The sequence below is a fragment of the Lithobates pipiens genome, unplaced genomic scaffold (genome assembly GCF_037356315.1).
Source record: "Lithobates pipiens isolate NorthernLeopardFrog02 unplaced genomic scaffold, aLitPip1_a1.2 Scaffold_19, whole genome shotgun sequence".
In the NCBI taxonomy this organism is placed as follows: Eukaryota; Metazoa; Chordata; class Amphibia; order Anura; family Ranidae; genus Lithobates; species Lithobates pipiens.
The window spans coordinates 491,102,760-491,164,753 of record NW_027507764.1 but is presented as its reverse complement, the minus strand read 5'-3'; the positions used below and the strand labels follow the sequence as shown (position 1 = coordinate 491,164,753).

The window sequence follows — 61,994 nt, the reverse complement described above, 5'->3', positions numbered from 1 at the left end:
ACCAAATTGGGAGCACTGCCTAGCATATGGCCGTGTGATGAGGCCTAAGAGGGGAGTGAATATATCTGATTTAAAAAAATTAATAAAAGTAAGGCTGCAATAAGCGGATAATATGCTGCCATTGTACAAATATAAAATGTATTTCCTCTGACCAAGTGTACCAATTTATATTTGGTAGTGTATGGCAGCATATCAACCCTCTAATTTGTATGCCAATTATATTTCTGCTTTAAGATCAGACCAAGTCTGTTGATCTGATTTTCCCAAGTTTACTGGGGTTGTTGAGATGTGACCGTAACAATTTGGGAGCAGTATTTTGACATAAAATACCCAATCTTCAATTCACAGAAGTCAATTACATGCAGTATTTATTTCTGCATTATTTGGCAATTAATTCATCACCCTCCCATTACTCCCCCCCACATACTTTTTTGGCACATATCTGTCAAATTTAACATATGCATGTTATAGATTTTTTCTGTATTTTGTCTGCAAGTTAAAGCCCATTCTTGAGAAAGGAAAAATGGTCCCTTGCAGTGAGGCTCCCTTATGCACACGATCTGAGTTTTCGTCTGAAAAATCTTGGATGGTTTTTCCAACGGAATTCCGCTCAAGCTTGCCTTGCATACACAAGGTCACACAAAAGTCCTTTGAACCGTCAAGAACACGGTGACGTACAACACTACGACGAGCCAAGAAAATGAAGTTCAATGCTTCCGAGCATGCCTAGGAATTTTCCGCGTCGGAATTGCTAAGGACGATCTGAACTTTCCATCAAAAAATAGAACCTGCTCGCAATCTTTTGCTGGCGGAAATTCTGCCAGCAAATGTCCAATGGAGCACACACGGTCGGAATTTCCGGCCAAAAGCTCTCAGACTTTTGCTGGTGGAATTTCTGATAGTGTGTACGGGGCTTTAGATCTAGGGGCCTTAAGAGGGGGAAGTTCACCTTTAAATAATAAAATGCACCTTCCTTTTTTTATACCTTCAAAAAAGGTGCCTGTAAAAGCATTGCACCAGTAATCAGCAGAATACGGGTGCATTACAGGACTCCTGCAGACTTGTCAGTGTCTCTGTGCTCATACACCATACAGGCAGGCAGATACACAATCACAGGAGCCAATGAACTACCACAACAGCGCCATGGTAGTTCATTGAGAACAAACAAGCCGACAGCCACAAAGGCTGTTGGGACTTGTAGTTTTCCCAGTCACAGAATCCTGTTACTGGATGATGAGGCCAGGTGGGAGAAGCCCTGCACTGCCACGTTTTCTTTAGATTGTGGCAGTGACATCCCTTCCCTCCCTCCCCCCCCGCTGTCAAAACGGGGACTCGATAGCATCAGAGAATCTGTCACAGACATGGTGGGAGGGAGAGGAGGTTGCAGGTACTGGTCTTGCAGTCAGAGACAGAATACGGAGGGGAGGAACAGCTCGGGTGAGAACATCACTCAATCCTGGGACCGGAGAGCATGTGCTTAGTAAAAGTCTGCAGCTACACTTTGTGTAGCTGCTAACTTTTTAAACACCAAAAAAAAAAAAAAAAAAAAAAAATTGGAGTAGGAAAGCAGCATTAAAAGTAAACTGCAAGTGCTGGGGTAAGAATATTAAATGGTTTACTGGTGATTTTTAATTTTATATATATATATATATATATATATATATATATATATATATATATATAAAAAATTGTGCTCAAAGCGTTAGGCTGGAAAAAAAATAAAAAAAATTGCTGAGTGATTAATACTACTTTAAAGGAACACAGTTGTGTCACCTCCACTACTTCTGCAACCCACTGATTGCTCAAAGAAGATGGAGCAATAGCATATAGCTATTTTTATTAACTCTGCTTTTATGTAAAAAGCATACATTGTATTTTAAAAGGAATGTTGCATAACAGCTGCTTAAAATGACATCAGTGCAATATTCATTTTCCTAAAATGGTAACAGGAGATAAACAAATGTATGTAAATCAACATATGGACTTGTGAACCGGTACTTTATAGTTGATATTTCTACTTTTGAATTTCTGCAAATCCTACTACCAATTCTTCAGATTGAGGGCTGCCTCACACCAGATGCAGTCCAGTGCGTTATTAATCAGCATTTACAAAAAAACAAAAAAACACCCCACACATGCATATGAATCCATGTATTCCAACAGCCCTAGTTCACACCAGTGCAGCGCTATGAACAAAAGTGGAACATGCTGCATTTTTTATCTGTACGGAACACGGCAAAATTCACCAGAAAGCATGTAAATGCACCAGAAGTACACACGTTCTGAATTACAATTTACAACCGCCCACCACTGCTATTCTGCAGCAAGGCAGCCGCACTGTGCCAGATCACATACACAGTACGTGATCCGACGCTTCCAGGTCTGGTGCGCGCATGCGGGAGCCCAGCGGCGAATACCATGGACTCGATGTCCGCTGGCACCGGCCAATTGTTTACATAGGCAGAATGGCAATCGGCCTGTGTACTAAACAAGGCAGAGTGCTGGTCTGTCGGCAGAGAAGGTATTGATACTGTGTTCCTGCAAAGCAGGAACATGGATCAATGTCTTCCCACAGTAAAAGCACCTCACCCACATTGATGAAAGTACAGGCTAGGCACACACCCTTTGCCCCAATGTTATCCCCTTCCCAGCCAGTGACATTAGTACAGTGACTGTGCATATTTTAGCACTGATCACTGTATTACTGTCACTGGTCCCCCAAAAAGTGTCAGTGTCCAATTTGCCTGCCGCAATAGCGCAGTTCCGCTGATCGCTGCCATTACTAGTAAAAAATGCACTAAATGTTTCAAAAACACATGTAAACAGGCATGCAGATATGTAGCGTGAACTGGCCCTTAATGTATGCTGAACTCCCACCGATTGCTGGAATTCAATAAGTCTGTGTCCTTGGCTAGGTAAGATTTTTAGGCTCTTGAGCTCATTCTTCTGTATGCTTGAAGAAAAGACTCAGTGGAGCACAAACCTATAACATTTTACAAAACCTTGACTTGAAGTTAGTGTTTTGAAACAGGGGAGCAAATGGATGCAATATAAGATGCATCTACTTTCATTTAACTTCTAGCCCCAAAATAAAGCAGAACACAAAAAAAACCCTTACAGTCAATGGAATTAGATACTGAAAATGCATAAAACAGAATATACTGTATATGTAACAAATTGCACAATAAACTATAGAATTCTTTCATGTCACAAGAAGTCTGGGTAGGCTTCTAGATCTTCTACGAAAGCAGCAAAGGTTTTTCTTTTCAGTCTTGCCATAGATTTTGAAATACATTGCACTGTGCAAAAAAACACATACTGATGAAATCTGCACATTTTGCAGATCACAAAAGAGTGTTGAGAAGGTTTCCAGAGTAGCAGAAGTAGGCATGAGTGTATAGTAAGCTTATGACACACCGTCATCTCTTCCACTTTCTACGAGTCGATGTCTTTTCTTCTTCTGCCTTAGTTCCAGACATCTGGTTATGGCAAGTGCTCCACCTTTAAGGAATCTGATAAAGTTGTCACCAACAAGTGGACCAAGGGCAAAAAGATTTGCTTCTTTGGAGGACTCATAAGTATATGGATCAATTTCTACAGGATTACCCTTGCAGGTAATTGGCTGGTTGGGAAGATGCCCCAAATTTCGACCTTGTTCCTTCAAGAAAAACAAATTAGGATGTGAACCTACCAAGACTAAAGCTGTGGAGATCTTTATGACTTTTTTAAGTCCATTGTTACTTTGAAGGACAACCTTCATATCAGGCTTGAAAGAAAGTACAATATGCTCTGGGTAACTTGTATAAGGGGGATAGAAGTTGGAAGCAACAGTACTGAGTTGTGTACACATCATGTGATATACCTTGTGGTATTCTGGATATAGTTTTTTTGGCAATTGTTTAAAAATAAGACTTGGATCATTGAGTCTTCTACGGAAAACATGGATGACTGGAATATTATTGTTGTGTGCACACAAAACGGCATCCGCTGCAGTCAACCCAGCCCCGACAATCAAAACTGGGTCTATGGCTCCACTCAGTCTTCCTTTTCCAACAGCATCTTCAAACTCTGCAATGGAATGTGAAACAAATGGAAGGTCCTCTCCAAGAACCTCTAGTCGAGCAGGTGCATCAAATGTTCCTGTGGCAAGAATGACAGTTTCTGCAAAAAGACAAAAGGGCTGGTGAGATCCATCAGCTGCCCGCCGATAGCCATGGATTTCCCAGTTCTTTTTTAGCATGGGCTCTCCATTTTCTTTGTCAATGCAAGGCTCTTCTGGTGCAACATCTTCAGCATCATGGCCATCCAACTCCTGCTCCCGGTAGGGTCTTGCCACAGAAGTAATATAGGTGCTGTCCACAAAGTTTCTTTGAATGCCCATTATTTTAACATATTGTTTGTAATAAGCAGCCACTTCTGCTGGGGTAGCACGGTCACTTTTGGTATTTCTGTGCAAAAAGGAGAAATTGAACATGTTATATGTTATATTCAAAAATTACAAAAGCCTAACAAATGTTGCTAATTTTGTTTTTCAATCAAACCACCATATTGGACTTCCTGTAATGAGCAAAGAGTCAGTCAGTTATCCATTTACACCACCTAAAAACACTTCAAGTTTCAAAACACAAAAATCCCACTTAAGAAACAGCTATTAGGCTGTGCAACCTCCATATTGTACTCTTGCATTTCCAGGGCAGTACCACAGATTTGTATTGGCATATGACATTTTTGGTGGTGAAATTGAAGATTAAAGGATAAGTGCACCCCAGCACTAAAATCTCTACATCTACAGACATCAATGATCTAACATTTACCCATCTAATCCTGTAAAGAAGAAATCAGTATACATACTTTTTTGAAGCTGATCCGACCCAAACCCATGCTGAGCTGTCAGCCGTGGCTTTGCTGTGGAGGCGATTGCAGAGGACACAGCAGACAAAAGCCTCATAGTAAGCCTATGGGGGACGTCGCTCCCCATTCATTTCACAGCCGGTGCTGGCAGTGTCCTCTGCAGAGCTTCTGCTGCTGGAGACCAGATCAGATTAAAGAAAAAAAAAAAAATAAGGGAAGTATACCAATTTCTTTTTTATAAGGCTAGATAGGTTATAGGGCTAGTGTTAGATTGTGGATGTAGAGATATTAGTGTTAGGTTGAACTTATCCTTTACTGTTCATGTTGGAGGAATAGATTTGGTTAAGAGGGTGAAAAAGTTATATTTAGGTCCAGGAATTGGAACTCGTACATCTGACTGGAAGTCCAAGTTTTATATAACGCTACAGATACATCAACATCCCCAATTACCCCAAGCATAAAGGTCCATTTATAACCTCAGTAAGCCATTCAGAAGCCAAATACTAAATGTACTACCCTAGGAAAAGGTAATATACTGTATATTTTATGTGAATCCAATCTCTACTCTTAACCCGACTAGCATGGAATGGCAGTGAATCTGTGGCCTCACTATGAACATTCAAGTATTTTCATAATCTTAAAAAGGCAACAAAACATTCACTGATCTATGCAACTGCAGGTACAGTGGAGGAATTCATCCACAAAGTCACACCTAAAGCACCGAATTTGTTCAGGATTTTCTCTCAGCAGTTTAGCTCACCCTGCTCCAGCATCTCAGAACTTCTACACTAGCTTCAAATTAGGGTTCAGTTACTCCTGCGTGGTCTGTGAAAAGCAATCAACTGCAGCACGGGAGAGTTTGTCAGCCGGAAGTCAAGTGATACTGCTGCGAGTGATCCAGGGAACACCAGATTGCCTTTTGGGGAGCAGGAAGGAATTTTTTCCCCTGCTGGATCAAAATCGGATCATGCTTTATTGGGGTTTTTTTTTTTTGCTTCTCTCTGGATCAACTGTGGGTATAGGATTGTTTATATGGATTATACGATTTTTTTTCTTCCTTTTATTGGTTGAACTAGATGGACGTGTGCCTATTTTTCAACCAGACTAAATATGTAACTATAAATAACCACCAACAAGCTGCTTAATTGAAATCTCAGAATGAACTACTGCACACTACCTGTAGCTCCATCAGCATCTGCAAGGACTTGTTTTAAAGCTCATTTACTGCTGGTTAAGAATATAAAAATGTCAGATTCACTTTCAGGCATTCTACAAGGCCAGCAGAAATCACCAACAAATAATGTAAGAAACTTACCGCCTCTTACCAGAGACCCAGTCTTTAAACTTAAGTCCAGGTAGTTCCATCCAGTCACCAAGACTAAGCGTTAAAATGGATCCTTCCATATCCTGGGCAAAGGAAATAAAGACCATCAAAAATGTTGACAGGGATGGCATCCACAGTTTGGCATGTTTTGTGCAAGGATAATCTTTTGTTCCACTTACTACCCTATGGGAGTGTTTGTCACAATCGCAGCATCATGTGGCGCCGATTAGGAACTACCCTTACAGATTTTAAAGCCTATGGCCGAACAAGACCCTCACATCACATCACACGTGATCTCTACCCTTTATAAACTACTAGAAGCAGCTAAGCCTAGTTCTAAACCACTTTACATCAAAGAATGGGAGCGTGACCTCCAGCGTGAGTTTACAAATGAACAACTGAACCATCTACATTTCCTAACTCACTCAGTGGAATCTAAAACTCAAGAGAATAAATATAAAATGCTTTCAAGGTGGTATCGGGTGCCTACAATCCTGGCTAGGATTAAGCCCACGGCTTCTGACCGGTGCTGGAGGGGTTTTGGACAGAGAAACACTTTTCCACATAGTGGGAATGCCCCATAATGGAGACTTTTGGTTAAGGGTCAGGAAGCATATCTCTGGTCTCAGTGTGGACATCCCTGAATTACCAAGTCATTCCCTCTTCTACATCCCCTCCATGCCCTTAGCGTGCTATAAACTAACTGCTCTCCCACACCTTCTCAATGCGGGTAGATGCCCAATTTCAATTTATTCAAAACCTTGAGCATCCCAGGTGAAATGGAGTGGATGGGGAAGATCATGGAAGCCTAGGAATGGCTTGTCAAATGTGGGGGTAACCAGAAATGCTTAGACCCCATTTGGGTGCCTTGGAGAAACCACATCTCTGGTTGCCTTTCAGTCTTACAGCTTGAACACTGCCTTGCTGGCTCTGGCTGACCCCAAATTTAAACAACTAGTCATGGCGTGTCAAGCTCAGGGCTACGGTGTCCAATCAGTGAAGCAGGTGTGAACATTCAGTAATACAACATTGTCTTTTTAAAGTCATAGATGATTACTTAAACCCCGCCCCCCCCCCCCCCCATGTCTTTTTGTGATGGACAGATCTATCCAATTAAAAAACAAACAATTTATAATAAAAATCCAAAAGCACACTATGAACCGTGGTACTTTTGGATTCTTATGAAGACCGCGGTTTGCATTGGATTTTAATAAATTGCTCATCCCTACATACTTTACCATGTGAGGTTTTTTTCTTCATGGCGGTGACTCTTTGATTTAGCAAGTTTTTTTAATGATCTGTGAAAACTCTGGAGTCCAGGAAAGAGGAGGAATGCGGATGTCCATCATGTGGCCGTTTTAGCTACTCTGCATTGAGGGATACCTTGATGCCTGGCATGGAGTGTTTGAAGGGAGCTCCGCTTGCCTAAATGCCGTTCTATGATATCCTGAGGCTTATACTGCTCATTCCACTACTTGATTTACTGGACCATCACTGAGGGGGAACATGTCACCGCCGAAAAGAGCGACTGACCCGGCCTCTAAGCTGGCCAAATACCGACACAACAAGGCGGGGAGTCTGGAGGAAAATGGCGCTGGCCTGCCTCCCGCAGAAAACTCTGCCACAGCCGACACCGCACGGGTGCTGGAAGCCATCTCAGACTGCAAGAGCACCCCGACATGCAAAATAGGAGGTCAAGGTTTCCCAGATTCGTCAGGATATGCAGAAACACAGGGACCGTGTTACCGAAACAGAGGCCCGCATTTCCCAGGTGGAGGACGATATCCCGCCGCTACAATCTACAACTGAACGGCTGCAACCCCAACTCAGCGCGGTCCTGTCCAAACAGGACAATATGGAAAACCGCCTCAGGGAGGTGCCACTTACGCTTTGTGGGACTTCCGGAGGGTGCGGAGGGCCCTGACCCCCCCCCCCCCCCCTCGTTCCTAGAAAACCTGCTGGTTGCCACGTTCGGGAGAGCTGAATTTTCCACCTCATTCGTGGTGGAGAGGGCCCACAGGCTGGCTGGCCGGCCTCCTCCCCAGGGTGCACCTCCACGGACATTCATCGCAAAGCTACTGAATTTCCGAGACCGGGACGCGGTCCTCCACCTCCCCAGACTGAAGGGGGAACATACCCTTCAAGAATGATGAAATTAGAGTCTTCCCGATTTCTCTGCCGAAGTTCAGAAGAAGAGGGCGCAGTTTACGGAAGCTAAACGACAATTGAGAGTCTGCCATTACTCCCATGCTATGCTCTTTCCTGCTAGGCTCCGAGTTGCTGGAGAGGACAGAGCACACTTTTTTGATACACCAGAAACGGTCTTTGCCTGGCTGGAGGGGAGAGTGGAACCAGCGCGGGAACCTGCCTGAGTCTGTTACCTGAAGCCGCAGCAGCCTCTGACGGATGTGTTGGGATACGCACCCTCTTTTTGGACCCTGCTTTGCTCCTTTTTACAGGTACTGTACTGTATTGCCCCTTCTCCCCACCATTTTCCCCTCTGTTACCACTGACACCATGCATATGGCCGGCTTCCCATCACACCCCCGTTTCCCCCTTTCTATGTGACTAAACGGATTGCCCCCCAATTTCTACACCTACCACTCAGCTTTTGGACCTCCTTTTGCCACTGAGGGATGGACCATATCTATAGCCCTCCCATACCCATGCCCGTAATGGTAAGCTACCACCCGCTGTGGCAACCGAGGCACAAACTCATTCCTCCATATTCTCGTGCATACTATGTCTGTGTCATCCTGGAGTTCTGACACCGGGAGCCCCTCTCCTTGTGCCGCTGTTAGTTTTGCAGCGACAAATCGTCCCCCTAGGTGCGGGAGCCTTAACTGACCCTGCTTTTTTCACATTGCACTGTGATGTTCGCCTCCGGGCACAATCGTTGTTTCCCTGGACTGGTCGGCCCCTGCGGTTCACCTCTGCAGTATCTGTGGGGTGCTGCATGCCCGGCCCGAACAGTGTGTTAATGTTTATGTTATTTTATCTGATTTGCTGGTTTATGTTATCATGTATTTTTTATTGAGAAGCACTTCAGAATCTGTCAGTTGCGGGCCTGTATATTCTCCGGGCGGTCCACTAGGGTTCCGAGGGTAGGGTTGTCGCGGGTGCCCGGGATGAGCAACATGCTGTGGGATCCTTGGGGCTCTGGGCTCCCGTACGATGCTCTGTTCCTTTCCCCTTTTTGGGGTTGGTTGCGTGGGCCGTGCGGCAGCTCAGGGCAGTGGGGATGGAAACTGTGACCTTGCCTTGGGATGCCTGTGTTGAAATGTATTACCTGGAATGTACGAGGTATTAGGGCCAGACCGAAGTGAAATGCAGTCTCATCTCTTAAAGTGCAGAAAGCTGACCTTATGGTATTAGTGGAGACCCACTTGACAGGTCAACTGATGCGGTCAATTAAAAAACCGTGGGTGGGTTGGGTGTACCAATCGCCCCATGCCGCTAACTCCAGGGGAGTCGCGATATTGGTGGCCAAAACCGCTCAGTTTACCCTACTGACACTTAGATCTGACCCACTGGGCAGGTTCCTATTCGTACATGCTAGGGTGAATGGCCTAGAAGCGCTCCTACTAGCGGTATATATACCTCCACCCTTCCAGTTCGCTGTTCTCACTGAAGGTCTTGCTTTTATGGCCCAATTCCCAGCAATTTGGCTGGGGGATTTCAATAATGTGATGAACAGGGAACTGGACAGGCTGAATATGATCCCCCGTAGATCCGTCCCCCCCACTTGTATACATGATTCAGCAAGTTCTTAACGGATCTCTCCCTTGTGGACCCCTGGAGACATTGTCACCCCCAGGATAGGGCGTTCTCCTGTTTTTCCGTGTCGTATAACAGCATGTCTCGCATAGATCTCATTTTAATCTCGCAATCTCTCCTTCCGCTGTTGGGGAGGGTGGGATTCTGCGCCCGTGTGCTCTCGGACCACGCACCCTACTGGGTGGAGCTCACAATAAACTCCCCACCCTCGACTTACAACTGGAGGCTCAACCCCTTTTGGCCATCGGTGGTCCCTGATCTGGAAGAAGCCGATACCGAGTGGGATTTCTTTTTCCAGACCAACATAGCTACAGCCCCCTTGAGATCGTTTGGGACTCGTTTAAATCTCATGCCCGAATTACATTAGCCTGGATCCGACGGACTCCCCCTTGAATTTTATAAAACATACCGTGAAACGCTGATACCCAGGTTACGGGAGTTATTCTCCCATATATTTCGGCACCAGCACTCTGTCTCAGTCCATGCACGAGGCCCATATAGTACTAATACTCAAACCCGGTAAAAATCCTGAACTTCCTGAATCCTACCGCCCAATATCCCTTCTCCAATTAGATATTAAAATTCTTGCCAAGATCCTGGCGCTCCGGTTGAATGAGCTGATTTTAACCCTAATCCACCCAGACCAGACTGGGTTTATGCCATCATATAACACAGCGCACAATCTTTGTAGACTCCATATGAACCTACAAGCTAGACGCGATAAGTTGGGCTCCAGGGTCGTGGTGTCTTTGGATGCCGCCAAAGCATTTAATTCGGTTGAGTGGGGGTATCTTGGGAATGCCTAGCAAGATTTGGTTTTGGGCCCAAATTCACCAGATGGATACGCCTCCTTTATCAAGGCCCCAGCGCCAGGATATTGGTCAATGGCAGGGTATCTGACACTTTTCCCCTATCTAGGGGGACGCGTCAGGGGTGTCCTCTATCACCCCTACTATACGCCATCGCAGTGGAACCCCTCGCTTCTGCTCTGCTCACTCACCCGGGTGTCAGGGGGTTGCAATGTGACATTTAACTGAAAAGATCAGCCTCTATGCTGATAACATGTTGCTGTACCTCGCGGACTCCGGTCCTTCCCTACAGGCAGCATTAGACACCATCCATGCATTTGGTAATTACTCAGGGCTAAGGATCAATTGGGACAAATCCCAGATCCTCTCCATTGACCTCGGTCCCCCCACGGTACAACAGGCCTCTTCTCCCCTCAACCGGGTAAGCTCTTTGACAAAGTCTTCGGGAGAGTGAGTAAGTGTTGTTCCCAAGTATTTCAAACTCAACATAGAACCCCTAACTGCGACTCTAAAAACCAAAACAAACATGGGCTAAGCTACCCCTGGGGGTAATGGGCCATGTAAACTTGATAAAAATGATCCTGCTTCCCCAATTTTTATACGTACTATGGCACGCCCCGATATACTTGCCCCTTAGAATTTTCAAAAATATTGAAGCGATCCTTGACTCCTTTGTATGGGGAACGAATCGACATAAGCTTATGGCAAACACTGAAACATCCCACTGACTTAGGCGGCACATCTCTACCTGACTTTAACCTTTATTATCTAGCAGCGCAACTTTCTCACCTTTTCTACCTAGATAAGCAGGATAAGGAATGATACTTGACCCTGGTGTGCTCCTCGCTGGCTGACATGTATACCCATCCCTTCCAAGTGCTGTTTAAAGACCCCACGGACTCGGAGATGCTGGGACGTCGCCGAAGTCTGTTGTATACCCATTGTAAAATCTGGGAAGTAGTAAGGCGCAGGCTCAGGCAATCACCCACACATTCACACACCCTTCTATGGAATAACCTGGGCCTGAAAGAACAGTTATCGATATCGGACTATAATTTGTGGCTTTCCAGGGGGGTGGCATACCTTTCAGACGTTTATCAAAATAATGTCCTGAAGTCATTCCAACAACTTAAGGATGACTTTAACATCCCTAATCCCATGCTTTTCCGATACTTCCAACTCCAAACCCAATTCCGTGAGCACCACCCGAACCTAGAGCGGATGGGTATCCTAAATACTTTATTGGGACAGGACTCCTCAAAATTAATCTCCTTGTTTTATAATGACCTAATCCAACCCGCAGAGATTGCATCAGCATACGCATTAAAAGACAGATGGACGGGGGATGTGGGGTTGCTGGAGGATGAGGAATGGGGGGGGGGGGGGGATGCGCTGGGCGCCTGCAAAGCAGTGTCTACTAAACTCTCTGATCGCCTGACACCATTATATATCATTCATAGAGCGTACATAACCCCTAGCCGCCTCGCTAAATACAGACTGGCTCAGAATTCAAGTTGTCCTAGATGCGACAATCTATCCAGTAATTTCTTTCACCTTATGTGGACATGGCCCATGATACATGATTACTGGCCTCACATAGTTAAGTTCATACACGATGAACAGCTACGTGTAATGCCACCACTGAGGGTCTCCACAACCTCTAACCCTTGACCTAAGGTGCAGCTACCTTCTATGATGTCACCTCACGGAACTGCCCATTTATACCAATTCAGGGACTGGATATGAACAATGTCATTTGTACAATGCTTATGCTATTCTAATGTTCCTGTACTGTATCCTCTCCCTCTGCCCTACTCTTACCCTGCATATTATCATCCATCTAAATGTACTGCCTACTGCTTATAGCTTGTAACTGTGAAGTCTTCTCAAATAAACACTTTTTTTTTTTTTTTTTTTTTTTACAAAAACAGCCATGATTATGTGAGGGCCATCACTGCATGGGCCCAGCAATAGGAAATTACAGAAATTGTCTATGAACAGAGTTCGCCATGCCATCCAAAAACGCAAGTTAAAGCTTCATTGTGCAAAGAAGCCATTTATGAACATGATCCAGAAACGCCATTTTCTCTGGACCAAAACCCCATTTAAAAAATGGTCTACAGCAAAGTGGAAAACTGTTCTGGGGTCAGACAAATCAAAATGTGATATTCATGGGCAAAGTGTCCTCTGGATTAAACAGGAGAGGAATCTTCTGGTTTGTTATCAGCACTCAGTTTAAAAGTCTGCATCTCTGAAGGTATGAGGGTGCGTTCGTGTGTATGGACTTGGCAGCTTGCACATCTGGAAAAGCACCATCAATGCTGAAAGATATATCCAGGTTTTAGAGTAGCGTATGCTCCCATCAAAATTAGGTCTTTCAGGGAAGGCCTTGCATATTTCAGGACAATGCTAAACCGCATACTCCATCTATGGCAACAGCATGGCTTCACAGTAGAAGAATCCAGATGCCCAACTGGCCTGCCTGCAGTCCACACCTTTCACCAACTGCAAATATTTGGCGCATCTTGGGAAAAAAAAAAAAAAAAAAAAAAAAAAAAAGTTCAGCAGTTAGCCTCCTTTATCAGGCAAGAGTGGGACAACATTCCTCTACCAACACTCCAGCAACTGGTCTCCTTAGTTCTCAGATGTTTACAGAGTGTAGTTAAAAGAGGGGATGGTACTACTCTGTGGTAAATGTGGCCCTGTCTCAACTGTTCGGAGACATGTTGCTGCCATCAGTTTCAAAATTGCCTTATTTTTTGAGGAATGAAGCCAGTTTTTTTTTCCAATCAAGGAAGGGAATCCAATTTGATATATACTAGATTTATTTTTTTTAAATGGCATTCTCTTCAGGTCACCATAGATCAACATTCTCCACAGCAAGTGACAACACCGTTGTGGGTGGACTCCATTGCTTTGGGGGATCTACAGCTTTATACATCAGTAATAAACACCAAAAACTTACATGCCATGCTCCACCTGGGGGTCCCTTGCCAAGTACGATATGGGGAATATAATGCTCTTGTTCCAGTTTCCACTGTAGAACAGATTGGTAATCATACCCAAAATCAGCATTCGGGTGAAGAAGAGTGTCAAACAACACTGCCACTGCATTAGAGGAGCGGCCTTCTAGCCCTTCTGACAAGTATTCCAAATCCTGTAAAAAAAAAAAAAAAAAAAAAAAAATTATGATTATAAATAAAAATCGAAGTTACGTACCGGTAACGTTTTTCCCAGGAGTCTTTCAGGACAGCACACGAGAGAGATCTCAGCTCCTCCCTTCTTAGGAAACGCCGCCTCCACCAGATCTTTAAAACCATTCCTTCCCTCCAGCTTTTGCATGAGCACCTCCGGCCAGACTAGGGAGAAATGACACATACCTGATGCTCTCATGTCCTAATGGTAAGACCTTATTTTGGGTGGGTACCAGTGCTGTCCTAAAAGACTCCTGGAAAAAAAGTTACCGGTGCGCAACTTCGATTTTCCCTCTTTCGTCTTTCAGGACAGCACACTTGAGAGGATAAGCGATGAACTTACCCTAGGGTGGGACCACTGTTTACAGGACTTTACATCCAAAAGGCCTGGTCCTGGGCAGACAATAAGTCAATAAGTCCAATCTGTAGTGCTTAAAGAAAGTCTTAAAACTTGACCACGTTGCTGCTCTGCAGATCTGTTTAGGTGTAGCCCCAGCCCACTCTGCTTGAGACGTTGCCATAGCCCAAGTGGAATGGGCCCTAATACCTTCCGGGACCTCTACCCCTTTTGCTATGCATGTCTGACTGATTGCCAACCTAATTCCTGACATCTAACCTGTGGAAGACATGTTCCCGTTCCCTCACAGGATTTGAACAAAAAATGGGCAAACAGATTTCCTGACTACTATGGAAATTAGGCAAAAAAGGCCGGATCAGAGAGGGCTTCTAGCTCACTGACACTTCTTGCGGTAGGCATAGCTCCAAAAAAAAAAAAAAAAAAAAACCTGTCTTGAGGGTTAAAAATTTTTAATGTACAAGAACTGATAGGCTCAAAAGGATCTTCTGTAAGAGCCTGCAATACTAAAGATACATTCCAAACTGAAAAGGGATGTAAACTGACTGGTCCCAAAGGCTCCTGGGCCCGCGTGGGGCTATCAAGATTAGGGTTGCTTTTCTCCACCACCAGAGGGACCTCTTGACCTTTATTGGAATAAGAACCGTAGAGTCCAAAAAATTCTGAGTACGATCCCAAACCTTCAAAATGAAAAGCTGCAGGGGCGAGAGTATGCTCCTGCCCACCTTACCACTGGAAGGACTGATGTCAGCAGTCCCGAGGCAGACATGGCCTTTCTTATAGAGACCCGTTGATTGCTTTGAAGAACTGTCAAAGCCTTGTCTACTATGCAAATTTTCTCCTCTGGGAGAAAGACTTGCTGCTGGGTTGAGTCTAGAACGTACCCCAAGAACGTCACTATCTGCGATGGACTCAGGTTGGATTTTACCAAATAAAAAGCCAGCATGTCTTTGGATTGTAATGAGAAACCCCACATATAACTTCAACACAAGCATTAGCATGTTGGGGAATTGAACCAGCAACCCCAGTGCTGCTAGAGCAATCTGTAAACCCTGAACCAGCTGCTCTGATGAAGATACAAACAAGAGCAGGTCGTCCAGGTATGCTACCACTGGGATTCCCCTGCATGTCTTTGGAGTGTGGGAGGAAACCGGAGTACCCACAGGAAATCCACGCAGGAACAGGGAGAACATGCAAACTCCAGGCAGGCAGCGACGTGGCCGGGATCCAAACCAGCAACCCTACTTACTGCTGGGTGAGAGTGCTAACCACTACACCACTGTGCCACCCATAGTCGTAGGAAAACCAGAGCCTCCATCATAACTTTGGGCTATCCTTACCCCCCCCCCCCCGGATATTCACCAAAGGGGAGGGTCCGGAACTGAATATTTACTACTTCTGACCCTGACCTTACTACCACTCTGAGGAATTTCTGGCTGTCCTCAGCAATTGGTATGTGCAGATGGGTGTCTCTTAGATCTATGGACGCCATGAAGCAACTGCAGCAGTGTTTTCACAGAAAAAAAATGGAATCCTCTTTGTAGCAGATTGACAGATTCAAAGGTTTCAGGATCAACCTGAACTTCCTTGAAGGTTTTCTGACCACCAAAACGTGGGAAAAAACCCTCTACCTACCTCCCCAGGAGGAACCCGTGACACTGCACCCTGCTGCTCCAAATCCTCCAGAGAAGTCAGAAGGGCTACCGCCTTCTCTGCCCACCTTGGCAGGTCTGTGATTGATAACCTGTGAGGGGGGGGGGGGGGGGGGGGGAGGGGGACTTGAAACCTGCAGTCTGTACGCCCTCCTTATGCCTGGAATAAAAGGATTGGAGGTAACCGACTCCCACTGTGGGAGGAAAGCCCCCAGTCTTCCTCTCACTGGGGTTAACTCGTCATTCGGACTTTTGGGACTGCTCAGGAGGGAAAAAAATAAAAAAAATATCGCTCCCCCACGCCCTCTGCCCTTGTTGGATTCTGACTTTCTCGGACTCTGTCCTCGGAAAGTTAAGCTTCCTATGTGGGCAGGTCTTTAGATTTTCCCCCACTTTTTTCTTTAAGGGAAAAGCCTTATTTTTACCTGCTGTCTGATCAAAGACAGCCTCCAGGTCTGGACCGAACAGTAAATCCCCCGTGAAGGGAATACCACAAAGTTTGATCTTTGAAGCATTGTCCCCTGGCCATGTCTATAACCAAAGTGCCCTTCTGGCTGAATTAGCCAAGGCAGAAGATCTAGCAGACATGCGGACCGACTCTGCTGATGCATCCGCTATGTATGAGACTCCTTTTTAAAAGCATTGGGAACGAAGAAAGAATGGTTTCTTTTTCAGTCCCTGCCTCAGTATGAGCTTTTATATGAATCAACCAGTGCTCCATGTTGCGTGCCACCACTGACAGCCATGGTAGGCCCATGACTTCTTGAGGAGAGAGTCAATCCTCTTGTCAATAGGGCCATATCTTCAAAAGCCAAATCTGTCCTTCTGGATACCTGAGAAAGCCGCATCCAGTCTAGGAGATTTGTTCCACACAGCAGATTCATCCTCTGAAACAGGGAATCTGCGTTTCAATTCTCTAGAAAAGAAAGGCTTCCTCTCTGGGTCTTGCCATTCCTTCCTAATGGTGTCTACCAGAACCTCATGCACTGAGAAGACCCTTTACTTCGGTTCTCCTGGACCTTCATACATCTGGTCAGGCAGAGACCGGGATTTTTTCTCCCCTTTGATACCCAGTGTAGTGTGAATAGCTCCCAGGAGCTGTTCCACTTCCTCCAAGGAGAGCTTGAAACGGGAGGATCTGGAAGATTCACCATCCACCTTCTCTCCCTCTGACTCAGAAGAGTCTGAGGATTCACTGTCATGCTCATCCTCTAGTATCGATCTGTTACCCCTAGGTAACCCATCCTTAGCAGAGGGACCTGTCAAGGGGCCAGGTGTGACATCCTGTTGTGCTGGCAGAGGCTTGCTGAGGGCTGTATAGATTGAAAAATCCCAAACAAGGTTTTAAAAGACTGAAAAAAGTGCTGGAGAGCCCTTTAACAGAAGCCGCCAGACTAGAATTTTTGTTCCTCAGCCTGAACCTTGCCTAAGTTTCAATGCAATTCCTGCATAATACGTTCCCCCAGGATTCCCCTAACACACTTCTACACAAGGGGCACTTCTTCCTGGACCCATGCAGCATTAGCCCCTGCCAGCAAAAAATTTAACACCAGATCGACACCAGAAGTGCACCCTCCCAGGACCAACCACCACCAGGGTCCCAGACGTGCAACTCTTCCCCTCACCAAGGAGAAGAGATCACCCGTGGAGCTAAATGGGAAGTAGTAAGGGAACACCACCCCAGGGTTCCACTTACCTTAGAATGGCTGGTGCTGGCATTACCGGAAACCAAAACGGGAACCATCAGTCTTCGACATCCATTCGGTCGAGTCCCCAAAAACTGCTCCTCTTAGCTGTCGCTACAGCGTGAATGGGGCAGACACCAGCCTTCGCACCGTTCATTTTGGCGTTCCACGACCAGAACCAGAAGTTGGGGGTGAACCAAACGTGACCTCTCCCATAGGAAAAAAACATCGCCCGTCATCCGACCCAGCGTTGCGCTCCATGCTGGCCACACTAACGAGGGGGAGATGTGGACACATCCAGCAAACACCTTCCCCAGGCAGTGCCAAAACGAACATCCCATGCCTCCACTTTCCCCAAGGAAGGATGAGACGCACCAGACACTGCAGGTAACGGACTCCCCAGCCCTGCTGCAATGTATGAGACCTCAGTATCTCCGGACATCCCTTCGGCCAGAACGAACGTTCTGCCTTCAGGATCATACTGGACTCAGCCTCCCCAGCTGAATTAAAACCAGGTTCCTAGCGATGTCTCCTTGCCAGAGGAAACACCAAAACTGAAGGGCTGGAGGGAAGGAATGGTTTTAAAGATCTGGTGGAAGCGGTGTTTCCTAAGAAAGGAGGAGCTGAGGTCTCTCTCAAGTGTGCTGTCCTGAAAGACGAGAGAGGGAATATATAATATATAAATAAATACACACACACACACACACACTTGTCATTTAGGAAATATGAATCACAGACAAAATTACATAGTATGTCACATACACGGATATGCTGCCCTTCAAACTTTAAGCCAGGGTTTTTTTTTTTTGTTTTTTTAATACAGTCCAGGCACCCTTTAAAGCAGTGGTCATCAACTCTGTCCTCAGGGCCCACCAACAGGCCAGGTATGCAAGATAACTGAAATACATCACAGGTGATGTCATTTGCTGCTCAGTGATTGCAGTATTCTAGTATGCATCTCCCCCAAGGTAATACACAAAACCTGGCCTGTTAGTGGGTCCTGAGGACAGGGTTGATGGCGACTGCTTTAAAGTTTTGCACAATCTCAGGGCATCCCATTCTAAAATGTTAGAAAAAAAAAAAAAAAAAAAAAAAACACAAACAAACACACACACACACACACACTAATAATTTTACATAATGCACAAAGATCCACACATATAGGAAACCCAACATTAGTGTTGATTTATTCCTACAAAGCAAACACGTTTGCACACCAGTAATGAATAGTATTCCAGTGGTTCTCTCAACATCTCTCCCTCACTGAGCTGATGTGACCCCAGTGATAATGGAGTGGGGCAAACAAGGAGGCTGTGCAGGCTCCTGAGGTCCCCCTTTATCAACCAATTACATTATTTGATAGGTTAGGGTGATAGGTGGCCAGTGGCTAAAAGGTTGTAACGGTGCACAATGTGACTGTGTCATTAAACAGGGCAGGCCTTATCCACCTGCTGTCTTGTATGAAATGTTTGGTCATTTTTTTATTTTATTTTTTTTGGCATTTTGCCAAGACATCCCTGAATAAACCAGAGGGTAGCCTGGTCAAAAAATGCCACTATAAGCAACCCCTTGGAGAAAGAAAGAAGAAGTGCAAACCCAAAGAAGAAAACAAAATAAAATATATTTGCGTACACACACACACACACACACACACACACACACACACACACACACACACCAGCCATAACCTTTTGACCAAGTGAACAATACTGATTAGGTCATTACAATGGCATCTGAAAGTCATGGGATATAGTAGGCAGTAAGTAAACATGTTTTACCTGAAGTTGGTGTTGAAAGAAGTGGACATTGCAGATGTAGCCCTAGACCAGGCATGTCTAAACTCCAGCCCGCAGGCCAATTGCAGCCTGCATTTCGCTTTTGAATGGCCCTCCTGGTAATATATGCGTGTATAGCTTTTTTGCGGCCCCCCAACAAAAATCGCTGAGTGCCAGGGCCACAAAAGATGTATGCTGGAGGAGTTGGAGGGGACAGGGAGGAGGCAGGACGAGTGCTGTACACACAGGAGTATTTCCTGTTTATGCGGCAGCCTCTGTAATAAGAAGTCACGTCTCCTGCATTGCCATTGGATGACTGTTCTGTTTTCTCTTTCTTTAATATAAAGTCTCACTTCCTTTGATGGACAGGAGTGTCTCCTGTATGCAATCTGTTGCTGCCTGTCCCGCCCCCTCCAAGGCTGCAGATGGGCATCAACCAGGCTGCACTGATGGCAATGGTAGGCCTGCAGATGGGCACCGACCCTCATTTTGCTTCACAGTTCTCTATTTAAAATTATTATTTTTCCTGAAACTTCCCTCTAAGCCCCTGTACACACGGTCGGAGATTTCCACAACCAAATCCGTCGGATTTTGTCCGTCGGATCTTGTCCGAAACTGTTGCATACACCCGGTCGGACAAAGTTGGCGAAAAATCCGATCTTTCAGAACGTGATGACGTAATTTCGTTACGATGGGACTACATTCAGGCTAGTAGCCAATAGCTTTGATGTAGGAATTTGATCTGAGCATGCGTGGCACTTGGTCCGATCAAAATTCTCTACACATGATCGGAGTATGTCCGACCGGCCCAGTTGGTCGGGAAATATTTCCAACATGTTGAAAAATTGGGTCCGACGGAATCAGTCCGATGCATACCACACACAGTCGGATTATCCGACGACACGGTCCGACAGGACACATCCCAACGGATTCTCCGACCGTGTGTACAAGGGCTTAGCCCTTGTACACACGGTTGGACATTCCGACAGGAAATGTCCGATCGGACCGTTTCAGTCGGAATATCCAACCGACAAAGTTTTAGAGCTGGGCTATAAAATTTTCCCGACAACATGGTCCGATGGAACTTTGTCCGATCAGAATTCTCTACAAATGATAGGACAAAGTGCCACGCATGCTCAGATCAAATTCCTAGACCAAAGCTATTGGCTACTAGCCTGAACATAGTCCCGTTGTAACGAGATAACGTCATGTTCTGAACTATCGGATTTTCCGACAACCTTGTCTGACTGTGTGTATGCAACACCAGTTTCAGACAAAATCCGACGGATTTTGTTGTCGGAATGTGTGTACAAGGGCTTAAAGTGAAGGTGCGTGCTATACGCCGATAAATAGTATATCCAAATAACATGCCCATCTCTTCACCATACACAGCCACAAAAGGCAGGATAATTCTTGTTGGGCAGTGTATTAGTGCGTGAACAAACACGTTAAAGCCTCGTACACACAGTGATTGTTGGCAGGGGATTGTCTGTTGACAGACTGTTTTCCTAAAATCTCACCGTTAGGTATGCTCCTTTTGACAATTGTTGTCCAACTTTCAGCCAACAAATGTTGGATGTCAGGCTAGTAAATTTTCGGCGGATAACTGTTTGTACTTTTGACGTGTGACGGATTTGTGTATTGACCATACAAAAATCTGGCATCAAACACGCATGCTCGGAATCAATGCTCAAAACACGTAATTAGCAGAAGGGGCCCAAAGGGTGGCACCCAAGAGCTGAAATTCCTCATAGTACGTCACTACGTTCACGTTTGTGGCACGGCAATTGTGCAACATTGGTATGCAAGACAAGGTTCTGGCACACTCTTTTGCCAAAAATCAGACGCTCGGTTGGCCAACAATCGTACTGTGTGTATATGAGGCTTTAGCCCTCATGCATGTTCACTTCATCAAATCTGGCCCTCTTTGAAAACAAGTTTGGACACCCCTACCTTAGACTGATTAGGGTGCCAATGCTGATCTGTGCCCACAGTCTATATTGGTCATGTAAGCATCAGAACTGGACCATGGAACAATGGAAGAAGGTGGCCAGATTTGATGAATCACATTTTCTTTTACATAAAATGGATGGCTGGGTGCATCACTTACCTGGTGTAGAGAGGGTACCAGGATGCAGTATGGGAAGAAGGCAAGTTGGTTGAGGCTTTGGGCATTGTTCTGCAGGGAAACCTTTAAGTCTTGCCATTTATGGGAATAGGAATTTTACATGTGTCGCCTAGACACGGTTACTGACCAAGTACCCTGATGGCAGTGGCCTTTCAGCTGGAAACGGACTTTAAAGTTAGTCTACAAATCTCAATATAAAATTAAGCCTCTGTGGGATGTGAAAAAAGCAAGTCTGACCCCTGGATGCTCCCCATCTTGCAACTTATAGGACTTAAAAAGTGGTTTGAAAAAGATGGATATAATATCACACACGGCAAGCTACAGAGGCAGCTTTCTATAAAAGGCACTATGTATTGTACCATCTATACACTGGTTTCCCAGTATATCCAAAACAAGAAGATGCAGTCAGTGAAATACTATACCACTCACATCATGTTAATAATAATAATAATATTAAGAATTATATTATACATACACACACACACACACACACACACACACACACACTGACAGCTGAAGGAGGATTCTAAATCTCATCGCTGCTACAGGCAATTTTGTAATTAAGGCCCGATGTAGGGACTATGGTTGGATATCACTTATTTCCATATTCAAAGTACAGTAAAATGTCAGATTAATTATATAGTACCACATGTACTGAGCACTGCATCTACCTGTTCAGGGATGGAGAGGTGTCTTGCTTCCTCTAGTTTGCTGTGTAAGATTGGATTGGGGTGCAGGCTGTCCGGAGACAGATATGGCCTGTATCCAGATAACAGGTATGACAGGCAGATCCCAGAAGGCCCATTCCCTGTAACAGAATAGAAGAAAACCTCAAAAAAATAAATAAACAGCTATTCTCACTTCAGATGGGTACACTCACACCACTTACAAATATTAGGTGGCACAAAAAACAGGTATGTGAAACTTCTCACAGAAGCATCTGCTACACTATAGTTTAGATCTGCAACAATTTATACTGATGGCCTGACCCATTATGCACCCTATTGGAAAGGCCCTTCATTCATTTTATGTGCAGTACAACAGAAGATATACAACATTAGGATTCCTTCATATATAGGATTATTATTCCCCATTATCTACTATTTTTAAAGTTCATTTTAGTGGAGCTAAATGTTGAATATTTTCAATATTCTTGACGTCTTATTTACATAACCATATTCATGTTTTGGTCTCTGAACCTTTAGTATATTTATTAGGATTGCCTTGTATTTCTAAATGTATTTATTCAGAGAAATGTTATTCCAATCTATGATCCTTTCCTAATCAGATTGCTTATCTGTATACTGCATGATGTTATATTTGCTGAGAGATAATTTCCCTTATGGTTTCACCTCTACTTTATGATAATCATGTCCACGTTTGTCAGCCATTTTATTTTTGTTCTTTGTTTACATTGGCCACGACCGCAAATCATAATCACACGTAGACTTCCAGTTCCTTCCCGGAAGTCTGTCATCTCAATGTGCCGCTGTAGCACACTAGTTCCTGCTGACGCAGTGCAATACCATTGCCCATGCGCGGGCGTCTCAGGAATGCCGCAGATGTCTGTTCTGAAGGCAATTTTAATTTTTTTTTACGTTTTAGACTATAAAATTTACCCCGCCATTCCCGCTTGGCTCATTCCTCCAGATGAAGCCACGTGTGAGGTGGTGAAACTAGTAGAAGTGGAGCCTGGCAGTGGAACCTGGTCACAAAAACGAGCGAGACCTTATGATGCATCTTATATGCTTTTAAATTTTTTAAATAAGTTTTATACTAGTTGGGGTGGAGGTTCATTTTTAATCCGTAGGATACTAAACTATTGGGGCACTGAAAATGCTTTTACTACCTATCTAAAGCAAAGAGTAACAAGCATATCCCACCCCCAGCAGTTGTATGCTTTGATATGTCTACAGATAAAAGCAGTAAACCAAGAAAAAAAAAATTAAAAAAAAAAAAAATTGTTATCAGGCTAGGTCTCCTCTGCAATAAAAACAAACTTACCTGCCCATTCACAATCTACTGAACGTACTGCAAGCTTCGCATGCGCAGCTCAACATACACATCCTTCTAGCTGTACCTGTGTGTACGCATTGGGGGGGGGGGGGGGGGGTTGCGTCATCCCCAGCTGCCCAATCAAGGCCCAGGAAGGAGATGTCCGTGCTCGGTTCCATTGCTGGAACAGAGGAAAGTATCTGCGGACCTTGGTTCTACTTGAACCATAGAGAATTTATGGCTGTGATTAAGTACTGGTGAGTGAAACAGGTTATAGAATTTTATTGCCACCTTTCCTGTATGTTGACCTACTAAAAGAACTGATGCATTAGAGTTTCTCCTAACAGTTAATTGGTTTTACAAAGATAACCCAGTTTTTATCTAATTTCCCCTAGCACACTCCTTGGAAACAAGTTTTCTTTATACAGCATGCACACAGAAGATATTCCAGATTCCCAGTATCAGCTGACAGATGTACAAGATCACGCATTTCAGGCATGGATAATATATAGTTAGAACATTTCCCACTCCATGATTCTTGATACAAAACAACGCAGAACTTCTGTCAGTGAAAGCACCGGGAAAGATTTTAATACAAAGTCCAGAGATGCCCCTTGAGCAATCAGTGTAGTAAATGACCGTTGTTTCTCTTTAAGGCCAACTTTACTGCTTTGCTGGAAAAACAAAACAAAACACACACACACACACACACACACACACACACACTTAGCTACATTTGTATAGAAAGGGCAAACAAATTGCATACCTGTGATTGATCATTGATTCCTGTGATCGTCTCTGGGGAGTGCACCCCTGGAGCCTCGCTCCCACTGTGATTGGACATAGCGGGGGGCCCTATCCGCAGGTCCGGTGGCCACCCGCGATTGTTCACAGGAGAGGCAGACCGCTGTTCTGAGAGAGAGGAAAATGGAGATCTTGTGTTTCCAAGCAGAAACACGGATCTGGATTTCCTCCAGTCACAGCACCCCCCCAGTTAGAAAGTACTCCCTAGGAGCACACTTAACCCTTTGCTCGCCCCTGATGTTAACCTTTTACCAGCCAGTGTCATTTAGACAGTGACTTTTTTTAGCACTGATCATAAATTCCATAAATCTATCCCATAGTTTGTAGATGTGGGGGGCGGAGTTTGTTTAGGTACAGCGCGGCAGGACCACGCAATTGTCAGTTAAAGCAAAACAGTGCCATATCGCAAAAAAAAATAACAAAAAAAATAAAAAAGGCCTGGTCAGGAAGGGAGGAAGTTAGAAGCAGATTGGCTTCCATACACTGGTGCACTGGATTTTGCGCTCCAGTTTTAGTAAAACCCAATCCCAATGTGTCATTTCCTTAATGCCTCCATCAACCAATGAACATACGCAGAATTGTGACACGTGTGAGAGTGAGTGAGTGATGCATGGTTGCAGCAAGGCCCCATCCACTTGAATAGGTCACATTTGGTGGCAGTACTGCCTTCCAAACATAATTGGTTGTAAAACTTACCATATTGTGAGTTATGACTGCAGCAGTGTGTACCTACTGAGCTTTTTCAATCTGCAGTGTGCAAGAGGCCATGAACCCAAAAGCAGACTGGCAGGGGTGCTTACAATTAGGGTTGCAACGATACCACTTTTTTAAAGACAGAGTACAAGTACCGATACTTTTTTTTTAATGTCGTGTGACAGTGGTACTAATATGCAGCACTGATGAGGCATGAACTGTATATGAACTGTTTATTTTTTTTTATATTTTATTATTTACAATGCTTTTTTTGGGGGGGGGGGGGGGGGGGGGGGTGAGGTGGACGGTGGTTTTTATTTTGCATTATTTTAACAATTTTTTTTCCTTATTTTTTATTTTATTTTTTTATGACTTGGTGCAGTCGGAAAAGTAAGGAGCCGGTAAATGAACTTTACCGGCTCGTTTCTCCACTTTCCATCCCGACAGATCTGGGGCGGGGATACACAGGGGTGATTGGTGCAGTGGTGGGGGGAGTTACAAGCGCTGATCTCCCTGTATAGATTTCAATAAAGCAGCTGAAAGCCATGGGGTGGGAGAAGGAGAAGTGGCTGTCAGCTGCTTTATTGAAATCTATACCGGGAGATCAGTGCTTGTAACTCCCCCACCACTGCATCGATCACCCCTGACTGTTCCCTGTGCCCCGCTCCGACCTTCTCTGGTTCCCCCCTACCCAAGATCTGTCAGGATGGAGAGCAGGAGGAATGAGATGGTAAATTTACCGGCTCCTTCCTTTTCCGAACGCACGGAGTCAGTGATCTGCAATTGTGTTTATGATGTCTCCATTTATGAATTCAGTGGAGCCTCTGTCTCCTCTCCATTCATCTTCAGTGTAGTTGAGGCTGCAGAGAAAGCTAACGGGGAATCTGTGTCCTCAGTCCCTTTCCTTGACTCAAATGGGAGATGTCAGGGGTCTGATCTCTCACCAAAGCCCCCCCCTCCCCTAGCAATGATATAATTTGTTTTTTTTATTTCATAATATCTATCCACACACACACACACACACATCCAAAAAAAAAAACAAAGACTGAAAATCCCTGCCTCAGTGCTGCACATTAATAAATGTAATTAAAGCAGCCGAAAGCCACAAGATGGAGAAGAAGTGGCGGTCAGCTGCTTTATTGAAATCTATAGAGGGAAATCGGTGCTTATTGTCCCTGACTGCCCAGGTATTGGATTAGGCACAAGTACTTGTGCAAACCCTCAGTATTGGTGCAACCCTAATTACAATGATCAGATTTTATTTCTGTAAAACCTTTATCCCAAAAAGGAACGAATCCGTTTGCTGCTTAAAAAGCTAGAGTTTTGCTTGAATTTATTTGTTTATGTATTTAAATCTGCTAGTACATTCCACGCTCCCCTCTTCCAAGACGGATGAGGCTTCTGTCCAATGGTGTATGTGCCCTTTCATCCAAAATGTAAGCACTCTAGAGCTAGGTCAGTTTTTTGTTTTTTTTTGACCAGTAGGCTGACCAAAAAACTGAACGGATTGCCACATCCATAGAGTCAAGGCAAATGTAAAAGGCCTTCTCTCTACACTATTGTATTTGGACAGCAGACACACTGATCAGCACCGAAGTGTTGATTGAAAGTAAATTTACTAACAGTCCTGTTGGAAGAGCAACTCCTCGCAAATCGGAATGGCCATAAATGGATAGAAAAATTCCACTGGCCCCAGCTGAAAGACACATTTTGATTCATCATTGGCCAGCTTAAAGTGGAACTTCACCCTCCAGGGAATGTTGCCTCTAGGCAAACGACGTGCACTTTGTACATCTTATATCCCAGGAGGTGATGCGGACAAAGTCCTTCATAGGGAAAGGAGGAGGGGGCAGGCAGCGCATCATCGGAGAAGCCATCGACTGAACCTGGAAGAGCCGGCAGTTTACCAATGGCATCACAGAAAAAGATGGCGGCATGGTGGGACCAAGGGGAGTGCAGCCCAGAAGAAGATCTCAGCAAAACCCTGGATTCGCTGGGCAGGCAAAAACCTTAAACGTGCAAGACCTGCAACCAGGAAAAAATAAATAAAATAGGGAGCAAAAATGTCAGCTTTAATAAAGGAGGAAAAAAAAAAAAAAACCCAATAGTTACCAAATCTAAAGTGTGGTAAGCTGCAATATTACATTTTTGATTTTGGGTTTAATACCACTTTAACTTGTGGCTTTCCAGCAAGGGATGGTGGTAAAACTACAGCTCAACTACCTGAATGGAGAGTTGCTTGGATGGAAGGAGGTAATCTTACCGATAACAACCACAGGCAAAGTCACTGGAGGATCGCTCGAGAGACAGTTTTCTTCTGCCAATGGCATTGCTGCACGTCGCAATATTATTGCTTCAATGCTGGCCTAGCAAGTCACACTCTTCTGTTATCAGGGCACCGGCTGGAAAAAAAGAAAAGAAAAAAATAAATAGTTAAAAAAGGTATGTATGTTATATATATATATATATATATATATATATATATATATATATATATATATATATATATATATATATATATATATAAAATCTCTCATGCTACAGATCCTACACACTGGGAACTGAGCAGAATGCAGAGTCTCTCACTTAGACCCCTTTCACACTGGGGCGTTTTTCAGGCGCTTTAGCGTTAAAAAAAAAAGCGCCTGTAAAGCGCTTGAAAGAAGCCTCATCTGCAGTCCCAATGTAAAAGCCCAATTGCTTTAAGAGCCCTTTCACAACGTCAGCGCCCGTAAAGCGCCGCTTAAACTAGCAACACTTTACCATCGTTTTTCGAGCGTTATTGGGGTGCTTTTAACCCCTGCTAGTGGCTAAATAAAGGGTTAAAAGTGCCCACAAAACACTGCTGCCAATAGCGCTTTTCAGGTGCTTTCCAGGCGTTTTACAGGTGCTTCCCATTGATTTCAATGGGAAGGGGCGCTTTAGGAGCCTTGTATTCACCGCTCCAAAAGCGCTGCAAAGAAGCTGCTTGCAATACTTTTTTTTGACGCCCTGCCAACGCAGCGCCTCAGTGTGAAAGCACTCTGGCTTTTACATTGGGATTGCAGTTGCGGCTTCTTTCAGGCGCTTTTTTTAAAGCTAAAGCGCCTGAAAAACGCCCCAGTGTGAAAGCACTCGGGCTTTTACATTGGGATTGCAGTTGCAGCTTCTTTCAAGTGCTTTACAGGTGCTTTTTTTTAATGCTAAAGTGCCTGAAAAACGCCCAAGTGTGAAAGGGGTCTTAAAGCGATTATAAAGAACACCCTTGTGAAACAACCCAGAAATCGAAATGAAAGGCTAAACATTGTATATACAAAAAACAAAACACACCATTATAAATACCCTTTTTCCCCCTCTTTTAGAAGTGACTACATTCCCTCTGTTCTCAGCTGCATAAGAGCTGAGGGGAGGAGAAGCAGCAGCATGTGGAGATTCCCAGTAAATGGCTGTGCAGGAAGGGGCGTGTCAGGACAAGTATGATCACTGAAGAAGAGTAGGCCAAGTTCCCAACATAGCTAGGGAACTGACCACACTGGGAAGGATGTGCTTCTATGCCTAGTGTGGTCAGTTTGAAAGGAAAGCAGAGGGACTGGCAAGAACACCAGAGATTTTTTTTTTTTTTTTTAGTTATTTATTTATTTATTTACTTATTTTTTGTATGATACACATATAAAAAGTAGAGTGATCTAATAGGATTTTTTACAAATGGAGAATGTGGGTATGGTAGGTTAAAGGGACTGGGAGGAGGGTGGGATGGTAAAATGGAAGCGTGAGATAATGTGTGCACTCTGATATACACGGTTTTGGATTTATGTTAAGGGATGTGGTAGGGGGAGGGGATGGGAAAGGAAACTATAAGTATTTTTGTGGTTTATGTATGTATATATATATGTATGTATACATACATATATATATATTTTTTTTTTTTTTTTTTTTTTTTGTGATTGCACGGATATGACACAAATGACACAAAATGTGGATTGATTTAATAGGACTCCCTTGGAGGGGAGAAGTAGGATGGGGAAGTAGAGTGAATAGAGAGGGAGGTGAAGGTTTATTCGGTTTTGGAGGGTGAAGGGGAGGGGATGGGGGAGGGGAGGGGGAGATTGTGTTTTTTTTTTTTTTTTTTTTTGTAGAGTGATCTAATAGGACTTCTTACAAATGGAGAAGTGGGTATGGTAGGTTAAAGGGATTGGGAGGAGGGTGGGATGGTAAAATGGAAGTGTGAGATAATGTGTGCACTCTGATATACACGGTTTTGGATTTAAGATAGGGGATGTGGTAGGGGGAGGGGATGGGAAAGGAAATTATAAGTATCCTTATGGTTTATATATATATATATATCTATATATATATATTTTTTTTTTTTTGATTGCATGGATATGACACAAATGACACAAAATGTGGATTGATTTAATAGGACTCCCTTAGGGGGGAGAGGTGGGGTGGGGAAGTAGAGTGAATAGAGAGGGGGGGGTGAAGGTTTACTCGGTTTTGGAGGGGGAAGGGGAGGGGAGGGGGAGATTGTGTTTTGTTTTTTGTTTTTTTGTGTCCCCCGCACATCTTCCCCTCCTGCCCTCCCTTTCCTGTTGATAGCGGGGGGGGGGGGGGTTGAGGGGAGAGTAATTTACTTAAGGAAAAGAAGAGAGGGGTAGCAGTAGAAATGATGAGGGGGAGGAGGGAGAGAAGGGAGAGAAGATGGGAAAGAGAAAGAGAAAGGGAAAAGAAATAAAGGGGAAGAATAGAGATAATATGTGAAAAGTAAAGGATTAAGTAAAGATAATGATAAAGATCATGTCTATGTTAACAAGAAAAAGATGAATGTGGTAGAAAAATAATTATTGTTAGTGTGGAGAACGCTGGCTGTGGGCGCGGTTCACTTGCTCCTCTTTTGCTCACTAACACCCCCATATTAAACGCCTCTCCTCCAGGTGGAGGAAAAGTCGGAGGCGTTGGGTTTTTTTTTTTTTATTATTTTTTTTTTATTCTTGGGGGACAGCTCCGGATATAGTATCTGTCTCTCATTTATCTGAAAGAAGGGGTAGTTTTGGGGCGTGGATTGGGTTTTATTTTTATATATTTATTTATTTTTCGTCTCCTCTCTTTTTCCCTCCCCCCCCCCCCCCCCCCGAACTGACAATAAAAATGACTAAAATAAGTTTCACATCATACAATGTTAAGGGACTAAACACCCCAGAGAAACGTACACGATTAATAATGGAGTTGAAAAGATTTAAATCTCAAATAGTTTTCTTACAGGAAACTCATTTTAAAAAGGATAGGATCCCTTGGAGTAAAGGTCACTATTTCCCCTGGGTATATCATAGCACCTCACAGAACTCGAAATCCTGTGGGGTATCTATTTTAATAGCAAGACAGACACCATGGAAGGAACAAGGGGTATACATGGATGAGGAAGGTCGCCTCCTGATAGTAAAAGGTACATTGGGCTGCCAAAAAGTGACATTGGTAAATATATATCTGCCAAATGAAAACCAAGTAACCTCTCTAGAAATCTATTTACAGATTATTCAACAACATAAAGAGGGAATACTAGTGTTAGGAGGCGACCTAAATATGGCTTTGGATCCAATAATAGACACATCAAAAGGCTCGTCTCATCTATCTTATGTCAAATTAAGGAAAGTAAAGAGAATGATGCAAGAACTGCAGCTGATCGACAGCTGGAGGGCTGTTCACACACAGAGCAGAGATTATACTTTTTTCTCGGCAAAATATAAATCTTACTCTAGAATTGACTATATTTTAATCTCCCAGAATGTGATTACATCCCTAGTGGAAGCCTCAATTGGCCTATTTACACTATCAGACCACGCCCCGACGAGTTGTGTGATTGAATTAGGGGAAGCTGAACCAAGGGAATGGCAATGGAAGTTAAATGAAACATTACTAAAGGATAATGAATATAAGGTAAAATTAGAACAAGAACTGGATGTTTTTTTTGCAACAAATAAAGTAGGAGAAACAACACCTTTTTGTATATGGGAAGCACATAAATGTGTCATGAGAGGAATATTTATATCCATGGGAGCACATAGAAAACGCAGAATGAATGAAACGATTGATAACTTGCTTAAAGAGATTAGGGAACTAGAAACAGTACATAAAAAATCACAAGCACAATTAGTAGAACAGAAATTAGAGGGTCTGCGTGAAAAATTAAATCTCCAATTAATAGATAAAGCGAAAGCAAAGCTAACTCGAGGGAAACGGAGATTCTATGAATTTGGGAATAAACCAGGGAGACTGTTGGCAAACGCCCTCAGAGAAAGCACAACTAGGAATTCAATTACACAAATTAAGACACAGAGAGATGAAATGGTTAATACATCGGAGAAAATTGCTCAGGTATTCAAAGAATACTATGAGAAGCTATATCAGTTGGAAAAGAAGTCTACGTTGGCAGAGGAGTTAAAAAAAAAGGAGAGATCGCTAGAGAATATATTGAAAGGACAGAAATGCCAAAAATAACAGAGGAAATGGCCAGAGAAATAGATGTACCAATCACTCTAGAGGAAGTTGCAAAAGCATTAAAAATATTGAAATTAGGTAAATCACCAGGTCCAGATGGATTTACTTTGTCATATTATAGAATGTTCGCGGAGAAATTGGCTCCGAGATTCGTGGAAGCTTATAATTCAATACGGGAAGGGAAGCAAATTCCAACAGAAACGTTACTGGCGCATATAACAGTAATACCGAAAGAAGGAAAGGATCCCTCTCAGTGTCCCAGCTACCGACCTATTTCGTTGTTGAATGTGGACCTTAAATTGTTCACAAAAATATTAGCCATGAGATTGATAAATTTGATACCGGAACTAATACACCCAGATCAAGTGGGATTCGTCCCAGGGAGAGAAGGAAGAGAAAATACGCAACGAGTGGTGAACACAATTTATCTGGTACAAAAATTGCATAAGTCAATGGTGATAGTATCTGCGGATGCAGAAAAAGCGTTTGATCGGGTGGATTGGATATTCTTAAAAGCAGTACTACAACATATAGGCCTGGGGGAGGGGATGCTGAGATGGATCCTAAACTTATATTCAAAACCAAGTGCTAGGGTGAAAGTGAATGACAGATTATCAGAGCCATTCTCCATTTTAAATGGAACACGCCAGGGATGTCCCCTCTCACCCCTGATATTCATTTTGACAATAGAACCTTTTTTAAGGAAAATACGTGCCAATGTGGATATCAGGGGGGTAAAAATAAAAAATGAGGATCAGAAGTTGGCAGCTTATGCAGATGATTTGATCTTTTTTGTAACGTCCCCAATTACATCTCTCCCATCTTTACTAATGGAGCTACGAGAATATGGGAAAATATCCAACTTTAGAATAAACTATGGAAAATCGGAGGCAATGGGAGTAGAGATGGATTCGCCTCAGTTGCAAGCAGTGTCCACGCAATTTGATTTTAGATGGACGAATTCATATATAAGTTACTTAGGAACAAAAATGTCAAAAAATTTAAATGAACTGTTTGAACTTAACTATATCCCACTGGTAAGACAGATCAAAAGTGATCTTCAAAAATGGGACAAAGATTTTTACATGGTTCGGGAGAACCAATATTATTAAGATGAATGTGATGCCCAGACTGTTATACATAATTCAAACTATACCAATTAAGATCCCTTCAAGTTTGTTTAAGGATCTTAGATCAAGATTTATGAAGTTCATCTGGGCTGGGAAACCAGCAAGAGTACGCCGAGATATTTTAGTACTCCCCAAAGGAAAAGGAGGGATAGGACTTCCAGATCCAATAAAATACCAGGAGGCCTCACACTTAACTAGAGTAGTGGAATGGTGTAGGCTTAAAAACGAAAAACCGTGGATACAGACAGAACAAGCAGCGACAGATATCCCATTGGAAGGATTAGTGTGGATTCCAGATACAGAAATACCAATGGGATTGAGAAAACATCCAATACTAGGGGAGACATTACGAATAACTAAAAGAGTATTCAGGAAAACATCTATTTCAAGAATTCCCAGTCCGCTCCTTCCTATCCTTGGTACCCCAGCATTTCTACCGGGAATGACAGATCCAAAGTTTAAAACAATACAAGATAGAGGTATGAGTAGAATTTGTCATTTCTCGGTAGGCAACCGGTTAATGACTAAAAAAGATATTGAAAAAGGAATGACATTAGGATTAGACCCTTTCAGAATGAGGCAATTAGAAGCCTTTATTAGATCTAAATCAAAGGTATACGTAGAAATAAGGGCATTGACTGAGTTTGAAGAGATCTGTTTGAAAGGAGAGGAACTGAGACATCTGATGTCTTATTTTTATAGTATGTTAATAGAACAGGAGACTTCACAAGATTTGCCCTTTTTACAGGCTTGGGAAAGAGATTTAGGGACTACGTTTTCCCCAGAACAAAAGGATAAGATGCTGTTGTTTAATCAAAAGGCCTCGATGGCAAGCAGATATCAAGAAGGGGGATATAAGATCCTTACTAGGTGGTATAGAACACCAAAAGTGTTACATCAAATTTACCCCCAGATATCAGAGACATGTTGGAGATGTCATGGAGCAGAAGGAACATTATTACATATATTTTGGGAATGTCCAAAAATTAGAGTGTTCTGGGAGATGGTAGCCGATACTATTGTAAGGATTACAGGAATTGACCTGGGAGATAAACCGGCAACTTTTCTGCTGCTGGACATCCCAATGGCAATAGAAAGATTCAAAAATTCTTTGCTGAGACATTTATTGATAGCAGCAAGGGCATGTATCCCGGTTCTGTGGAAAAAAAGCAACCCTCCAGCTAGAGCACAGTGGTTTCAGAGAATTGCAGAAATCCAACAAATGGAAAATTTAACAATGACAATGAGAGATCAAGACGAGAAATATCAGAAGATCTGGGCTCCATATCTAAATTATAGAGAAAGTATGATGTGAAACATTTCGAAATATGATAGAGCAGGCGGGTGGTGGTGGGGGGGGGGGATTATAGTGAAAATTCAAACTTTTTTTTTTTTTTTTTTTTTTCTTGTTTGTATATTTATTTATTTATTTTTCTGGGAGGGAAGGGTGAGGGAGGGGGGAGGATGACATGGAATTGAGGTACGGATTGAAATATTATAAGACTGGTATAGCTGTTAAAGAAGTTGTAGATGTAAAACGAAATGTAATGTGAAATCTATGGAAAGAAAAGATGAAAAAATAAAGAATTTATAAAAAAAAAAAAAAAAAGAACACCAGAGATTTCACACAAATGCAGCAATACAAACAAAGAGAACAGGATACTATCTCCTACAAGTGCGTGGTACAACAGGCACATATCAGGAATATAAAGTTGGGGAAACAAACTAGCTTCCTTGGACGATTTCATATAGTACAGTGCCTACAGATCTTGGATCCAGTGCATAGGAGAGTTAAAGAGTCTGCAGAGTGATGTTGGAATTACTCATCAGCCAGCAAGGCAGTTCTCTGATGACGACGGATAAAACTGTAACAGATACTTGTGGGCCAAGTTCTAGACACTGCAAACAAAAAAAAAATACAAAATTGTCTGACACTGTACGCTCCGATAACTTTGGAAAGTATTCAATCAAAAAAAAAAAACCCTGGCATCTGTTTTGGTGTAAAGAACTGGCTACACCCAACCCATGCCGCCAATTCACAGAACATTTTGATGGAAAGCCCAATTGCAGCCAAGATTGTGGCCTCCTGGTCATGGGAAGCGTGATGTCAAATTCTGCAGCCAGGACTGTGCATTTTAAGTTAGTCAGAAGCCAGTACAATCCTTAATTGTATCCCTTTGGTGTCCAATAGCCTAAGGGCAGCCCATATAAGCGATAGAACTTCAGATGGTTCAGCAGGGACTGACCGATTTGCGATTCATTTATCGGCTGGCTGATTACACACAAGTTGATGTATCCATCGACTTGTCTACAACCAGCCTATCGGCTATAGCCATAGCACTGATCATGGTATTCTGACTAGGGGTGCAACAGATCGGCACCGATCCGCGATCCGAACAGGTCACCCCACTCGGATAGGCACACGCCACGATCTTGGCCTTAGAAAAGGCCACGGCTTCGGCCTAGTTCCGGAGCGGCAGCCATCTTGGTACACCCATCGGCGTTTACAATGTAATTGCTCTGTGACGGACACTGGAGATGGCCGTGCTGTGCAGAAACTTCAAATTTCTCCATTCCTTTATATGTGCAAAACACCTTCTGGGAAAGTGACTATTATGCAGCCAATGAGATATATCCAATGCCCCGTTATACGTGAGAGCCAATGGTACGATTGGTCTTCCGGTGATATGAGATGTGCTTTTAAACCAGGTTTTTCTGGTAAGTGCATAACCTATAGGGATGTGCAGAGGAGGTGTGGTGGTGGACTACTGTGAATCTGAATGATCTGCTAGCAACATTTGCCACTTTTTTATTTACAGCACTTTATATTAACAGGATTTGTGCTGAATATGAACTATTATTGAAACCTTAATGGACTTTTTTTTGTTTCTGGCATATGTGATATTATTTACGTTTTCAGTTTGAAATTGATTATATATATTATAAGGTTTCTTACTGGGTGCAGTTTGATATTCTGTATTACATTTTAAAATGTAAAAACTTATAGAGTGACGCTTAAGTTTTAAAAATAATAAAGCGCTGCTAGGGTCTTAGTGCGGTTCACCATTGGTGACTGTCTTGGGCTCCATTTTATAGGTTTCTTGATTAATATAGCAGCAGCTACAATCTATGTTTTACCGTGAGCGCTGAGGGAGTTGGATTTTTAGTTCTCTAAATATCCCGCTTATACTTTTCGTGACGGAGCAATCACCTGTAAACAAACCGGCGTCATGATGATTTCTCTCTCCCCTCTCTGTACTGAGATGTACAGTGGAGGGGATAAATTGGGTGGCAACCACAGCCATCCCAGCAATACATACCCGGCCAATACTTACCCTGCCAATATTACATTGGGGGAGATGACGTGGATTTTACAGTGGGGAGATCTATATTGCAGTGGGGACTATATGGGGGTGTCGTTTTTTCACAGGTTTTTGCAAATTCAATTATTATTTGCTGATCCGAAAAATGATCCAATCCGTGACTCTGATCCGAGGAATGATCCGAGAGTTTTTTGATCTTTTGCACCCCTAATTCTGACTGTGGGGGAAATTCTCCTTGCTGTCAGAGTATACAATAGCACACAGCGGGAGCAATTCCCTCATCCACCTGTCAGGGCCTGGGACCCTGGGAATTGAATCTGGGACCTCTGCTCTGTCTGGCAATGACTTCTCGCTGAGCTACCGAATAGCGCCATGTCTGATCAATAGGACAACCCTGCCTTATGCCTTGATTTCTTCTGAAATGTTAACCATTTGCTCCACCCATGAACTTCCCGATTTAAGTCAGGGGCACTTCCCGTTTGCCAGATTATTGTGCTCTCTTCAGCCAGTCCCTCATTCTCATCTTCCCTGCTGCCTTTCATATTGTGCTACCACTCATTATCGACCCTTGGCTTGTTAAAATACGCTTCTGCCCGATCTCAACCTGCAGCTACTCTTTGCGAACCTTTGGCATGTTTACTGGCTACACTTCTGTTTGATCCTTACCTGCTTATTCGCTTCTGGACCCCGGCTTGCTCACCTCCTGGTGGGGCGATCCTGAGGACTGCAACCTGGTACTAATATAACAACAGTTATCTCCATCAGGAGCTCTGATGAACACCGATTAGTACTTAATTCGCCAGGGTGACTGCCTGTGTACCTATCCTGCTGGTCGGTCCTCTCTGGGGACTCTCCTTCCTCACTGGCTGAAACAGCAGGAGGAGCCATTTTATGGCCTTTAGCCTTGTGCAAATTTGTAATTATTTAATATAAAAGACACTTTTTTGCAAATTAGGTGTTCCCCACTCAATACCAGTAAAGTTCACCAATTTTCTCTCTTTTTTTTTTTTTTAAACACTTGTACGTTTACTATGGATGTAGCAAATGGAGAGGTATATTACTGCATTTACCAAAACCATTACATTCAAGGAATGGCATGAATGATAATCACTACCAAACTCTCAAGCCATCAAATGGCTGGTGTCATAACGGATCACATGTGCAGCACCATGGCAACTGCTGAGCAAATGAGCATAAGATGTCAGCTGTAAAAAAGCATGTCGTTATTAGAGCTGAAACAACTAATCGATTATGAAATTAATCGATTACTTTTTTCATAATTGATTAATCGGCCAGTAACATAATGGGGTTAAAAGAAAATAGCCCTTAAGTGCCCGTTCACACTACCGCGACTTGTCAGGCGACTTAGCCGCCTGACAAGTCGCGCTCCGTTCTGTACTATGGAACCGTTCTAATAGGAGCGACTCAAGTCGCTCCGACTTAGAAAAAGGTTCCTGTAGTATTTTCGGGGCGACTTCAGGCGACTTGCATTGACTTCTATACAGAAGTCATTTTGCAAGTCGCCGCTGAAGTCGTGTGCAGGTCGCGTCTGTGAGTCGCGCTGCAAGTCGCGTCGCCCCTGTGTGAACGGGCACTTATAGTACAAAAAGAGCAAATAATCGCTACTGTAAATATTACTTTCACTGTTCTACAGTAAAAAAAAAAAAAAAAATGAACCCCTTACTGTAGTGATTATCTGCTTTTTTTCTACTATAAAGGGCTAATTTTCGTTTTTTTAACCCCATTATGTTAGTAAACGTCTTAGACCTGGTTCACATCTATGTGTTCATTGGTGCTTTTTGCATAAATGCACTACAGTTCATTTACATGGTTTCCTATGGGACACGTTCACATCTGAAAGGGTCAGGTTCTTTTTTGGTTCTATATACTTCAGTGGAGAAGCTGCAGAAAATAATGTAATGCATTTTTGCATCAATTTGTGTCTTTTAATCTGCCCAAAAAAATGCAAAAATACAAATTGCAGTAAAATCACGTGCGCAAAAAGCACTAAAGAAACAGATCAAAAGCAAACTGCATATGTGTTTACTGAGCCTTATGCTGGCCTCACAGATCAATTTTCAGATGAGAATATTCAGACGAAAAATCTTTGTACAGTCTCTGAATGAAAGAATTTGGTTCGAAATTTTCAATTGTTTTTAACATTGTTTTTTAAAATGAATGTAATTTCTGAACGAAAACCACATACATTTTCTGAAAATTCCCTTGACTAAGAAGTTTTCTATTTCCAAATTTTCCCGTCACTGTGGTTGAAAATGAACGTTAAATTTGACCCACTTTTTTTTTTTAAAGGTTATTAACCGAATGAATAATCGACCAACTAATCGATTATGAAAATAACAGTTAGTTGCAGCCCTACATGTTATATCAGTGGCCATCAACCCTGTCCTCAGGACCCACTAACAGGCCAGATTTTAAGTATTACCTTGGGGGGAGATGCAGACTAGAATGCTGCAATCACTGAACAGTAAATGATATCACATGTGATGTATTTCAGTTATCTTGCAAACCTGGCCTGTTATTGACCCCTGAGGACAGGGTTGATGATCCCCTGTGTTTTATACGACACAGTGTTTGTTCTGTGTTATTTGGCCCCCTGTAATTACAAAAAAAACCTGGCTGATCCTGCAAGTTTCTCCCCTCTGTAAACTGACCACAGTGTATTATGGCTGCTGAGCCCTGAGACTGTGGTCAGTTTATGTGCTAGACAATCATGTGATCATAATCTTGGTTGTGAAATGAGGTATTTGCAGCATTTATTTTATAAATCAAACAGAGGGGGATAAAGCGCTGATGGTGTATACAGGTTAGTGTGGCTTAACCACTTTAAAGAGGAAGTAAATCCTGATGGGTTTACTGCCTCTTTGTTTGCCTGCAAAGGCAAAGCATAATGGGCTACTATGCACTGCATAGTAGCCCATTATGTGTCACTTACCTGACACAGGAGCCAGCAATGTCATCGCTGTCCCCTCTTCCACAGAGCATCCATCTTCCTACAGGGTATCGTGGCTCCGGCACTGATTGGCCGAAGCTGCGATTACATCACTCCCGCGCATGGGAGCTGCCACTAACGGCATATCGGCATTAGCAGCGGCATGCTCAGTGCACCGCTGTCTATGGTGCATTTGCGCCGTAGACATCAGTGCCTGTCTTTTTGCAAATATCTCCTAAACCATGTAGGTTTAGGAGACATTTCTTGGACCTACAGGCAAGCCTTAATCTAGGCTTACCTGTAGGTCAAAGTGGTCTGTAAGGCTTTACAACCACTTTAAGCAACAATGAAGGTGCTGCTGCTCTTTTATTGTTCAATCAGGATTACGGACGGACTTAAATCCCAACATAGAAAGTAGGGTCATCCACCAGGGTATACTGTCTGGCAGAAGAAGTGCATAAATCAGAAAGGCAGCTGCACAGAACACATTTTTTTGGCAAATAAGCAAGTGAAGTATTTCAGCTCTGTATTTTGCAGCTTCGAGTTTAGCCCCATTCAACATCTAAAATCCCATGGTTTTCAATTGCATCTGCTCTGAGCATAGGGTCACTTGAAGCTTGTAATTTGAAAAGGTACACAAGCCTTGAGTTACAAGTGTTATCTGACCCCGATTGACTTCAGTGGAAATTGGGCTTCTTTCAAGAAACTAGCTTTCCATTGGCCAAAAAAAAAAAAAAAAAAAAAAAAACAATACTAAAAGCAAAAATATCTGCAAGCCTGAACAAATGACCCAAGATGCTCAGCTCATGGGAGAATTAAGCCTTCAGCATAAATAATGCAATATAAACCTGAAAAGGATATGCAAAGTGCAGTAACCCTTCAACTCTTTGGAGGAACCCACAAAGAAATAACTGGTTGTTACTGTAGTTTGTATTAGCTAAAAACTATTTATATGGCATTATTATTTGTGGTGCGAAAAGAAATATAAAAAGTTCCAGGTGTTCTAATATAAGGTCACTTCCTTCTACACTTTGTTAGCGGTGTAGATACAAAAAACAGGCTTGCTTGTATTTGCTTTCCAACCTCTGTATATTCATAAACAGGCACATTTGGCAAGAAAGGATACAGATTGCCATTTCTAAAAGGAAAAGCTTCCCCCTGCCATCCAAAACAAATAGCCCCATAGGCAATGCCTACTTGGTAGCAGACATTCATTATAGAAAAGTAAAATGCTCATTTGCTTATAGCATGGTCTCAGAAACCAACAAGCAATCTGGGGAAAATCCAAGATATGTTTTTATGAACAAACCCAAAGTACATTGGAGCAAATAGAGCAGCAAAAATAAATCTCAAAAAGTAGAAAAAAAAAAAAAAAAAAAAAAAAAAGACTTTGTATACAGCTTTTGCCAGTTTGAGTGCCTCCAGTTTCGCCATTAAAGGAAATATAGCCTGCATTCTTTTTTCGAGATAGACGGCACTTCAACCTTTCGAGGCAAGGTATGTGAACCGATTTGTGGTCTGTAAAGCCAGTCTCAAACTAATTTTTGGGCAGATGCGTGGACCAAATTGCCCACCTGACACATTTACCTCAGAGAACACGAGTCCTTACCAGGACCCCCATAGCATGAGGTCTAAGCGCGGATTAGATCTACACCAGGCTTTTGGCACAGCATTGCCATCGCTGGCACCTACTGGTATTGGCTGTAATCCAGGGGTTGACAAATTTGCTTGGAATCTAGGAGCCAGCTTAAAAAGTTAGGAGCCAGGTCCGTGACGGCGATCCGGACCTGTCCCTGGCCTGACATGGAGACGAGTGAGGGGAAGATAGCAGCGCCGCCATCGCCGCCCCCCCCCCCCCCCCCCCCCGTCTCCAAGTCATTGCCCATAGCTCTTAGAGGGACATTTTATTAATTTTTCTCAAATGACAATTTTTTTTTCAATTGCATTTTAGTGTAAAAAAGAGATCCGAGGTCTCTCTGACCCCAGATCTCATATTTAAGAGGACCTGTCATGCTTTTTCTATTACAAGGGATTTTTACATTCCTTGTAATAAGAATGAAAGTGACACAACATTTTTTTTAAAAGAACAGTGGGAAAAAAAAAAAAAAAGTTAAAATAAGCAGAAAAAATAATAATTTTTAAACGCGCCCTGTCCTGCCCGCATATAAAATCGGTGTTCGAACCACACATAGGAGGTAGCACCGTGATCGGTAGAGCGAGAGCAATAATTCTAGCCCCAGACCTCCTCTAACTCAAAACGTGCAACCTGTAGAATTTTTTTAAACGTCACCTATGGAGATTTTAAAGGGTAAAAGTTTGTCGCCATTCCATGAGCGGGTGCAATTTTGAAGCGTGACATGTTGGGTATCAATTTACTCGGCGTAACATTATCTTTCACAATATAAAAAATAATTGGGCTAACTTTACTGTTGTCTTATTTTTTTATTAACTAAATTATTTTTCCCAACAAAAGTGCGCTTGTAAGTCCGCTGCACAAATACGGTGTGACAGACAGTATTGCAACAACCACCATTTTATTCTCTAGGGTGTTAGAATAAAAAATATATATAATGTTTAGGGGGTTCTAAATAAAGGGAAGAAGAGGCAGGTAATATAAAACAGGCAGAGGCATTGCTGGTTTGTCATACCAACAGCGACCACAAGAGGGCGCCAGATTCCATAAGGAATCATAGGACCGCAGAAGGCCTCAAAGCCGCGGCCTAAATTTTCGGCCGCCGGCGGAACGGCCCGACGCGATCACGCTGGGGGGGGGGGTCCACAGAGACAGGATACCCCCAGCTGTGCTGCCCCAGGCGCGAGGTCACTATTTCTAGTCGCCAATGCGACCTGGCGCCCGGGTTTTGTCGAGCCCTGCTGTAATCGAAAGCTCACCAAGCCGTTACAAAGCCTGTCTCAACCTTCCACCTTCCGGAGGTCACCAAAAAGCCTCCCAGCAGAATTTTTTTTTAACAGATCAAAAGAAAAATACCAAGGTCTCCCACAGTACAGAACTAAAAACAAATATCAGCAATATCAAATTATAAACACAGTGTGCCATCTAAGCTGTATAATGACACATACCGGTGATTCTCAACCAGGGTTTCTTTAAAGGCTGCTAGGGGTTCCTTCAGCATTGGGCAATTTCTGCCTCTCAGATAAGTTCCCACTCACACCATTGATCTTTTTAGTTATCTGTAAGGAGGTAATTCTTCCCAATGACCACAAGTGTAAGGACCATTCCTCCCACTGACCATCACACTATTGTATCACGAGTTGTAGATTTCTCCTTTTTAGGGGTTCCCCAAGACTGGAAAGTTATTTCAAGGGTTCCTCTGTGTTGAAAAGGTTGCACTATACACTGTTCAGACCAAGACAACATAAAAAGTCATAACATTTGATAATATACAATAAAGGAACTTATATGCAACCCTCTTGGCTGAAGTCTGGTAATTTGTCTAGGATTACTCAGTTCATCTGCCCATGCTGTCAAGGTGCCAACATACCATTCATTATAGAGCGTTTTACAACATGAGGGACATCATTTTAAGGCCAACAGGCCTAATAACTAATTAGAGTGACTTGAGTGTCCAGTCAATTTTATAGTAGTGAAACAATGTAGGGAATGCCTAGACTACCCTAGTAGTCTGTCCATTACCAGTGTTTGGGGTCTCCAACCAAGGCTCTCAAAGCTCAGCAACTTTTTTGGACCCCCTTGTTTAGTATAGATATATTTTTCTTTTTGTATGGCATAATTTACTACTTGTATTAAAATCAGAATGGGAAGGCAAAAGGGGCCCTAGCCATCTTTGAGCTATGAGTATCCTAGCTTGAAAAAGACAATGAAGCATCAGGAGCTGCATGGTAGGGGGAAATAAGCTCTTCATCCATATAGCCCAATAAGCACCGCCACATATGAATGAGGAAGCCCCCACACCTGGGACATTGGTCATCTGAATGTCTACCAAACAGACCCTATTCTACACCAGAGAAATTGTTTATGCAGCATCTACAGTTGTGATCATATTTTGGGAGGGTGAAAGATACAAGTAGGACCGACTTCAGAATATATTGCCATTGTTCCTCTGAGAGGGATTTTGCAGCTGTGGTGGTAACTCTGCACATGCTCAGTTTTCAGTGAATTTCTATGCTGAGCATTTCCTCCCCATCATATCTAAACAGCCCATGTGACTATAGAGTCACACATGTGGATGTATACACAGTGGTAAATGACAGCCCACTACCTCCCTCCTCCATGCCCACAATGGGGGCGGAATATTACATTTAGATCGATGGAGGCTTCACCTCCCTCTTAGCCTAAGACAGGCTGGAGGGGGCATGACAGAGTCTGACTGGCAGAAAACTGTCCACGCCACCATTTTATTTCCACAAAATAAAGATTTAGTTTCAAATATATATTTGTATGCCAATTTGAAAAGGTTTATTCATATTTATTTTTAGTCTGTATTGCAAAGGCTGTATTTTTTGTATTTTGAACATGTGGCCAGCAGCAGAGGACTAGACACTCCTCCTGCCACCATTTGCCTGCAGACAGGCTGGGAAAGAGCTGGGTCATGTGTCCATTGTATATTAGACATTTTTTATTAAAATAATTACAGTGCCATCATCTACATACAGAAATACACTGGTTAATTTACATTAACCCTTATGTTTAGGGAAGATTTGGCTGCTCAATGACCAGGCCATTTTTTTGGGGATAAAGCACTGCGTTGCATTAACTGACAATTGCATGGTCGTGCGACACTGTACCCAAAGAAAATTGCCCCCCCCCCCCACAAATAGAGTTTCTTTTGATGGCATTTGATCCCCTCTGGGTTTTTATTTTTTGCGCTATAAACAAAAGCAACAATTTTGGGGAAAAAACAAAAAACACATACACTATAAGCGTATATTGATTAGTTTGCACAAAAGTTATAGCGTCTGCAAACTAGGAAATGTATGGCTTTTTCTCTTTAATTAATGGTGATCTGCGATTTTTATTGGGCCTGCCATATTGCGGCGGACAAATTGGACACCTGACACATTTTTGGGTCCATTGACAATTATACAGCGATCAGTGCTATAAAAATGCACTCATTACTGTATAAATGTCACTGGCAGGGAAGGGGTTAACACTAGGGGCAATGAAGGGGTTAACTGTTCTAACTGTAGAAGTGCTGAGACTGACTAGGAGGAGGATAAGAGAGATCAGTGTTCATACTTCGCATAAACACACAATCTGTCTCTTCTCCCCTAAAAGAACCGGGATTTGTGTACACACACGCACGCACATGCACGCACACGCTCTGTCACGAGCGATTGCGAAAGCCCGGCGGTCATTGCACCCGCCAGACACTCGCAACGGCTTCGGGCACACGCTGGGGGTAAGCGTCCCCTAGTGTCCAAAAGGTGAAGCGATGTAAAGTAATGTAGTGTCGCCTGGTCAGCAAGCAGTTAAGTCAAACCTTTTATGTTTGGAACAAAATCGCCATTTTTGGACAGTATCAGCAGATCACTAATCTGCAGGAGTTACTGTTAGAATGTTAATGAAAGCCAACATATCTGCTTATATTTTTTTCCTAGTATTTTCCTGCTTGCTCCTACAACAGAAATATAAACCCCCCCCCCCCTACACACACAAAGTTTCTTTAGATTTGAGAATGTTGAAGACCCACGCTGGGTTATTTTTTGCTGTCCAAGTACAGTTGTACAGATTGCCCATCGCCTCCTGTCCCAGATACGAACAGGAAGTTAATGAAGATTTCTAAAAGGAAGGGGAATTCCCCTCTCTTAGTTGTCACCTAAACAGGTGTCCTTATAGGAAGAACTCTGTATTATGTTGTAAATGGCAACCCCCCCCCCCCCCCCCCCACCCAGGATTCTGCAAACCCTAATTTGGAAATTTTGGTTGTCACCAGTATCACAGAAGTAGTGTGCATCACTGCACAGAATTCCAAGGCTTTTGGCAGGTACCGTATATACTCGAGTATAGGTCGATCCGAGTATAAGCCGAGGCCCCTAATTTACCACAAAAAAAAAAAATGGGAAAACTTATTGACTCGTGTATAAGCCGAGGGTGAGACATCCCTGTGTCCCGTCCATCCCTGTGTCCCGTCCATCCCTGCCTACCTGTGCCAATCTGCAGCCTCTGTGTGCCATGCCGCACCTCTCCTCCTCGTCTGACAGACGGCGGCCATTCCACTGTTCAAAAGCCGCGCCTCTCTGTCTGTGATAGGCGGAACACTGACTGCTGGGAAATTGAGTGTTCCGCCTATCACAGACAGGGAGGCGCGGCTTTTGAATAGTGGAATGGCCGCCGTCTGTCTACCTGATCTCCGTGACTCGAGTATAAGCCGAGGGGGGCACTTTCAGCCTAAAAAAAGGGGCTGAAAATCTCGGCTTATACGCGAGTATATACGGTAAATCAATTTGCAAATATGCATTTCAACAAGCCTTCAGCCATTTGTACAGACAAAGCACAGCTCCTGATGCCCAGATACCAGGTTCTGCCTAAACACACGCTTGATGCCACCGTATGCCACAGCCGTTCTGAGTTAATACCCACCACAGTTTTCTGAATTGTTTTTTTAGCACTATACAAACTTTGGCAGGACTGTCCCATACAACAGACACTTCTATTATGATACACGTGCCAGCAGCCCCATCACAACAAATCCCATCCAACATTCGCTGAAGTCATCAAGCTGCCCCCCCGAAATAGATCAGTCTTGTAGAACGATTGTTTTTGAGCATCTACACTATAAAGTGACCAAACTGAATGGTCAAATCCACACAGACTATGATCAGCCTAATCCCCCGCATCAGCAAAACCCACATTTATCCAAGTGGCCGTGTACTCAAACCCTTGTTTACCATACAGTTCAATGAACATGATTTTGGAGAGCCAATCAAATTGCAGTAAACAAAGTTCCTGTGAACAATACAGCGGCTGCATGGAAATTATCAGTAAAGTCCATGATAAAACTAGCACAGTGAATGTTCATTTTCAGCAGAGCAGTTCCCATTAAACATGAAAATAAATGCATTTTAGCTGACTCAGGAGCACAGCCAAGAGGAGTTTAAAGGATCTAGTAGTTGTAGCAGAGTGGATCTGATTTAAAGTGATTCATAAAAACAAAAAAAAAACAAAAAAAACACACACCTTATACTTACCTCCTCTGTGCAAGGGTTTTGCACAGAATGGCCCCAATCCTGGCTCCTCCCTGCTTTAAGGGGGCACTTGTGCAGATGTGCCCCCCCCCCCGAGTCCTGTTGCTGCATCCATTGACCCAGACTCTGCCCCCCCGTGTCACCGGATTTGATTGACAGCAGCAATGGCTACTGTTGCCATCAGTCTGTCCAACGAGGGCCAAGACAGTGGCTGGAGCTGCTGGGCTCGTTCGATGGAAAGATTGGGTTCAGGTAAGTAAAAGGTGTGGGGGGAATCTGACATGTTGCCCCTGTGTTTCATCCAGGTTCACAGCTCTGGCACGGTGCATGGCCAGATTGCGCAATGACATCACTCCTGCGTGGGAGTCCTCCGTTCTGGCAAGAAACTACGATTTTCTGGCAGCATTCACCGCACATGCCCCGCTGACATCAGTGGCTGCATGCAAGGTGAATATCTCCTAAATATATTATATAAACTTTTTTTTTTTTTTTTTTTTTTGGGGGGGGGGGTCTTAACACCCTAGAGAATAAAATGGTGATCGTTGCAATCCAGCCTTGCTACCAAAATTTTTTGGGGGAAAAAAAAAGTTTTTTTTTCAAAAAAAGTAGACAACCGTGAAGTTAGCACAATTTTTTATTTTTTGATATTGTAAGAGATAATGTTATGTAAACATCCCTTGTAATAGAAAGAAAAAAAAAAGTGCATGACAGGGCCGCTTTAATATGAGATCTGGGGGTCAAAAAGACCTCAGATCACAAATTTACACTATACACTAAATACAATAATTTTATTTAGTTTTTTTTAAAAAGGAAGAAATAAATACCAAAAATTTTGAAAAAAAAAAAGTTTGTTAGTCAGTAAATTTTGTAAATTTTTCTCCTTCACTGATGGGCGCTGATGAGGTGGCACGAATATGCCGCACTTATGAGCACCGATATGCGGCACAGATAGGCGGGATTGATGAGCAGCACTGACTAGCATCACTAATGGCCACCGATTGCTGGCACTTATCAGTGCCCGATTACGTACCTACATGTCCCCTGTGCCGCTGATCGCTCTCCACTCACTGTCAGTATGAGGCAAGGAGTGATGATTACCGGCATCTCCACGTTTACACGTGACCGGGTGACATTGGACACAGCCAATCACATGGTTAAAGAGCCACAGCTATTAACACAGATGGGGGGGGGGGTCGCTTCATGTCCTAGCAACATGGCGGTGATCAGGGTGGACGGTGGCAGTGATCACCATGCTGCGTGCCCCCGTCCACCCAGAACAAGAGCGCATTGTCCAACCGTCATTTGACGGTGGGCGGGCGGCAAGTGGTTTAGTGCTATGGGCGGAAGTGACGTTTTGACGTCGCTTCCACCCCCTGCAATGGTATGGAGACGGGTGGGGGCCCCAGCTTCTCCTCACTCGTCTCCATGCCTAACAGGAGGTGTTCATGTTATTAGTATGCACTCATTTAATTTGTATTAGTATGTAATCACATAAAATAACTTTCTGATCTTTTCAAAATAAAGTAATACCAACATGATTTTTTATTTTATTTTTCCACAGGTTCCCACAAAGTTTTACACATTTTTGGAGACTAGGGGGTCCAGGATCTTGTTAATGCACAGCAGACCCTTGCACTCTCTCCTACATGTGGAATCATTCACATGACCCTTACTTACACACAAATGAGAGGCTTGTAAGAGCGCAGGTCAGATCCGACCAACGAAAATAAACATGCCTTCAGTGATGGAGATCTCCCAGCATGCAGTATACAATATCCTGTATTCATTCAATGATCAGCAAACCTCAAAGACTTGGCTTTCAGCATTCACAAATTGAATATGAACACTGAAGAAAAAATAAATAAAATAATATTTAATATTTTTTACTACACATTGCAATAGATGCCACAATAAATGAATTGCATCGTTCACTGTAGATGATCTCTGTGTAACTTTCTTAAAGTGTCTCTATAGTCAAAACACTTTAGTTGTCAATAAAGTATTAGAATAATTAATACCCCATCAGGGCAATTTTTTGCAGTCTGTCCTGCTGACAAGCCTTTCCTACTCTAGCGGTCTTAGAGCTTGTTCAAACTTGCTCAAAATACTGACGCTTATCAAACACGCCTTTAGCGTTAGTAGGTGCTGGTTGGAAAGCATTTAAAAAAAAAAAAAAAGCCCTATGCGCGCTTGAAATGCGTTTTTTTGGTCTTTAAAACAGCACCACAAATGCCTATTACTAACTAATGTACTACGCTGCTGCAACCGCATGCCATCGTGGTTGTGGCGCATCACCATAGATGTTAATGGAAGGAGCAAAGCAACAGTAACGCTTCATGTTAGAGCTGCACGATTGATCGTTTAAAAATAAAAAAAAGTTGCGATCTCTATTCAATCCTCCTCACGATCTTAAGCCGGTGTCCTATCATATACTGTCCCCCATCGGATAGTGTCCGCTGTGTACTGCGCATACGCAGTACACACAGATTCCGAAAATACCTGAAGATGAACGGTGCCACCATCCAAGTGGACATAGAGTTGGAATATAAAAGAGCCGAGCGCAGCAAGGCCGAGCCCGAAGCGTGGTGAGCTAAGCGAGCCTGTGAAGGGCCCTCTAATTTTCCCAACCCTATGTCCGCTTGGATGGTGGGGCTACCACCTCCACTCACGGCACAGGGGCCGTTCATCTTCTGAGATTTTCCGAAGCTTCTTCTGCTCCGTACAGCGCAGTACGGGGCGGACACTATATGATGGCAGGACACTATCTGCCAGAACACCGGCATTTCTGAGATTCATGTAACAAGTGCAGAGCCAGTCTCTGCTCAGAGCTGTAAAAAAATAAAATAAAAAATAAAATAAAAAAGGCAGCCGGTGCTCTATCGAATAGTGCCCTCTGTCAAAAAGTGCCCATGCATGTGCAGTACGGAACGGCACTCCATCTGATTTCCCGATCATCTGCCGTTATGTCACCATAGCGCAGGCATTTTTCGATGACTAGAACTGAAAGCTATGCAAACAGCAGAGGGAGACCGTAGTTGTCAGATTGAGCCTCGCTGTTGCGGGGCGGGTTGTGGGTGCTTTGAAGGGTGGGTTTTGTCTGTGTTGCAACCCGACCTGCAACACAGACAAAAGCGCACGGAAAACCCGCCCCACAACAGCGAAGCACAATCTGACAAATACGGTCTCCCTCCGCTGTTTGCGTAGCTTTCAATTCTGGTCATCAAATACTGTTTCCCTTTGAAAAACGGCTCCTACAATGTGCGCGTGCGCTATGGTGACGTCACGCCAGCTGATCTCAAATTTAACTGGAGTGTCATTCCGTACTGCGCAGGCATTTTTTGACAAAGGGCACTTTTCGATAAAACACTGGCAAAGATTATCACAATATTGCTCAGAGCTGGGATAAAAACGAAACAACGGGGGAGATTTACTAAAATTGAAGAGTGCAAAATCTGGAGAAGCTGTGCATGGTAGCCAGTTTCTAACTTTTTCAATTAGGCTTTGACAAAAAACTGGAAGTTGATTGGTGTCTATGTGGAGCTGCAGCAGATTCTGTACTCTCCAGTTTTAGTAAATCAACCCCAATGCATCATTTGGTTCTTTTAGATCGGGGTAGTGAATTAAAATTCACGTGGGTCCGGTCAAAAAAAAAATGCTCTTCTAGCGGAGGTCCGAGTGTCATATTGGTGCTAGGACTCCACATGATATCCTCCACATCGCAGCCGCCTGTGCACATCGCAGACCCCTCATCTCAGACCCCCCCCCCCCCCAAATCACAGACTGGTCCCCCCACCAGAAAATGGGCAGGACTTTTAAAGTTAAAGGGTGAGCGATTGATTGCTGGGACCGCCCCACTGCCTGGCAACCAATCACCCGCTTCTTAACTAGAAAAGTCCCACCCTTTGTCCAGAGCTGCCCCACTTCTCATCTTATGTAAACAAGACAGGCAGAGGGTGGGGACAGTGCAGCGATCCGATACCGAAGGGTCCGAAAAACCCGCAGGCGGTGCTGTGAACATAGCAGCAGGCAGGTGAGCCCAGCAGCCATCTCAGAGCAGGGGTCTCCAAACTATGGCCCTCCAGTTGTTTAGAAACTACAATTCCCATCATGCCTAGTCATGTCTGAATGTCAGTTTTACAATGCCTCATGGGATGTGTAGTTCCGCAACAGCTGAAGGGCCATAGTTTGAAGATCCCGGTCTGAGATAGTTGTCCTAAGAAAAGGTGCCCCCCTTTGGAAGATTTAATCCCCCTTGTTCTGGAGAACTACTCAGAAATGTTGGCATTCCCATCAGTTTCTCAGTTTTAATGGTCAACAGACAAGCCTTTCCATTAGGAACACCGACAATAAAAATGTGACATATGGACTTATCCTTCCCCAATCTATCCAAAACTACAAAAAAGCTACTAGTCACATTCACTTGCACTGTAATGTTGAAGAGTTTTTGTAGCTTTGCCAAATCAGGAACTGAAGTGACTTGGCGAAGCTACAAAATGTCAACATTACTGAACAAGCACAAGTACCCACATCCTCATATACAGCATACACAAATACATGGGAACTTTCATGGTTCTCCAAATATGTAGACTGACAGGCGTGTAAGGTTTATACGTTCTAGTGAAAAGACCGGGACCAGCTTTGATGTCTCACTTCCCCTTAACTGACGTTAGGATGCCCCCCCCCCCCCCCCATGGTCGGATAATGGAGGATTTAAATGGACATGCAATTTATTTCGATAAATCATAATACTGCCTCCACTTACCTCCTGAAGGAGTGGACATAAACATGAGACTGTACAAGCCCTGCCTTAAAGGAGTTGTAAAGGCAGAAGGTTTTTTTTTTTATCTTAATACAGTCTATGTATTAAGATAAAAAAACCTGTGTGTAGCAGCCGTCACAGCACCCCCCCCCCCAAATTATTTACCTGAGCCCCATCTCTCTCCAACGAAGTCCACAAAGGCCTAAGCCAGTGATGGTGAACCTTGGCACCCCAGATGTTTTGGAACTACATTTCCCATGATGCTCTACTGCACTGCATGAGCATCATGGGAAATGTAGTTTCAAAACATCTGGGGTGCCAAGGTTCACCATCACTGGCCTAAGCTATCCAGTACACTCCTGATTGGCTGGGACACAGCAGCAGCGCCATTGGCTCCCGCAGCTGTCAAAGTCAGTCAGCCAATCAGGGGAGAGAGGGGACGGGCCCACTTGGGGCTCCATGTCTGAATTGATACATGGAGCTCTGACTTTGCTTGGGTGCCCCATAGAAAGCTGCTTGCTGAGGGGGCACGCGATGGGAAGGGCCAGGAGCAGCAGAGAGGGACCCGAGAAGAGGAAGATCTGGGCTGCTCTGTGCAAAAACAAGTGGAGGCAAGTAGAACGTTTGATTTTTTTATTTTTATTTTTTTTAAACTAAACTTTACAATAACTTTAAAGGACATGTTTCCACCCCTGCAATGTCTCCCCGATCCGCTGCCTCTAGTGCTAGCAAGCCAGGATCTTCTCCTCAAACTTGCTGTCACCATTTTTAAAAGAAACGTGCCCCACCTGCCTGGTCATGTCATTCAGAGTTCTGTGAATGGGAAACTACAAGTACTGACAGCCTTTGCGTATGAGGTGTAAGCACACAGCTCACACATGAATGCATTAAGGTGAAAAACCTTGAGACTTTACAACTCCTTTAAAGTTAAAAATCACACCTTAAAATTATACTAAAGTCTTGTTTTTTGTTTTGTTTTTCAAAACAAACGTCACACTTAGGGCCGGTTCACACTGCAGGCGAGGCGACTCCGACTTGCCTCGCCGCGACCTGCAGCGGCCTCGACGGCGACTTGCAGATGACTTCTGTATAGAAGTCAATGCAAGTCGCCCCGAGGTCGCCCAAAAGTAGTACAGGAACCTTTTTTCTGAGTCGGAGCGACTCGAGTCGCTCCTCTCAGAACGGTTCCATTGTACAGAACGGGGGCGACTTGCGAGAGCGAGGCGAGTCGTTTCGCCTCGCATCGCCCGCTGTGTGAACCGGCCCTTACCTGCTCTGTTGCAGTGGTTTTGCACAGATCCTCTTTCGGCACTCCAGGCTCCTCCCTCCTGCCCAGTGCGCCCACAGCAAGCAGCTTGCTATGGGGGCACCGCTGCTCTGTGTGTCCATTCAGACACGGAGCTGCTGCTGCTTGGCCCCACTCTTCTCACTTATTGGCTCACCAACTTTCACTGACTGCAGCAGGAGCCAATGGCGCTTGCTGTGTGTCCCAGTCAATCAGGAGGGAGAGTCCCAAACAGCTGAGTCTAAGGCATCATCGCTGGATCAAGATGGGGCTCAGGTAAGCGTTAGGGGCGGCTGTTGCACCCAGGTTTTTTTTTCGTTTTGTTTTTTATCTTAATGCATAAATTCATTAAGAAAAAAAAAAAAAAAAAAAAAAACAACACACAACCTCTGCCTTCAAAACCACTTACAACCACTTTGAAAGCTGTATTACTTAAAAATATTATAAAAGCAGCTCACCAACCCCTAAATGTGGTGGTGACATTTTTTGGGGATGGAGGAGCAATGGACTCACCTTTGGACAGCAGCATGGTTCATCTGGGGAGAGGGTGGTTTTTGATGCACTATAGCAGATTTAGATGGACTTGACTAAAACCAAAGCCAAACTCCTGCTAACACTTTTTAAAGATGAATTTCAGGTGCGATATACTGTATTTTTACATAGTTATATTAGTCCAAGCAGGATCAATGCAACTATGTATACTATATTTGGCCAATGTCGCTGGAATCTGGAAAGGACTGAAGTAGAGAATACCACTCGGGTGATCTGCACTTGCTTCTGGGTCCCGGGCTGAGCAGCTGGCCTGATGCTTTGTGAACACAGGAAACCGGCCGCTCAGCAAGGGACCCGGAAGCAAGTGGAGATGAATGGAGTAGTGGTGTCTGCGTCCGTGATTTCAGGCTCCCAGGGGTATCAGTCTAATATGCGGTTTACATTGCTTCATTCTGGACTGAATAAAAATCCTGTATACCAGATCGGAAAAGAATCTTTAACCACTTGCTTACTGGGCACTTAAAACCCTCCTATCCAGACCAATTTTCAGTGCTGACGCACTTTGAATGGCAATTGCGCGCCCATGCAACACTGTACCCAAATTACATTTTTCCCCACAAATAGAGCTTTCTTTTGGTGGCATTTGATCACCTCTACGGTTTTTTTTTTTTTTTTTTTTTTTTTTTACAAAAAATAAAGTAAAAAGACCGAATTTTTTAAAGATAATTTTTTTTTGTTATAAAATTTTAAAACAGGTAATTTTTGTCTGTCATTGATGTACGCCGATGAGGCGGCACTTCTAGGTGGCAGTTATAGGCAGCAATTCTAGGTGGCACTGATTGGCACCACTGGTGGGCATTGATAGGTGGCACTTGTGGGCACTGTCAGGTGGCATAGATGAGGCATAACTGCCTTTTCCTAGTCTGGACCGATGTCCCTTTCAGATGAGCCGGTGATCGGCCTTTTTTTCCTCCTCCGCTGTCAGCGAGCTTTTGTTTTGAAGTGATCAGCTGTCATTGGCTGACCGCCAATCACTGGCCCCTTACGCGGATCGGTGATCACCCAAGTCTCGGTGACTCAGTGATCAGTGCACTCCTTGCGCACAGGGGAGGTCAAATGACGGCCTCCCGGAAATTCAGGTCCGTGCTGTGGCTGTCATTCGGCTAAAGCGCAGACGTCATGAAGTTAAAAAATGTACAGGCATTTTCAGAATAAATGCAAAGTGTTTTCGGATTGGATGAGGGGTACAGGGATGTCTTGCCATGCCTGAAAATATTCTTTAAAGCAGTTGTAAACCACTGGATTATTTTTCGAATGCCCCGTACACACGATCGGACTTTCCATCAACAAAACCGTGGATTTTTGTTTGAAGGATGTTGGCTCCAACTTGTCTTGTATACACACGACCACACAAATGTTGGCCAACAATTATGAACATAGTGACATACAAGACGTACGCGATATCTCCGGCTCTTAGTTGATTCCGAGCATACGTGGACTTTTGTCCGATGGACTTGTGTACACACGATTGGAAAGTTCGACAAACATTTGTTGGTGGAAAATTTGAGAACCTGCTAGCCAACATTTGTTGGCGGAAAGTCTGAAAACAAATGTTCCATGGAGCGTACACACGGTCGGACTTTCCGCCAACAAGCTCACATCCAAATTTTGTTGTTGGAAAATCCGATTGTGTATACGGGGCATTACCCTGTAAGGTAATGTTAATTATCAGAGCCCACATGTGCAGAGCAGGGATCATTACAAGACACTGGCCCGGGTGACAGAGCGGGGGATCATCACGAGACACCAGCCAGCGGGGGATCCCGGGCTGTGACAGATCTTGTATATGAAATACTGATCGCCGTCATCCTAGCCCGGCTTTGTGATTGGCATCACACTGGTCCAATGCTGGTCTAGGAAGTAGGATGTTACAGGGATCGGTATTTCATATACAAGATCTGTCACAGCCTGAGATCCCCCACCGGCCGATGCCTCGTAATGATCCCCGCTCTGCAGTGAAAGATGGTGGGCGAGGGGCACAGTGCTGGCAGGGAGCAGAGCAAACCACCTCAATGGGTGATACAAACCAGGGGTTGTGAGACCCCTCCGCCCTCTACAGCAAGCAGGGACAGAAGTACAAGTCCCGCTTTGCTTTTAGGGGACTACAAGTGGGAAGTGACAAGACCACTGGCTGAGGGTACAGGGGAAAAGCAGCCAGCGGTCTTACAGTCAGGAAATCACAGGGCAAGAACGGGTTTTCTTCAAGATCAGCAGGCTATTGCAGAGGAACTACAGAGCTCAGAAGAACATGGATGGTATAGTCGGTGAAGGTAGGAGATCAGCAACAAGGACATGGGAAAAAGTTTTCCAGGAGTCCTGCTTTAAGGAAAAAATAAAAATAAATAAATCTATATCTATATCTATATCTATATCTATATCTATATATATATATATATATAAAAAAAAATTATTATTATTATTAATATAAAGTATCATACTGACTGCCTGAATCAGGTGGGGAATAAAACAAGTCTTTAAAAGAGGCGGATGCAGCCACCACATCTAAGAATTGATAAGCTGCAATATACCGGCTTTTTTCAGGTCTTTTTTTTTTTTTTACAAAAGTAAGGATCCCGGAGATTGTAGAATGAGCACGCCATCCATCACTTAGCGGAGTTCTATAATAAATATGCCCCCCTCCCCCTCCTGACCTACAATGACCCCTCACTGATCACAGGAGAGGATGAGGGGCTCATATAATATCCTCCATCTCCACACATGACAATAAGTGTGATGACGTCAGAGGCTGTGACATCATAGCCTCCCCCATCCATGTGTCCCTCGCCGTGCTGTGAGGACTTTCTGATGCAATAGACATCTTCATCTCTATAATGACTTCAGAGAGGAGATCCCTCCACCCCCCCCCCATCATCATCACACCGCCATATACCGGATCTCCGCACTCATCCCCGGGAGGACGAGCACGGTGTGCCGCCTGGAGGCAGCCATCACCCCCGGAGCAGGCACCTGCACTGATGAATGAAGGACCCCCGGTGCCCCCGCCCCCTGCCCATTCATCGCCCTCTCTACTCACCCGGTGTGCCGCTCCTTCCTTCACACCGATCCCCGCACACAGCCCCGGATCATACCGCCCGCTATCCCCGCACACTGAGCGCCGGCCCCGGATTTAAAGCCCCGATGTGTGAGGAGGAGGAGGAGGAGGGGTAGGAGGGGGAGGGGGAGTCGCAGCACGGCCCGCACTGAGGAGCTGGACGTCTGTCATGTGGAGGGGCGGGGACACGGGGGCCGCGGACAGGGTGAGGAGATACAAAGAATCTGACTGGATGCTGGAGCTGGGGGGGCGGGGTCTGAGTGACAGCAGCGCTGGGCGTGGCCTCGGGGGAATGTGTTGGCTGTACTCTGCTAGGAGAAGTTCTCTGCAAGGAATGAGATACAATGTGATAGAACGAGACACAATGACACACAGTAAAGACACACAATGTAATACAACGAGGACTCTCGCCTTCTACAACCTCCATTTCTGGAGGGGCCCATATAGGTACAACATATGGGTTCCCCTGTGCTGGGATCACATACACATACAAGGGCATCTTTAATTGGACCCAGGGCAAACATTCTCTATGCAATTTCACAATCCACCTCATCAGAGACATGCAACAAATAGCAGCTAGACTCAAAATCAGGAAACAATTGTAATTGGTTGGCAGTGGTTACAGCACATCATTACAGCTTGCTGATTGGTTGCTAGAGGTTACGGCACATTTCTGCTTGCTGATTGGTTGCAAGAGGTTACTGCACATCATTACTGCTCACTGATGATATTGGTTACTGTTCATCATTATCAGTTACTTGGTTGCTAGAGGTAAACGTCAATCTATGGAGGGGTCCCTAGACTGAAGGTTGAAATCTCCCTATTGTGGGGGGGGCCCTGGACTAGAGAGGTAGCACTCCTCTTATGGAGGGGCCCCCGGACTGGAGGTGGCAATCTCTAACTCAAAAGGCCCCCTGGACTGGAGGTAGCAGTCTCCCTATGGAGAGCCCCCCTAGACTGGAGGTGGCAATCTCTATAGAAAGGTGACCCCTGGACTGGAGGTAGCAGTCTCCCTATGGAGGGCCCCCCTGGACTGGAGGTGGCAATCTCTATAGAAAGGTGCCCCCTAGACTGGAGGTAGCAGTCTCCCTATGGAGGGCCCCCCTGGACTGGAGGTGGCAATCTCTATAGAAAGGTGCCCCCTGGACTGGAGGTAGCAATCTCCCTATGAAGGGCCCCTGGACTGGAGGTGGCAATCTCTCTATGAATAAGCCCCCTGGACTGATGGTAGCAGTCTCCTTATGCAGGGGCCCCTGGACTGGAGGTAGCAGTCTCCTTATGGAGGGGCCCCTGGATGGGAGGTAGCAGTCTCTCCGTGGAGACCCTGCAAAGAGAGACTGCTACCTCCAGTCCAGGGGCCCCTCCATAGAGGGACTGCTTCTTCCAGTCCAGGGGATCATCCATAGAGGGATTACTACCTCTAGTGCAGGGGTCGCTCCTGTTGTAGAGAGACATAAGAATGGAAAGCCCCAGTAGTGACAATAGTATTAGTGACAGTATAGTGCAGGAACACTGTGCTCCCCTCTCGGCAGTGTAGGGGGTTGAGGTGTTCACCCGGTGTGGCCTGTATGTGGGTCTCACCTGAGCTAATTTGAGCCCATGCAGCTCTCCCCTAATTCTCCACAGCAGGTAGGTGCCAGTCAGTGCGGTCACAGGGCAGCATGGGCGCTTTCTCTGAAGTGAAGGCAACGGAACTGTCACAGTGAGGCTGGGGGGAGGGAAGAAGTGAAGGAAGTAGACGGCCCCAGACTCACAGCAGTGGCAGCCCCACCCAGTGGAAGTGAAACTGTGCGGGGAGAGACAGAGGGCAGATCACTCAGCTGTGACAGGGCTGCAGCTGGGACTAGAGGAGCATTATCAGCAAATGCAACTGACTGCTCCTTCCGTGGCACCTGCCCAGCACTGCCCGTGTCTTTTGGTAGAAGTGCCTGCCAGCGCTAAATATATTATTGGCAATAGCAACCCTGGGCAGCATGGGCTCAGGGGGCAGCTGTGGTGGGCCCCACAGCTATTGGGCCCAAGGCAGCTCTCCCTTTTGCCCCACCTTAAAGGTGGCCCTGCATACATGGATCAAAGTTTGGCCAGTTCAGCCGTAATGTACAGGAAGGCTGGTTGTACAAAAGTCGATCTACCAATTGACTTCTCTACAACCACCCTGGCAGATTTTTACAGCTCAATCAGCGCCATCTGCTATAGCTGGCAGCACTGATCAGTGTTTTCTGCCTGCAGAGGGTCTCCCCAGTGTCAGAATACAAAGGCTCAGCACAGAGGATTCCCCCATCCACAATGAGTGTGTGGATGGGAAAATCAGGTCATTATTTAACATTCAATGGGCTAGCTGAAAAAAAGAAAAGAATAATCTATGGGCTGCCTTGAGCTTTTATTTCCCCCTTTAAGCAATACGTGTTATTGGCTAACCCAAAGCTGAAATTTATTCTATTTATATTTTGCCTTCCTGTGGCCCCAAACCTCTTCTTCTCAGGTCCACTGCTGGTGCTCCTGGCTACTCCTCTTCTTGGTTCTCCCCCATAGGAAGCTACTTCCGATTGTGGCATACCTGCAGGCTCAATCCACAACTGTGCTGCCTGCGTCCATAAACACAGACAGTGTGGCTTGGCCCCACCCCCTTCTTCTTAGTGACAGGATTAAATAAATAGCAATATGACACCTGCGCTACACCCTACAAAGTGTAAAAAAAATAAAATAAATTACAACCAGGAGCTGCTTACAATAATATGTGCTATCACATCACAAGAACAACATTTTAAAGAAAAAAAATATATATAGTGAAGCACTTTAAATCTCCCCAAACTAAAACTAGTGCATAAATTGGTAATAAAACAGCAATAATAATTGTAACATGCGTTTACATATATGACGCGTATTTTCATCAATCACAACTGGTGTATTGTGTATACCACACATGTAATCATCAAACACTTAGAGGTCGGTTTACTAAAACTGGAGAGTGCAAAATTTGTTGCAGCTGTGCATTGTAGCCAATCAGCTTCTAACTTTAGCTTGTTCCATTAAAGCAGTTCTACAGGCTGAAGTTTTTTAACCTTCGTGCATTCTATGCATGAAGGTAAAATACCTTCTGTGTGCAGCAATTCCCCCAGCCCCCTCTAATACTTACCTAAGCTCCCTCTCAATCCAGCGATGTGCACAAGAGCATAGTCTCTCCGGGGACTCTCCCTGCTCATTGGCTCTCGCTGCTGTCAATCACAGCCAGTGGGCCAATGAGGAGAGAGGGGGGCTGGCTGAGCCACGGTTCCATATGTGAATGGACATGCAGAGCAGCTGCTTGGGAGAGTGCCTGCTTGGGTGCCCCCATTGCCAGCTGCTTGCTGTGCTCGACAGGAGGGAGGGGACAGGAGCGCCGGCAAGGGACCCAAGATGAGGAGGATCAGGGCTGCTCTGTGCAAAACCACTACACAGAGCAGGTAAGTATGACATGTTTATTTTTTTTTTAAATAAATGCTTTCCTTTAATATCACTGTAAGCTTTCACAAAAAAGTGAAGGACGATTGTTTGCTTAGCTGCACCGGATTTTGCACTCTCCAGCTTTAGTATATCAACCCCTTAGTGTCCTTTATAAATATTCTGTGATCAGTCTAAAAAAATGTCGACCCAAACACCATGCATCGTAGCACCACTGTACCACTCAAGGTGTGCCCTCACCTTAGATGATGGACCTCACTATTTTATATATTAGAGGCCATAAGTAGAAAACTATTTAATGTTTGTTGTGCTTTCTTACAGTACATACACATTATATCTGAATTCTAGGTATGCTTTGTATTGCATAGTAACATTGGTCTAGCTTGGACCAATGTATATGTGCACATTCCATACCTGATGTAAGCTGACAACCACTATAGTAGTCACTGGTATTACGGTGATTGCTGCAGTCTTCCAACATCCAGAGAACACCTTGCATTTTTTTCAATAATGCAAATCATTCTCTGATTGGACAAGGTAGAGAGGCATTGACACCAATATCTCTTTCATGTCCAATCAGAGAAGGCCTTAAATTCATTGAGAAAAATGCAAGGTGCTCTCTCAAAGGCAGGTGTGCCGAGTGACCAACTTCCTATGGTTACTCTGCAGCAGGGAACCCACTTGACATAGGACCCAGAGGAGAGCAGCAATCACTGTAGTAGCAGTGACTACTACAGTGGTTGTCTGCTTCCACAGCAGTTCATCAAGTATGGAATATGCACACTTATATTGGTCCAAGATGGACGCTGGACATATAAACCATACCTGAAGTTCAACCTTAGCTATGAAAGAGATTAAAGCCATTTTTCTGTAAGTTGAATGATACATTGTCAGTTGGCAACCTGTGTCTCCTACCTTTGTTCATTTTCAGTGCCTCTGTCAAAATCTTCAGCATTTTACAAATCATTGAATGTTGGATGCCTGTTTCCCCTGATGTATCCTGTAGTGACAAAGAGTTTGGAGGAAGGTACCATTAAACGTGGTGGGGAAACACAGGCGTACAACACTTCCAGAATTGCCAAAGGAAGCTGACAAAGGGAAGGAAGGAGACATGTGCCAACAGAAAGGTGCATATAATATGTCTTCTATTTCAGGGAACTGCTATTCAGATAATTTTAGGTAACAGGCAGCATCGATTTAATGCCATAGCAATTGCGTACCTAGCATATTTGACAACTGGGGTGAATTATGTTTTTTTTTTAACCACCCCCCCCCCCCCCCCCACAAATGCTCATCTATATGTTGAAATGATTTCTAGTAGTAATCATTAATTAAATGAAATTAATACTAATAAAGGGCATATATAAGTTTGTGAAAAAAATATATAATTAAAAGAAGAGAGAAACATGGGTCAAATAGAGACATGCTTTTCATAGACTTAGCTTGGCAAGGCTCTAGGAACTAAATTATAGTAATATGGTTCACTAAACTTATAACATGTGGGAAAAAGTATGGCAATCCTGACAATACATGGACTACAAATTGCCCATCATAGATACAAACAGAGGCAACAAACAGTCAATTGCTACTACGTGCAGACAACAAACAATCACCTGTTATAATATGCTAATAGTGAATTATTACTATACGCAGTGCTGCCAATAGTGTAAGTAGGGGAGGGGGGGGGGGGGGGGGGGGGCTGGCCAAAGTAACACATTTTTTATACATTCAGCTCTCAATGAAATGGAGAGGGTTACCTGTCCAAAACATCTACACCCCCCCACCATAACATTTTTCCAATGGGCCACCAGAGGGGGCAAGGAATCTGATAAGCTGACCTTATAATTTTGTCTTTAAATACTCATTTCAATAAATGTTATACTCATGTTGGCCAAGAATGTTTGTGTCTAATCTGCTTGCAATGTTATGTGCAAAAGTAGTATTTTTTTTTCCTTGTTTGACTCCACAGTTTCCTTCCAACACACAAGAATGGCAGACTGTGGCTTCCTAATTCCACCACCAGCGGGACTTTCCCATTTGTAGTGGTGCTATCGAAGGGAAGCGCATCAGGGTTGTCCCAACACCCAACTCAGGGTCATACTACTTTAACTATAAGGGGTTCAGTAGTATAGTGATGTTGGCGGTGGTGACGGCCAATTACGAATTCATCTACCTGGACGTAGGGAAGAACAGCCGTATGTTTGATGGAGGAGTGATCGCCCAGACAGAGTTTTACTGGCGTCTCCAAAATGGCACCTTGGGGTTGCCACCTCCGGAGGATAATGTGCCTCAAGTTCATGTTTGTGGCGGGTGAGGCCTTTGCTCTGGGGGAACATCTGATGAGGCCATTCCCCATGAGGACCATGACCCCAGAGCAGAGGGTTTTTAATTACTGTCTGGCCTGTGCCAAAAGAGTGGTTGATAATGCCTTTGGCATAATGGCCAGCCGGTTCAGGCTTTTCCTTACGGCCATTAACATGACCAAATACAAACTGAATCACATTGTGTTGACCTACTGCATTCTGCAAAACTTCCTTCACAAGAATGCAGCCAGCTATCTGTCCTCAGTTGAAACCGAGGCTGAATTTTCTGCAGAACCTACATCACTGACGGTGCTCGAAAGTGGCCGTCGATTACTTTGTGGGTAGGGGGGCAATTGATTTACAAATCTTGCAGCTGTATAATAATAATAAAAAAAAAAACGAAACTCATAGTTCATTTGAATTACTGTTTATGTCTCTTTTCTGCCTCCTAGGTTCTCAAATGGCCTTTTATTTTTGGCCATTTTCTTCAATAGTGCAAACGTAACTTATTTGATACAT

General features: G+C 44.1%; 1 protein-coding gene across 1 annotated transcript; it reads right to left on the bottom strand.

Annotated features, from left to right (window-relative positions):
• Window positions 1-1,535: 1,535 nt before the first annotated feature.
• Window positions 1,536-55,910, bottom strand: OSGIN2 (oxidative stress induced growth inhibitor family member 2). The gene is made up of 6 exons (XM_077492994.1): window positions 55,714-55,910; window positions 27,306-27,444; window positions 22,222-22,358; window positions 13,727-13,918; window positions 6,167-6,258; window positions 1,536-4,448 (listed from the first exon to the last, which is right to left on the bottom strand). Exons 2-6 carry the CDS (start codon window positions 27,370-27,372, stop codon window positions 3,407-3,409), a joined length of 1,530 nt encoding a protein of 509 aa, XP_077349120.1. The 5' UTR covers window positions 27,373-27,444; window positions 55,714-55,910; the 3' UTR covers window positions 1,536-3,406.
• Window positions 55,911-61,994: the final 6,084 nt, after the last annotated feature.

Excerpts from the sequence above, each read along its gene's own strand:
- OSGIN2 (XM_077492994.1), bottom strand. The coding sequence starts at position 27,372 with ATGCCATTGGCAGAAGAAAACTGTCTCTCGAGCGATCCTCCAGTGACT. Across the intron at positions 22,359-27,305 it reads TTTGCCTGTGGTTGTTATCG|GGAATGGGCCTTCTGGGATC; the intron begins GTAAGATTACCT and ends ATTCTGTTACAG. Across the intron at positions 6,259-13,726 it reads CCCCAGGTGGAGCATGGCAT|GATATGGAAGGATCCATTTT; the intron begins GTAAGTTTTTGG and ends TCCTTTGCCCAG.